Source organism: Mixophyes fleayi, chromosome 5, assembly GCF_038048845.1.
Source record: "Mixophyes fleayi isolate aMixFle1 chromosome 5, aMixFle1.hap1, whole genome shotgun sequence".
Classification (NCBI taxonomy): domain Eukaryota; kingdom Metazoa; phylum Chordata; class Amphibia; order Anura; family Limnodynastidae; genus Mixophyes; species Mixophyes fleayi.
The window spans coordinates 204,182,177-204,241,683 of record NC_134406.1 but is presented as its reverse complement, the minus strand read 5'-3'; the positions used below and the strand labels follow the sequence as shown (position 1 = coordinate 204,241,683).

Genomic DNA, 59,507 nt, shown 5'->3' with positions numbered 1-59,507 from the left:
AATTAATACAAACAGTATTTACTCAATACTTCCATCACTTAATTTGTCATAAATCAAAGATGGTTATATAAGCTCATACAATACTACTTTATTGAAAAACCTAGAATTTGCATTGTTTTCATATATGTACATAGTGTTAAATATTCACAATTAATACCTGCTATATGAATACTATATCAACGACTCTCATAGTATTTCTATGCAAATGTTGTATGATATAAAATATACATAAACCCCTTTTTGAGGGGCATTTATCATTATGATTAAGGTCCTGTTTTACCATTTATGTGTTTGTACAGACAGATTTTAATCTAAATGAGTAACTCACAACATTGCAGGAAAATCAGGACCAATTGGTATACACCCCAGTCTAAGCAAGCCATGCCCATTTTCAGTGAAGACACTTGGCTAGTAATCGCCAAATGCCGAGAGCCAGGAACAACCACAGCGCATGTAATCCCCAAATGCCCAGAGCTAGGAACCAAGATGTACATGTAATTACCAAAGATCTGTAGCCATGAGTTGGCAATTTCCTGCATTCATTGGCCACGAGCCTCATATCATTTTTTTTTATTTTTTTTTCCATTATCCTTCACATAATTGGCTGAGTAGACACTTGCATTAATGAGCAGGTGTACCTGCTAAAGTGGCAAATCCACAGTCGCATACGAACACATCTCCTGATATCAATTTTAGTAAGTTTGGAAATTTCTCAAAGAGGAATGAAAAACATAAACCAAGGTGTTACATAAGGATGCACTATGATGTCCAATAAGGTTTAACCATTTTGTGTTCATATTGACATTTGCTCACCATAAATGTTTTGTGGTCACTGACTAACATGTATTAAACAGGGATATTAACTGCAATAGAAATTGTTACAATTCTGTGGATTGAGGGGTATTTTCAAAATAAGTTTAGTTCTATCCCTGTATTAGATGATGAAAATGTGGTTTTCGTAAAATATTTATTGAACCTTTTCAGGAGGCAGTGAAAATAAGTGGCCACAGATTAACATTATGAAAAATCAGTCTATAAATCTTTTTTTCTTTTTTTTTCTCTTCTAAATTCATTTCTTGTTAGAGAGAAAAGAAGGAAAAAACATAATTAGTACAGAATATTAAACATTATATATTCATATTAAACATAACATTATTAATACAAAACCTGTGTAACTTGAGCACTAGGTTAACACAAACCTTCATTAACAAACTGATTTCCTTGGACATTCAAATTCATGTTAACGTGAACTTTGTCATGCATCATCCCCTTCAAGGTACCGCCCTATGCCATCAAGTGTCCTTTACCATGTGGAGTGGCAAAGAAATGCCAATCAACAGGGATCTCTAGAGAAGTAATTAGTATTTAAAGGTACTGATAGTTTTTAAAAAGTAATAGTATGTAAAGTATTTTTTAAATACTGTCACTATATTGGTATTTAGAGAGTTTGAAATGTTGCCTAGCACTATCTGAGAGAGCCTAATAATTTCACCTCATCTTGGTGAATGATTTGAAAAGTTCACGGACATTGTTTAAAGCAGCACAGACCCTTCCTCCTGTTTTTAATAGTACAAGAAAATAATCTGCCTGCTGCTTCTTCACAAAACTTGTGGGAGTTGCTCTTTTATCATCTTGACTGCATGAGCAAATAGTTCCTTCTAACTGAACACACACACTGACTGTCCTTACTGTTGCTTCACCACTGTAGATAGGTTATTTCACGTGAAAGGACTTCCTCTTCAGCATTAATTAAAAATTTGGACACTTTGCCTTTGTATGCATCATTTCTGTAACGCACAGTTCTAAACTTTACTCTTCTGGCACATCAGGTACCCCCTTAACTTTAATTGTGGAATGTTTAGGAAGAATGATTAGCGTGCAGCAGAAGTTCTAGAATGACATGATAACTGTACAAACAGAGGATTGATGGGGGTTCTGACACTTTCTGTGTCTCAATAATTGGTATAATTGCATCACTGTATTTAAAAAAAAAATAATAATAATAATAATAATAAATAAATAGCTTCATATCCCATTATACATCTCTAACTTACCCAAACCATGTTTGAGGTTAAGTTTAGCTTACATGTGCAATAAATTAAATAGGGATCTACATGAATTGGAAACCAATATTGGCTATGAACATGAAATGGCCAAGTTAGCCCGATACCATCAATTTTAATAACTTTGTATTCTTTGTTTTGCCTATCTCTACATATTTATGTAGGCCTAAACAGCAATAAAAACTCTGTTTATCATAACTGTTTTTAATTGATCACAGACTAACTTAAAATGTCAAATTGAAGTATAAAGCAACATTTTTACATACTCCCTTGTACTCATGCATTAAAACAACATGGAATGCTTCTTCAAGGTTGTAGCAAGTTGAAAAATGCAATGCATTATGGGAAACGAGCGTTGCCAGTCAGTTATAGTTAATTAGATAGAAGATGTATTTTATCACATTTACACATCTCAAAATCAGGGAGGAATTAAAATAGTTGTAATCTTTTACATTTATTGGATAGGCCAGATATAAACTAATTTTAAGAAACTAAAAAAAAAAATCCTTTCCAAAAATGTATACTACTACTGTTTTACCTGCATATTGGATGATTGAAATTTTGTGCCTTATATTCATACTTGCCTACTTTATAAATCTGTACTCTGGGAGATCGGAGTACAGATCATGTGACAGAGGGTAGGAGGGGGCGTGATGATGTCATTATGTCCCTATAGCCCTGCCCCTTCCATAAAATACAGAAATTCAAGGTATTGAACAGCGGGGGGCGGGGCTTAATGACGTGATTAAGCCCTGTCCCCGCTCTTCAATGCCATGAATTTCGGCACTTTACAGGGTTGGGGAGGTTTGCCGGGGAGCCTCACGGAAATCCCGGGAGAGTAGGCAGGTATGCTAATATTGTGTAATTGTCCCACTGAGTGTATGTTATAGGTACATAATCAGTTGCTTATTGTCACACTAATAGTAGGGATAATGTGGCTGTATATCGAGCTAATTACCAATTTGTATTCTATTTTCTGTTTACATATGCTGTATAATAACAGTGAGCATTTGTAATGTGTCATTGGGGCTTTGGTCTGCCACTGATTTGTACTATTATATAAATCCAAGGTACATATTTGTTCTACATCCTGCCAAATATATGAGCACCAAGACCAATATAAAATATTACTGAGACATCTTTATCATACTTACCAACTTTGAAATGTTGGTATCTGGGAGCCTGCGGTGGAGGTGGGCGTGATGGGGGGCGGGCCTCCAAAATGTGCTTCATTTTGGACCCCGCCCCCCGTGACGTCATGGCGCATTTGACAGCGGAGGGCGGGGCCAACTGCCGCGATTCACCAGGAATCGCAGCGTTTGGGACCTAATTCTGCCCACTTCACTAGGAAGAGATTGCCACACTCTCCCGGGAGTCCGTGAGACTCTCGCAAAATGCGGGAGTCTCCCGGACATGGCAAGTATGATCTTTATATCATTCTCAGTTCTGGTCTCTTTCTCTGACCTGTGAGCGGGAGAGATGGATACTAACATAAAGATGATTGATCTCTAGGGAAAGACATAGTTGCAGTGTACGCAAATGCTTTGCAGAAGCAGATACTGGAGCAGGGGGCACTGTAAAGTAGAACAGGGGCAGACTGATCTAAAGATGCTTGTGTGGACAAGCTGTCAGGCAAACTCGCAGGTAAACATAATAACTTTATATTTACACACATGTTATAACAATGTTCTGCAAAATCATTTTGATAGTAATTGGGATATTAATTTCAAATCAAATTTCCCCTTACAGCAATCTTAGTAGCACTGTTTAAGGGGGGGCATCATAAAAATGCCTTTATATTTTTTCATTTCTGTTAGATATTTTCTGCAGTGCAGACCTGGGAAAGGTCTAAACACCGCCCTGAGTCACAGTTTTCCTGGTCTAGCTCTTGGGCCCAGGGATACCCATCCTAAAGCAAACACTTGAGTTCTTGGTCTGAATTAGAGACACTGTAGGGGGTGCAGGGACTATGGGGCCCCCACATGAGGATCTGTACATGTTCAGTGAGAACGCAGCAAGGGTCTCCCGAGAAAATGGACATATTCCTGTCTCACCCTTAACCTGCAATGGGGCTTGGTGATTGCTTGTTACAATCCTGCTTGTGCTACTATGATTATATTTATGCCCTTGATTAAAAAAAAAATTAAAAAAATGTAATGGTGGTTGTTATTTTATCCCCTGAATATTTACTGCATAGTTAAGAGGACCGATAGTTCACCAAATATTTTGTCTCCTACCTTGCTACACTGTTTTGTAGAAAATGATTTTCAATTGCTCACATTCCAATCATTCTATACATGTAGCAATCAGTCTACATGACTGACTACATTTATCTGACAAGTCTGTTTTCAAAAGGATATATTTGTAGGAAGGAATATATGCCTTCCCTACCAACAATCTAGATGTACTAATAATTGACTCTTCATATGACGTTTTTATTTATTTCCGAGGGCTAATAATTCCTAAAGTAAATAACTCGTCTATATATTGGGCCTGATTTATCAAGACTTAAACTGCGATTTTGTGCATACACTCTGCAAAATCTCACTGCGCATGCCCAAAGCCGTCTCTTATGCCACAGAATGCAGCCACGTTCACTTAATCTTCATGCACAAAGGACACTTACTACAGCCCACAATTTCAGCAAGGGCGTGACCACATTGTTTTGTAGGTGTGGCCAACATGGGGCATTGATACATACATTATCATAAAACATTACATTTATCATGCCCTCCCAGCCACATCACGCCATCCCCCCAGGCACATTATGACACTCCAAGCCAACTGTACTTATCTATGTTTCTGGTGCTGCTGACATCCATAAGGGTGGGAACTTCCTGTAGAGTGAGCAGGGAAGCTCTTAGTCTCACGAGATAATCAAATCTTGTAAGACTTAGAGCTCCTCGACTTGCTCTGCAGGCTGTGTCCTGCACGGGAACTGGGAGCAGTTATCAATTCCCTTCCCCTAACCAGAGGTGGATTAACGCTCAGGGGCCCCTATTATGTAACATGGTTATCATTTTAGACAAATGTTAGACAAATACACAGACAATACTGTTCGTTGCATGCAGTTCTGCCTTCACAAGCAGTACAGTGTGAAGTGGGACATACCTCCCAACTGTCCTTGTAGTCAGACCAAATCTCACTAAATGAGACAGTCAACAAAATTCGGTACTTCCCCACCAGATTCAGGACACTTGGCATACAATCTTGCTCTGTTTTACCTGTTCTTGTCACTTTCCCCACCTGTGACTGCTGGTGTCTTTAGTTGCTGCTTGTCTGGATCCTGGAATGTTGGAGGCACTATTTGGAAAAAAAATGGGTACATGTAATGTAAAAAACTCCAACCAGCCCTTGTGTTTAATCAATACAACCCATTTTTTATAATTAGGCCTCCAGACCCAACATTAAAATAATAGTATTCCTATTTAATAAATCAACCTATTCCCCTGCCTCCAAACAACCCCAGCAATAAATTAAATAGAATTTACCATCACTGCCATTAAATAATTCATATTCACATTTAATAAATAGATGTTATTTTTTCCCCAAACAGCCCCACTTTCAATTAATAGCCCCCAAACCACCCCAGCATTAAATTGAAGGCCCAATCACCCCTTCTTAAATTGCTAGGCTGCAATATTAAATTAAAGTGACCCACATTACCCCACAAATAAAATGGCACCAATTAAATAATTAGCCCCCACCTAAATATATGTATATATTAACACTCTCCCCCTTCCCTCATGCCTGAGTATGTGCCCCCAATTGATATTAAGCCACCATAGAGCCCACAAATCATATTATGCCATACAGTAATGCCCCATATCATATTATGCCATACAGTAGTGCCCCCAAATCATATTATGCCACAAAGTGAACATATTAACACCACTAAATTATATTTGTATGGACTATACAGCTTTCCCTCCTGTTTTTCTGTGTGGCATCCTTTCTCTCCCCCCCCCCCCCTTTTTCTGTGTGGCATCCTTTCTCTCCCTCCCCCCCCAAACACACACACACTTTTTTCTGGTTCCCGCGGAGGAGCCAGCCACCAGGAAGCCTGTCACTAACAGTCTGTCAGTGTCAGATGGCCTGGTCTGTTGTCACCCATGGACACATCCTCAGCAATTCCACAGAATACCCTTCCATTGCTTATGGTGAAATTGCCACTCTTCCATTCACAATTGATGTCCCATTTTCATCTACATTGTAATAAATTATCCTATGACCCTGTGGTGGTGGTAGTAAGGAGCCAATAGTGTACTATATATTCAAGATGTGGTCTAACTTATCCAATAATAAAGCTATTTTTCACCTACATTTATTCCCATTTTTAATGTATTTGCTTTGCAGTTGCTGTCTGCTCTATTTTCTGTAAATTATTATTCCTCAATTTTTTTTCATCTCAGATGTCCAAATTGTATTCCAGTTAAAGTTTAAGTTGCAGAGATGTTATCACAGGTTAGGTACAAAACACCTGCATTTTTCTACATTAAACTTAATTTGCTATTTCATGGCTATTTTCTATGAATCATTCTGCAACAAGTTACTGTATTCTGTGTTCCTAAACCTACATAGCTTGGGGTCATCAGCAAATATTTAGCCAGCAGTGATGCAGCAGTTCTTAGCACATGTTAAGGAGCTGGAAGTACATGCAGTGCAGCAGCAACAGACCCAAATCGAGCAGATGGAAAAACAAACAGAAATAATTTCACAACATAACCCTATTCATATTAGTTGTATCCATGGAGACTTTTGGATTTCCATGGATACAACCAATATGATTGCTTTGGTTTCTTTACCCATTAAAGAAAATTGCTAATTTGAGGTTGGGGGTTTGTCCTTGTTTACCAGCTCTTGTTCCTCTAGGCCGGTATGGGCTGGGCTTTCTGGCCCTTTGTGAAACTGTGAAGAAAAAGATTGTTTCTTGAGCCATTAGGAGAGACATTTCCATTTGCACCTAATTTATTTCTAAGCTGAGTAAAAAACCCAAAAATTAAGGACCATAAGGACTGGGTCTCACGAGAAGTTCTAGTGGGAGTGTCACGGTTTGGTATTCTGGACTCTGGATCCGTTCAATGATGTTGTGAGAACGGATCCTCAGGGAGAGTCTAACTATACACTGGTAAGTGGTAATGGTACCCCAAGGTTCAAACAGATGACAGATGCAGGATAAAAGTACAATCAGCGGTTTAATGATGACTGAATGAATATACAGAAAAGTCTTGGTAGATGAATATACACTGGAAATGTGGTAAAAGGTGGGCGGAGCCACCGGCAATGTCATAGGCAATATGAATAATCAATAAGTAAATGGATATGGCTTTAAATGAACAGTCCAGCAATAGGGTGGAAAGAATTAGGCACAAGAGTATGGTATCACAATAGCACAGCACACATGAAAGGAGAGTTTAACAGTCCAGGTAGCCGTAGATACACAGTAGATGCGGCAGAGGCCCGATACCAAATAGTGCCTTAATGCTTTCAATGATACTTGAACAGTTCAGCCAGGAAAGAGGACAACAAGCAGCTTGGTGATACGACCTGTAGTGCCACTGAGCCGGTGTGACCAATGCGGAACAGATGAAGCTGGATAGAAGGGCTCCGAGAGATGACTTGAAGGAGCAAGCTGACAGAGTCAGGTGTGGTTTAAACAGTCCCGTTCCAGGGTCAACGATACAGCGAGGGGAGATGCGGCTGGAGCAGTATAGCCCGAGGCGTGACACACAGTAGAGATGGTTTGCAGCTTGAGCGGTATAGCCCGTGATATAGCACACAGCGACGGTGGTTGCAGCTTGAGCGGTATAACTCACAGAGTAGCACACAGCGGAGGTAGTTGCAGCTTGAGCGGTATAGCCCGTAGAGTAGCAACACATTAGAAACAGGTGCAGCTGGAGCAGTATAGCAACACAGCAGAGGTAGATGTGGCTTGAGTGGTACAACCTGTAGAGTAGTAACCCAGCAGACACGGGTGCAGCTGAAGCGAGTTAGTCCATGGTGTAGCACACAGCAAAGTTGGTTGCAGCTTGAGTGGTATAGCCCGTGGAATGACAACACAGTAGGACAGGTGCAGCTGAGTGGTATAACCCGTGGAGTAGCAACACAATGGAAACAGGTGCAGCTTGAGCGGTACAGACCGCAGAGTAACGATACAGCAGAGGCACTGACGATCCAGATGAGAGCTCATAGAATAGGTAGAGACCTAACCAGACAGGTAACTTGATCAACAGGCCCAGAGTAAAGGGAGGAAGTGCCTTTTCAAGTCTGGAGCCAACACACGAACCAAAAAGAATCCGATTAGAAATAGACAGGTAATCAGTCTGCACTTGCGCAGATCAGCACTAGAGGTTTGAAGTCTGTTAATGAGACACCTGTGAGTGTCTCAGTCTTGGTCTATGGAAGCCGAATGAGCAGCGTGTGACAGGGAGAGAGAGTTGCACCATCTAGTGTTGCAACTAATAAAAATTATGTTGGTTTGCATAATATTAAATGACAATTGGCTGTTCCCATCCCCTTTAGAAAACAGGTGCTGACTGTGGCCCTCTCAGTTCTTTGGGGTGACACCTATTGTGTATGTGATGTATATATGTTACCGTGAAAGACCGAAATTGGAGAATGTCGACTTTCACCAGTGAATGTCAACAAACACCAAATACGTCGGTGAAAGATCGAATATTTCATTACATTCTTGTACATTCGGACCCTCACTGGTGTATGTCGACAATCACAGACATGCTCTGGTGAAGGACGAAAAGGGAGGAGCCGACATATAGGCGACAGGTTGTTTCCTGTCAAATCCCAATGTTCTGGTGGAATGAGTGATTCCGATACCCTAATTTATACAGAATGGATACTGGAGTGGATTGTGATCTTTTTCTTGAAAAGTTAAATGCATTAATTGCGAGTAAACGAGAAGACAATTGTTTTTATTTTTCTCAAGAAAAGTACTCGAAAATACTTTCTGAAGTGGTTTCTGCTAAAACTAATTTATCGCGACTGAACTACGGAGAAAGAAATATGAATCTCGAACATGTTCAACATTCACCATTAGTGCATGGTGAATGTCGACATTCACCGGTGTAAGTCAGAAATAAGGATATTTAACAAATATTTCGGACATACACCAAGCGACTATGTGAATGTTGACATTCACTGGTGAAAGTCGACATTCTCCAATTTCGGTGTTTCACCGTAACATATATATTAAATATAATTTAGACTGTAAGCTCCAACATGGCAGGGACTGGTGTGAATGATTGAATATTTTCTGTACAGCGCTGCATAATAAGATGGAACTATATAAATAATTTTTAATAAATCAAGAATATTTGAAGGCTAAATGCAATTATACTGCCTGGATAACTTCCTATCAGGAGAAATAAAATAATGTCCAAAGTTGTCTCTTATTTCGATTGTATGTCCTTGATTCCTAACAACTGTTCATGCTTACATTTTTCAAGAATTGTCTATCAAGTGTATAATGCGGTTTTGTGCCCTCTGTCCTCCCAGTTTCCTAGCAACCATTCTTCCTGCCCTATTGCCTGAGACATAATATTTTTACCATAGTCTGCTCATTACTAATTGGGTGCGAGCAAGGAGTAGTTATTGCAGCTCAGTCTTAATTTGAACAATACGCATCTTAAGATCGACCAAAGGGTGCCTCTTATTAGTGGATTCCAGGGAAGAGAGCTCCACCTCCAACTTCTTCTGATAATATAAGATGCGCCTTTGAGTCTCGCTCCCGTTTGGATAGCTGCGCCTCGTAGGACCGCTTTAAGTGTACACTAGAAGTTGAAGACAGAGGTATCCCCCGGGGAATTAGTGGCAAAGTATGTATTTAATGTTAAGTGTGTATTAGGTAATGAGAGTTATAACTCAAACAGTAGTACAAGCGTAGAGTGAAGGTGTACTTGCCTAATATGGAGGTAGGGGATTGGGGAGAGGTGAGTATGGGGAGAGGGGTGTACAGTAGAAAAGCAAACAGAAATAACCCCAATCTTGGGGTTAAAGTAGTTGCTGGTAGGGAAAGTAATGAATCAGTAATTGTGGTGTGGGAACATGGCCCTAACCAGGGGGTTCCCACCCATACCAATAACTGAACAGTGTAGCCAACATCCGTGAATTCAACATTATAACAGTTACATATATTAGCATCAGTTCCGAAAATAACATGAATCCTGTTGAGGGAAGCAAGAGAGAGATACAGTTCCGCTTACCAACTGGAGAAACCCCTCACTCTAGGGAAAGTCATTCCTGCTCCAGAATCTCAAGTAATATGGATTCCAACTCTCCAGAGAAAAAAAACAATGTCATAAAGGAGTGAGTATGAGCCACGAGGTGTTTTTAAAATTAGATCATAAGAACAATCGGGGGGGGGGGGGGGGAGCAACATAATAAAGATGCAAGAAATAGTCCATTCTTCAATCTCCATCGAGTCATCGACTCGTGACCACTCTCTCGGGACTCTTGTTCAGGGTCTGAGTCAGAAGCTGGCATCTGGATATCCCAGGATGTCAGAAGCTGTGCTCCATATTCCACTAAAGCGATTATGTGGGTAGAATAGTTACGCTGTATAATAAGCTTAACTGGAAAGCCCCAACGATATTGAATCTGAGTATCCCGCATTGCTCTGGTGATGGACTGGAAGGTACATCTTTTGGCAACAGTAGCCGGAGTAAAATCAGGGAAAAGTTGAAGGCCTTGGAGAATCCTTTCAGACTGGTATGTTCTAGCTGCCCGTAAGATCTGTTCCTTAATATGGTGTATAGTGTACACACATAATTGTGTCTCTAGACGTGGACTCCAAACTAGATCTCGGCCTCGGGAGTCTGTGTATATGGTCCAAAAGAAGATCCTGAACAGAGACTTCAGGGAGCAGTTTTTGAAACAAGTCTTTGGTGAAGCCCGACAATTCAAAGTTAGAGACAGATTCTCTAGTTAGAGACAGAGCGCTCCACCTCCGGTCCCGAGCTCCAGATCCAGGCGACTGCTCAAAATGGTGGTTAGGCCACCACCCGATTTCATTTATATTTAAGGGAAAGGATGAGAATTAAATGTAGGGTGGGGAAAAAGGCACACATCATGTAAAAAGTTTTAGTTGAATGTATGGTGGAGGGGGAGGTACATAGATTTTCCATTTTTTGTTTTAGCAATAATTATTCAGTGGCCAACATGTAACAATATAGAATCACTAGTTGTGGAAGGTGTGTGTGAGTGTGTGTGTGTGTGTGTGGGGGGGGGGAAGGTGATCCAGGAGGTCCTATGTTAAAAGTACATATACCTTGTTAGGGGAGGGTGAACTTTGGTGCAGATGGAGGTCAAGAAAAAGGGAGATTTTGAAGCAAACCATCTGAGTTTCCATTTTATAACACGATTGAGCTCATAAGATAATTATATTGTTTGTGGGAGCGTTAAGGCATTTCTAAGTTTGTGCTATTACTGCTTTAGTAACAAGAAATATTTGTCTGACTACATATTCCATTCCTACAGTCAGAGGACAGTGTGTGGAGACGTTCTATAGAGGGTTCTAAGCGAATGTTTGTGTTCAGAAAATCAGAAATGAATTAGAAAGTGGTAGCCGAAGTGGGATTACCTTTGTATAGGACTAGTTTATGTGAGATAGCCCAGCTTAGTTCCCACAGTTTCTCCAGAAAATGGGGAAGGAAGATGAAGACATCTGGTAGAGTTTAATATGATCAGGTAGATTGAAAAAATCTTCTCCTCAGCAGATATATACCATCAACACAATAATATCCATAAAAACATTTTATTAAAACCATTGAAGTAACCATATATTACATACATGTACCATGTATGTATATAACCATAAAACAAATTATAAGGTAATTCTATAAAATATGGAGAAACAAACAGTTGTTCACTTGAAGGCTCAAATAAAAAAAAAATTCACAACAGTCTCAAAATGTAGAGCTTGATGATGCACATTAGATAGAATTATTGAAAATATCTATTACCGCGGTAATTAGTTGGATACATGTATAATTTTTTTACGTTACCAGTGATCTGGTAGATATTATTTATTTTTCTGTGCCATATAAATCTTATATCCCACAGGCGTAAAATAATTACGGGACTACAAGTCCCTCTTAAAATGTTTATGTAAACAAGCCTCCTATAATAGCAAGATTTTCAATGCTTGTCTAAACATAGATGGAAATAGCCTCCACACACCACTGTCCAATTATGGATTGTACTCACTGAAATAGTCGTCCTATTACCCAGCTTTGTGGGTGACGTTTCATCTGATCTTAATAGCAGAAAAAAATAGCGGTTTGCTACACTCCCCTCTGGGGGGGGCGGAGGATGTATAGTGGAACCCCTATTCCGATGCCGGTGATGTGGGTAATATCTCTTCTTAAGGCACAGCAATCTGGTCAGGTGTTAGAATACAAATCTATCTTGCTTTCTTTGTTAATCAAACAATGAGCTCAGAAATGCTTGTAATTCCAAAATTATAATAACCATAAATTAGTAAACCCCCTGACGCGTTTCTCCACAGTCAGTTGTGGTTTCCTCAGAGATACAAGTCCAGGTAAGAAGGCTCTTTTTAAATCTGCTTGAACCAATCATCATACAAGAAAATTATAATAAAACTGAAAACACCTGTGTAGTGGTGAGATCGTTTCTCACAGGTGCTTATTTGTTAGGTATTATTTGGTGGCTACAATAAAATCAGTTTTAAAAAACAATATCTCATTATGTATTAATTTCTCATTATAAATAGTCATCCATTACATCTGTCAAATTTTTATGTACCATACTAAAAAACCATTTGTATAAGGCAAAAAATACATATGCATAAAAAGGGGATATAAACAAAAAAAGGAAACATTATTCCAAACTAGGATTCAAACTTCCAATCTTTGATATCCCACTAAACCTCTTTGCTATCACAGTATTGAAAAAAGAATCTCTCTCTTTTTCCTTCTATCCTACATATTCATTTAATTTGTCCCATAAATTCTTTTATCATATTAAGGCTTTAAAAAAGGACCACTTATCAAATGGCAACCATTAATTTGCCTTAGAGATAGCAAAAAGGAAATAAACCCTAATATAAAAAATAACGTTATAAATATTCCCTATTGCTATTATTACTGCTATTAGAGAAATGGCAGAAATTCTCTCAAAAACTCCCTTTAGTCGTTAACAGCAATATAATAATAATAAAATAGTAAACACAATGACACAACTTATCTACTGTTATGTATTCAACCTATTTTCATTTCAGCGGCATATATTAAAATAAAATAAAAATCCTGTTTACACTTAGAGCATGTTTAATTCTACACAGTCATTTAATCCTTTAGGATACATTGAACCCATAGCGAAAATCCAGAACGCCTCAGAGACCCCCCCTTTCTGTAATTTTAACCTAATTTTATTTGAAATATTTCTTCTGTGCTCCAAGAACCTTGTATTGAGTGTTCTAGTTGTTCTTCCTATATATTGGGCCCCACAATCACAATCTATTAAGTAAATCACATATTTCAATTGACAATTTATAAATGTTTTGAACTCATAAACCTCTTTGGTCACAGAAGATTGAAAATTGCACTTCTTGTTTTGTACAAATTTACAAGTGATACAAAATCCTTTATTACATTTATAAAAGCCATTCATTATTTTTTAAAAACTCATCTTAAGTGGAATCTATTTTTTCTCTTCTAAAATGGCTAGGTACCAATTTATTTTTTATAGTCATACCACTTCTAAATATAACCCTCGGAATATTATCCACAGAAGACATTAGCACCTCATTGTGTCTTAAGATAGAGACATTTTTATTTATAATCCCCTTAATTTGTCTTGAGAAAGAGTTATATTGGCTCACAAAAAAAACACATTCATTGGTATCTAAATGACTCATATTATCTGTTATATCTGTAGTTTTCTTTTTCAATAAAGCAGTTCCATCTACTTTCTTTGTTTCACATAGTGCTTTATCCAAAAGATGTTGAGGATAACCTTGATCTTTAAATGAACTTATAAGTACCCCTGCTTGTTGAAAGAAAGCTTTATCCGAGCTACAGTTTCTATGTAATCTTAAAAGCTTCCCTTTGGGAATATTTCTCTGCCAAGCATCTAAATGACATCTATGAAAATTCAAAAATTGATTGCTATCTGCAACTTTGTTTTTCAATACTGTGATAGCAAAGAGGTTCATTGAACAGTCTGGGATATCAAAGGTTGGAAGTTCGATTCCCAGTTTGGAATAAAGTTTCCTTTTTTCTTTATATCCCCTTTTCTATGCATATGTCATACTTGCCTACTCCCGAATTTAAGCGCGTCATTAAGCCTCGCCCCCGCTATTCAATGACGATAATTTTATGTATATTATAGCAGGGTGGGGCTATAGTGACGTAACAACGTCGTCATGCCCCCTCCTACCCTCTGTCACATGATCTGTACTCCAATCTCCCGGAGTACAGATTTAAAAAGTAGGCAAGTATGGCATATATTTTTTTTTTGCCTTATACAAATGGTTTTTAGTATGGTACATAACAATTTGATAGATGTAATGAATGACTATTTATAATGAGAAATTAATACATAATGATATATTGTTTTTTAAAACTGATTTTATTGTAGCCACCAAATACCACCTAACAAATAAGCACCTGTGAGAAACGATCTCACCATTACACAGGTGTTTTCGTGCCCCTGGTTTTCACCAAGAACCCCCGCAAGGAAGTATGGGCTCCGCTGCAGGAGACACGCAGGTCGCGGTCCTTCGCTGAGTCATATAGCGAGGCACAGAATGAGAATAGTCAAGTGTGCCGATCTGGTAACGTGCTGGCAACGAGGTACAATAGGGAATCCAGAAGAGAGGTCAAACACTGCTGAGTCGGTAACTTTCGGGAGCGAACAATACACAGAGGATATCCAAAGGGGTAGTCAAACAATCCGGGTACTAAGGTCACTGGAGATCAGAGGGTAGTCAGACAAGCCAAAAACACACTAGGATGCTGGAGCAGGAAAAGACCTGATACTCTAGCACAGGCATGGGGACAGGGGCTGCCTTAAATAGTGCTGACAGCCAATGGAGAGAGAGGCGACAGCGCTGTCATCGGCCACCGCTGGAATAGCGTCCCATTGCTAGGCAACGGGACGTGCATGCGCAGATGAACTGGCGGTCCGGCCTGAAGTATTGCGTCTGGTTGCCTGGCAACCAGACGCAACGGGAGCAGTGACAGGCAGTCGTTCCGAAGGAGCAGCGGGGCGGCGCCTGACAATAGATTTGTATTCTAACACCTGACCAGATTGCTGTGCCTTAAGAAGAGACATCACCGTCATCGAAATAAGGGTTCCACTATTTATCCTCCACCCCCAGGAGGGGAGTGTAGCACACCGCTATTTTTTTCTGATATTAAGATTCGATGAAACATCACCCACAAAGCTGGGTAATAGGACGACTATTTCAGTGAGTACAATCCATAATTGGACAGCGGTGTGTGGAGGCTATTTCCGTCTATGTTAAGACAAGCATTGAAAATCTTGCTATTATAGGGGGATTGTTTACATAAATATTTTAAAAGGGACTTGAAGTTCTGTAATTATCTTACGTCAGTGGGATATAATATCACATGCTTTACATCCCATAAATTCCTGATCACATACAGGACACGCCAGGGGTCTCTCCCTTCTGATATTTGCTCTTGGCTTCAAACCACTGGCAGCAACAACAGCATCCAATTCCCTAATCTATAGGCCAATTGTAGCTGAACAACCACAATTTGTCAAATCACAGATTATATTGTAATTGCAGTTACTAATAAAAAATGTTCCCAAACACCCTCAATAAAGCACTAAACTCCTACAATAGAGTGTCTTAAGCTGGGTACACACTACACTGTTTTCGTCCAATAATCGGCTGAAACAGCCGACATACGACCGCTCATTCAAAAGTAGGGTCAGTGTGAGCAGTGACACGATGGTGGAAAGTCTGCCCAAATGGACGATTGTCGCCTCATTTGGTTGGTCGTACTGTTTAATATTTTCGTTCCAATCTCGTTTCCGTTGTGTAGTGTGTATAAACTTCCGACCGATCCACAACAGTGAGTACAAAATTACAGTCATTGCTCACGACAACATGGCTGTAAAAAGTCGCTAAAGGGACGTCCGCTCTTCCCTTTATCGTCCTAAACAAGGCTAGTGTGTATGCAGTCCATGGACCGAGCGATCGGAACATCGATCGCATGTAAAATCGCTCGACATAAAAAGTTGGTTGAAATTTCTGTAGTGTGTACCCAGCTTAACACCAAATTGAATACTACTAAAACAATACTCTACATTTCAACCTCTTATGCACACTCTAACATACCTTAAATCTAAATACTTAGGTATTCAAATACCTTATACCCAGTTAGTTATATTTGACCTTAACTTCACCCTCTATTACAAGAATTTAAAACCATATTGCAACAATTGTGATATTTTGATATATTCAAGTTGGGTACAGTAATCCATGTTAAATTGATGGTCTTACCTAAAAAATATATTAGATCCATTATACTAAATAAAGAGTAAGCAAATACATTCTTTAAACTAGCCAATAAAGTTATTTTGAATTTCCTTTGAAAAGGTGGTAGATCCCCACCCTCATCTTTCTCTCTGCCACCCCCATTGCTCCCTCTCATTGACCCAACATTCAATCCCTCTCCAAATCCTGCTGCTTCCACCGTTGAAACGTTTCCAGGATTAGACCCTTTTCACCTTTCATAGTAGAGCAACTAAGACCTTCATCGACTCGCTTGTCATCTCTCATCTGGACTATTGCAACCTCCTTCTCACTGGTCTCTCTTCCTCCCACCTCTCCCCACTCCAATCCATCCTCAACACTGCTGTTCATCTGACTTTTATTTCCTACATTTGCATTTCCTCTCTGTCAATCTCTTCACTGTCTCCCTCTCCACTACAGAGTCCAGTTGAAACTTCTTATCCTCACCTATAAAGCCCATCTTACACAATCCCCCTCCTACATCTCCAATCTTATCTCACTCCCAACCTCTTCACTCTGCCAATGACCACGCCTCACTCTCTTACTCATTACCTCCTTGCACTCCTGCCTCTAAAACTTCTCCTGTGCTGCACCCCTCCTTTGGAGCTCACTCCCTCTCTGAATCAAGCTCCAGGTTTCCAAGCAGGCTCTAAAAACCATTTCTTACTCAAAGCCTATCAGCTTTCTTCCTAACTTACCCATACTCACTCTTTTTATATCACTCCTGTTCGTCTGCCCTTTAGGTTATAAGCTCTAATGAGCAGAGCCCTCTTCTCTTGTATCCTTCACTTGTATTTCTCCACTACCTTACCAACAGAAGGGTAGTGCCTTTCCTCAGTCAGGGACTCTGATCCTGTTTGCTGTGTCCACTCTACTAGGTACAGGTACAGTACTCCCTTTTATTTTCCCCTTTCCTCATGCTTTAGTGTGAGGTCATTCCCCTCCTAGCTCCTCAGTGTTAATCTATTCCTTGCCAGTATACTGTTCTGCCTATATTGTAGTACACTGCCTATATTGTTACTCTACTATTTTGTTGACTTTATTGTTTTTTCCTGTTTAGCAATGCAATGTTTTACTGTTTACTCTATATATAGCGCTACAGACCCTTTCTGGCGCCTTCTAAATAAAAGATAATAATAATAATAATTGCCCCTCTCCTAACTGTCATTGCTATCTTCACTGGATCCTCTCGTAGCTATCCTCTGTGCCCCCTAAATATGAACCTACTCCCTCTCTGCACATGTCTGATTGACGCATTAGGATTCTGACGCATATACTTGGCATTCTGGAATATAAGTACTGATCCCACTGAAATATAACTCAACTTCTTAAGCACTCAGACAAAACTCTGACAAGGCTGTGTGGCTGTCAAAATAGCCCCATGCATGTAGGAATACATCAGGCTAATCTGTAGTAAAAAAAAAAAGGTGGCGTCTGTGTGTGTGTTGGGGGGGGGGGGGGGGGGGGTAGTGGTTCTGAGCAACAGAAAAGTATGGCTCAGTACCTAAATTATTTTGACCACTCTCTCAAACTCCTCCTTTCATCCATCATTACCTTCAGAGTGATCAAATGTAGCATAAGTCATGGTATAAAATTGATTTTGGAATGGGCAACAACAGCAAAAAGGAGTCACACAGCAATTTCTCCACACCTGGTCAACAAATTACTTCCTGATACATACAATTCCACATCCTGTGTTTTGGAGGATATATGTCTTTAACAGGATGTATGTGCTCTTTTTCTAAGCTCATTGTACACAATGCTGTAGCAAAGACTCAGGAAAGTTTTGAAACATGTAAAGGAATGTTATTAACGTGCACTAAATGCTGTTAAAGTGAATACATATTGAAATGCTTTAACTAAGGTATATGTAGCTTTATATTGTTAGGTACTCAATTTGCAGTTCCATTCAACAGAAGCATCTCAGTACAGACCTTAGGGGCTGATTTCTTGTTAGATTATGTGTTTAACTATTCTATTTTCAGATCACATCCTTTTTGTATAGTATACTTGCCACCAGAATATCCATTGTAAACTAGTCATTATATGGACTGACAAATAGCAGGATTCTCTTGCCTATTTATCATGCCATATCAACACAACATCACAGCACTTGGGCTTTTTTTATTTTTGCTTTGCTTTATTTCTTTACCCAGTTATCATTGAGGCTCCATGCTTCAGCATGGGAAACCCTATTATTTATCAAGAAGTGCTGCAGTAGTTTTGCTGCTGTGCCGCTCAGTTATCGCAGTGGTTCCCATAACATTTACAGTAAAATAAGAATAATCTTCCTTTAAGTCCTCCTTCACTAAATAAAGTGTGCCACCCATACCCAAAACCCATCTGGCGACATGCGGTGCATAGTTCCACCTTATTGTACTGGGCACTAAATACACACACAAGTGGAGCCAAACACACTCCTTGGGTGGAGCAGAGCATTCCTCTTTCGGCTACATGTAGCGCCTATGTGTTTCTTTCACAATCTCCCCAAAATGATTTTTCAAATGTAGGCATGTATAACAGTGACGTGGGTAGCACTGAACTGCTGTTTCAATACAGTGTTGTGCAACTGTAAACTTTTTTAGTTACAGGACACATGGGTTACAGGGAGTAATGATTAGTAAACTACATGAACAAAATCTAATCTAAATAAGTAATTGTCATACATTTTTATTATTATAAATTCACCATTACTTGCAGATTCCCTGCATTAGCATTCCTCTCCTTTCAGATTAAAGGGAATCAAGGCACAATAACAGCAAACTGTCAAAATATTATATAACTGTCAAACATGTATCTTGCATACTGAAACACATGAATATACTATACTTTGACGTATGCTAGTCATATTATGGAAGCTCCTTCTGATATATCAATGTATCACACACTATCACATACTATACGCTATTATGAAAAATCCAGTATGTCTACTAGAGACCCAACTGCGATTGGGTGCTCTGTCTCCAATCTATGAATCACTTAACAGAAATCTACTACATATAACTCAGCCTATTGTTGTCTTCGGAAACATGGACACTCTCCTAGATTGCAGCGCCAAGCAATTGGGGACATTTTTTTTTTAGCATAGTTGTAATTGATACGCTCAATGTCCTGTAGAAAGAACTATGAGATCGTGTGATCTACGCCGCTTCCTGCCTCGTACTGAGCATAGGAGGAAGAGGAAGAGTCTCTCATACTGACAGAACGAGGCGGAGGGGGAGGACACAGGTAAGAGAGGAACTATGTGTACTCTGCAGCATTTCTACCTGTCAGGATCATTTGCTTGTGATTATTTATAAAAACATTACCTACACGTGATCAGATTTGTCAATGTCATATGTATTATTCAGAATATATGTTTTTAGGTTTATTGTTGTACTTTTATGCTTAAGCAAATCCAATATCATATTGGTTATTGTATGCACGTATATATACAAAACTCATACTGTAGTGTGTTTGTATATCTGTGGTGCACACATATGCTCTATGTACTGTTTATTACAGGCACCATCCTTCTGGAAACTTGCTGGTGTGAAATTTTGCAACATTTATGTTATGTTGATTTATGATGTCTGTGATTTTATTACTAATAATTTTAATAGCCTATTTTGTTCAACGTGTGCACTTTGGATTGTCCTGCATAAGAGGCTGTTCTCTTAAGTCAATTATTTTCTCCAGTCAATAAAATTATGACATTCCCCACATTTTTTTATATTGGCACAAAAGACGTCCTGCCAATAGGTTTGGGACTGTGTTAAACCCTTAACTTTCAAATCTTAAGTGTGATTCTCCCTTAGATGCTACTACTGCTTTATACTTATAAAAAGTGACAATAAGTTGGTTGTGCATATTTCTCCAAAGTGTTAAAATAATTACAATAGTTGCCAATTCAGAAAGTAAATATTGCAACAAGATATTGAAACATCTGTCAGAATCACACTTGGATCACATAGAGCAAGCCTTTTCATGAAAACAAATGCTAATTGGCTTGTTGAATTTCAACTATACTTAATGGCATAGCAACCTACATAAGAATCAATCATGCTGGGACTTTTGTGCAGGTCATCTAAAGGCTAAAATAAAATATTGCTATTACGTTTTTCTTACATAAATGTGTGAACTGAAAAAAGACATTGAACTTCACCTGTTTGTTATGTTCTGTAAAACACCTGGCAGAATTCCATTGCTCTTCTCCTGCAGATTAAAAACATTTAATATATGAAGGGCTTTGGCAGATAAAAGTCTCTCAGTTAGCACTAACTTTATGTGTGAACTTTGATTTCTTTGTTCTCTAACTGTACATAGTTATGTGCATATGGGTTTACAAAATAAATATATATATTTCTGTGAAAGTATATTGAGAAGAACATATCTTTTGGTGTAAGGTAAATATTACTAATATCTTGTGTATGTACAAGTGTGCCCTATTTATGTTTATAACACAGTTTTGGGTTTTTGAGTTGAAAGCAAAATGTTAAATCAGCAGACATTGGGCAATGAATTATAAAATTTGACATCTGAGTTGGTAGGATCTACGGTATATTACACTAGATCAGGGTTTTCCAAACCCAGTCCTCAGGGCTCCCTAACAGTGCAGGTTTTCCATATCTCCTTGCTGGAGCACATGTGTATTCATTACTGACTGACACATTGTAACAGATCCACAGGTGGTCCTAATTATGTCACATGGGATCCGGAAAACCTGCACTGTTGGGGAGCCCTGAGGACTGGGTTTGGGAAACCCTGCACTAGATAAAGTAATGGGCAACAGGCGGCCGGCCGAGCCTTCACTTGCAGCCTCCAGCTCTCCACCTTTCAGTTTTAAGCCCCATTGGTCCCTTTCTCTGCTTTATGCCCAGCTCTTATTTTTTACTTTATACCCTGCCGAGTTTCACCCATGGGTCAAGTCTTGCTGAATAAGAGCAGGGGCCAAGCTTGATGGGTCCTAAAGTAGAGAATAAGATTGACGTTTATTTGATTTATTTGCCTGGAGAAATCCATCTCCATATCATGTGACCTCCACATAACATGACCTCTGCACAAGCTGCGCTCAACAGCGCCTCTGAGATCAGGTGAGGAAGGGCGTGCACTCTACACCACGTGGTCTCCATCCTTCCATTGTTGGAAAGAGCAAGGTTATTGCCTATTACTTAATTAAAGTAAGGTAAGGAATTGTTAGGTAGGGTTTTATTAGATATCAGATTAGTAGTCTGTCACAGGTATTCCCATTGATGGGGGGGGGGGGGGATTAAGAAGTGTTTTGTGTGGAGTCAGTGGGACATGAGGAATTTGAGGGGTGGGTGGGTGGGTGGACTGAGGGTTGTTAAGGGCAAGTGATAGGTATGAGAGACGTCTATGGATACATTTTTTAAAAGGGCATATGAGGAGGGTTTTTGGTGAGTGGGCATTGTGTTGGTCTAAGGGGTGGTTTGGGATATGAAGGAAGATCTGAAAAGTCTTTTGAAGTGCATGTGGAATCTATTCTAAGCATCTTTATGTATTGTATTGTTTTAATTTATTACTGAGATTAAAGGTAATGTGCGTCCCTTTTGAAGGATAGATCGCGATGCATACAACCTCCAAATGTATCAAGGTACCCATCACTGCACTTTTTTCATTAAACATAGCCAAGATGCCTGGTGCATGCACAATATGGATTTTGGGAAACATTTTTCTACTTCTGTCTTATCAACGCCATGGTAGCCAGAATGAATGGGTTAACTCCCTAGTCAGTAGAGTATACACTGGAAAAAGAGCCCCCTCTGCAAGGTATATAGTGTGAATCCTTCCTTTTGAAGGCACTTTCTGGGATAAAATTGATTCTAAAGATTACCATGGGTAAATATTATAATTTACCTCAATATCAGAGAGCAAGAGTTTTGTCTTTGTCTTCTTCTCAACAGCACTTCAAGGAAGTATGGAGCTATTGGCTTATAGAACAGTATTTCAGGCACTAATGGTGTCAGTGCTTCTACCCTTTCCAGGGTAAGGAACAAAGGCCTGGGCTGAAACCCTCTAAATGAAACTTTCCTGGCATAACCTCCAATCAGTTTTATAGGTGGCAGAATTTCAAATTATACATTGTTTTAGACACTTACAATTTATTCATCAATCCTCATATGGAACCAGTGAAGTTCATTTTCCACCCAATGAAGAAACAAGACTTTCTTACTTTCATAAACCTAAAGGACACTTATATTTAATTCAATGCATGGCTGCTCTCAAGAAAAAAGGAGTTGCTCTCGTGGTCCCATGGGCACAGTGACATATGATGAACCTTCTGCTGGGTCTGCTCGCATGAATAATAAGCAAAATGCAGCTGCATGCAAACATTCTGGAGATGAGTGCAGGAGACGGCGTGGTAGGCAAAGACAACAGTGAAGCAGATTATCTAAGCAGATCCCAGATCCATCCAGGGGTTGGTCATTGGACTATAAAATTGTTCAAATTCCCATCCGGAAGTTTAGTGTGCCCAACGAGTGGTGAAATTACATGTCTTGTGGTGTTAGGAGCCATTTCTGAATATCTATACACACAAGTTGAAGTTAGTGGTTTCCACTTTTCATGTATGTTGGGAGATTGTACTTCTTTCATCTCTCTGCCCACAACCAATTAAGGACACGGTGGAAAGGTTCATATATTGGATATTGAAAGGGCAATTTCGGTTTATCTTTCCAGAACAAAGGAATTCAGGAAAATATAAATTTTGTCCTTCCTGTAGGACCTTGACAAGAGCACGTCCTCCAAACATATTCTTGCAAGGTGGACAAGAGAGGTCATTCTACAGGTCTATAAGAGTAATGGACGTGAGGTGCTGTAAATTATAAGAGCGCATTGTACACAGGTTTTGGCAACCTCCTGGGCATGCAGGGCTCCGACCTCGGCAGATGATCTCAAGTCACACCTTTACCAGATATTATTATCTTCTGTAGGTAACATCATTTGCTGATGCTCAATTTGGAAAGAAAATCCTTCAAGAAGTTATTAATTAAAAAAAATAATTCACTGGGCACTGTTGATTTTGCTTGCGCCCACTTTTTCTTTCATGTATTGCTTTTGTATGGCCCTTTTGTTATGACTGCCATGGCGTTGATAAGGAATTGTGAGCATTATTATCTTTCATTTCTTTGACATACTGCATGGCAGCTCAATATTCCCACCTGTACTGTCTGTTTATATTTTTCAGGACACCTGGGAAGGAATAGTCACACACTACATACCCGGGGCATTTTAGTTTGGTGTCAATGAATAGAACAGCTAGGGATTTCCAATAAAATCTCTGCCACAAACATACGTGGAAGAGCTATATATCTGTACAATGTTGATAATACTTTCGGGTGTTGTACAAATTATCGGCTCTGACAAAGCCGACACACTTAAGCACTACAAATTAACCCTGAAAGCAATAACATCTATAGTATGAGAATGTAGAGTTACCATATAGCAGGCAGTCATTCTGTCCGGCAGCTGTAACGATCTACACATCTAAAAAGCGACTGTGACAAAGATCTAAATAAAGAAATGACGTAATTTTTAATAGACTGAGTGCAAATGGCGCTTTTAAAGCGGCAATGGCTGGCCCCACTGCCTGTATTGCATTATACAGGAGGTGGGGCCGGCCATTGCCGCTTTAAAAGCTCATACTCTGGGGCATATTCAATTGACGGCGGGATCGCCAAAAATCCTGCGCTCAAAAAATATTACCGTTAATACGGTAATATCTCGCTGGATTTCAGCTCGCAGCTCTCTGAGCTGCGAGCTGAAATCCAGAGAGTAAATTACCGTATTAACGGTTTTCCCGTGCAGGATTACCGTAATAACGGTAATATTTTTTGAGCGCGGGATTTTCGGCGCTCCCGCCGTCAATTGAATATGCCCCTATGGATGTTATTGCTTTTGGGGTTCATTTTTGTAGTGCTGAAGTGTGTCGGCTTTGTCAGAGCCGATGACACCCCTACCACCGATACTTTCTTTATAATGACGTATGCTTGAGCATTTATTTACTACAGTTAACGGTAAATATTTTTATAAACATTCCATAAAAGGACACCACCAAGTTCAAATGAACTAAACATTTAAGGAAAAGAAAACTACTGGCATTTAACTGGTTAATAGTGCTGCTTGCTAACTGAGCTGTATGGGGCTGCATTTAAAACTAAAGCTGTTATAACATTGTAAAGAGAAATCTGGTTTCTCTAGTGAAAACAAGCAAGGCAGAACTTGCCTTAGCCTGTACGCCTTTCATTAAACTGGTTAATTACACAACCATTTGTCATTGATTGATGTACTCTGATCTACAAATTTGGGTGTGGTGTGCTTGCCTTTTGTCACATTAATATTTTTGTGACTTATTGTATTTTTACTTTAATTTGTAACGATTTTGTTTCTAATTAAGGATTAAAAAATTTCACATCCTGATGTCTTTATATACATAATATTGCTTCACATAGTGGAGGCAGCTATTTTGTGGACTGAACCAAAATTTGTGATAATGCAGCCTATTGGTTACCCAGAAACCAGTGACATCCCCTAGGCATGAGGATTGAAAAGCTACATTGGGTCACCCCACAAATGGCTGCCTATACTGTGTGTATGCAGCATGAATGTTGGATAAGTACTTCATTATTCCAGACTTGAAATGAGAAAATGGTAACTGAAAGTCTTTTGTTTGCTGTTTGTTTATTTTTGTTCCTGACCTGCAAATGTCAAGTTACACACTAAGTTGCTTTCACTGCAGCTCTCTCCTATGGCTTAATCTCATTCACCCGCATTCCCGAGCCGGAAGGTAGACAAGGTGGCGTCCTGTGTATCTTACTCTCTTTCCACAGCTCGTTCCGATTATTTCTCCGGAGTACTTCTTTTCATCATGTTTGAGGTCCACACTGTTCATCTGTTCAATTAAATGGTGTTGCAGTCCTCTATCACTGACCCCTGACCACCCCACAGCCTTGTCTCCCAATTCCTTCATAACTTTCCACCTGGCTTCCTCCCTTTGTGATTTCAAGAGTCCACCAACTCTGCCAAAATCCCCTTGCTTCTTTGGCCTCTCCCACCCACTGGAATGGTCTCTCCCTTGACCTTATCATCTCCCACTTTACTCCCTTGAACCTGGTCTTCCTTTCCTTCAGCCTCTCCTTGCCACTAGATTCCAGTCATTTTATTATTTGTGGTAAATATAGTCACAAATGTCTCTTGGTAAAACTTCAATGAGCTTTCTCGTTTACTTATAATATTATGGTAGCTATGTAGCAGCAATTTTATTTTTAACATTTTTGTGTTGCTTGTAAAAATCCCTGAATTAACTGTTGCCTTTCAGAAGTAGATAATATGCTGAGTAACAGCGTCCTAACCATCGTGTGCATAAGAAAGCAACAATTTGTAATTTAACTGCTTGGAGTTTCAAAGCAACGTCATAGCCTGAAATAGTGTTGAACAAAGCTCCTGTTTTAATCCATAGAAGTGTTTGTCTCTCCCCATTCCCAAGAAAATGTTTCCAGTTTATCGAATATATTATGACCTTTCTTAGTATTTCTTTCCATTAAGAGGTCTTCAAATAGTTATAATGTTGAAACTTTTTGTCAATGGCATGATATTGACCCATAAATCGCCAAATAAATGCAATTTCCATTTTTAATTTCTAAAATGAAATGCATAAATCTAGAGAAAAGTACACCAAAAAGGAGACATGTCAAATTATACAAATAAAGTCAAGTTAAAGGGCCACGTAGAATAAATATATATATATAGATGCAATTGAAAATCTATGTATATGGAAAATTTCCTATCCACATTCACAAATATTTATGCACATTTGAAGTAACTTTTCATAAGTTATTTGAGATAAATCTGTGATTGGTGGAGGAAGCATTTCTAGGGATACTAGTGCTTTCAAGCTGTAAAGCAGCTGGGTGCAAAGTTCTTATTTATCATCCTAAATTATGAAAACTATTGATGCTTATTAGTCCACATACCCACGGGCATTTAATTTGTGTTAAAAAAAAAAAAAGTTCAAATGCCACTTAACTCACATTTTACTCATATTTGGAAGATCAAACGCATTGAATGGAGCAGGCAGCATTCAGGTAACCTCTACCCTCCGGTTTGAAAGTAACATCTCGTAACCAATTTTTTTTATTTATTTTTTTATTATAATACATTATTTTAAACAGTCAACCAAACAAAAGCATACAAGAAACGAAATATTGAAGTTGTGATGTAATCATCGAAAGACAAAAAATATTGCGATGAAATCAGCATAAAGCATCCAAATGGAACGTAGATTGGCCGGGGTTTTTTTCCCCCCAAAAATCTTACAAACGATAATAAATCTCGTAACCAATTTTGAGACCCATTTTAGTGCCTTGTACTAGCGTTAAAAATGTTTGTATTATTGTAGATTTGTAAAGCGCCATACATACATAAAATAGGGACATACAAGGTTGACAAAATAAACGCAGACATGAAAACAAAGCGTATGAAGGACCCTGCTCATTAGAGAGCTTATATTCTAAGTGGAAGAGGGCAGAGGTGAATCAAGAGGAGCAAATGTGGTTCAGAGTGAAGATTGGGACAGTTGAGAGGGAGCATTAGTGTGAGTAGTGTTATCAGGGTTAAGGTTACCTCTAAAGAAAAAAAAAAAAAAAAGTGATGGCTTTTCAAAGAGTGTCTAAAGATTTGAAGGCTGTGGGAAAGTCTGATTGAGCATTGTAGGGGATTCCATAAGTGGGGAGGAATTTTGTAGGCAGGAGTGAGTGGTGGGTACCAGAGACGAGACAATGCGCAGGTCAGAGGTAGATCTAAGAGGGCGCGAGGCAGAGTATTTTGATAATAGATTTGCGATGTATGCAGGGGTATTGTTGTTGAGGTCTTTGTAGGTAAGGGTGAGTAACTTGAATTGGATTCTGGAGGACACAAGGAGCCAGTGTAGGGATTTGCAAAGTGGTGCAGCAGATGTGGAGTGGTGAGAGAGGAAGATCAGTCATGCAGCATCATTTAGGATGTATTGTGTGGCTATATGGGTGTCGGGAATGCCAGATAGCAGGAGGTTGCAATAGTCAAGACGGGAGATGAGAGAATGGATAAGAGTTTTGGTAGTATGTTGAGTAAGAAAAGGGCGTATTATGGCAAGGTTTTCAAGGTGGAGTCAACCAGACTGTGAGAGAGTCTGGATGTGAGGAATAGAGCAGAGGGTGGAGGCAAGTGTGACACCAAGGCAGCGGGCTTGGGAGACTGAGGAAATTGTGATGTTATTGACAGTGATGAAGATTTAAGGGCAGGTGGTGACTCTGGCAGGAAGGAAGATAATAATATCTGTTTTGAACATGTTGAGTTTTAGGTAGCGGTGGGACATCCATGTGGAGATAGCAGAAAGATGGTTACACGAGATACAACAGAAGAAGAGAGCTTAAGGGAAGAGATTTAGATTTGGATGTCATCAGCATAGAGGTGGTATTGGAGGGCGAATGAGCAAATTAGTGCCCTAAGAGAAGAGGCATAGAATGAAAAAATTAAAGCGCCAAAAACGGAGCCTTGTGGGGGACCCCAACAGTTAGTGGAAGTGGAGGGGAGGATGTGCCAGACGTAGAATCACTAAAAAGCTGTTCAATATGTAGGATGGGAACCAGGAACTGTGTTGCAAAGGCCAATGGAGTGAAAGTTGTGTGAAGTTGGTGATCAACAGTGTCAAAAGCAGCAGAGTGGTCCAGGAGAATGAGTCCTATCCATACAAAATGCTGGGTGGACATTTAGGCTAATCTTTTAAACATGTTTTCTCTGTACACGCTTCTGTGGATCTCCATTAAACCTAGACCACTTCCCCTGCTTTAATTCCCCACTATGTGACTATTTTTTTTTGTTGACATTTGGAACTTTTGTACGTGTACTTACCAACTTATCTGCAACCTTCCCATGATGACCCCCTTATGGAATAACCCCACCATTTCCCCCAGCAGGGATAACAGCTTTTTTGCGGTTTGTTCCAGCACAATATAACACCTGATATTACCCCTCTACTGGTCTTCCTGAATTTGTGAACATTCTGCGTCCGTTCCATATCCCACACAACCATTTTTTCCCAATTCCTGCAAATTAGACTTCTGTACCACTCAATCTCAGAGCTTAAAACACTCTGTCAACTCATTCCTTTTCCTGACTCCTTATAGCTCACTGCCAACCAGATGGTGATAGATAAGAACTGATATGTGCGGAGGACATGGGGAAGACTCTCATGCTAGAGGAATGCCCAAATTTAAGGAATACATTTTCAAGAGTTCTATTTGTGATTGTACTAAAGAAAACGCTTATAAACTACACTATAGGAGGTACTTGGTCCCTTCCTGTCTACACGCGATCTATCAAAATTCTTCCAAATCTTGTTGGAGAAACTGCGGGAGAGATGGCTTTTATTCATATTTGGTGTACCTACCCTAAGATCATGAGTTTCTGGTGCTGTATTCATGACCTTGGGCCTGATTCATTAAGGATCTTAAATGAAGAGGTATCTTATTTCAGTCTCCTGGAAAAAAACATGTTACAATGCAAGGGCTGCAAATTAGTATTCTGTTTTGCAAATAAGTTAGATACTGACTGTTTTTTCATGTAGCTGTTATAGATGACATTTTTATATTTAGCACAATTTGATTTGTTAAAACTGTTTTCCTTATTAGTGTGTTTGGAGTGGCCCTAACAACATGCAATCATACAACATGCTAACATGCAACATACTACCAGTGTCCTATATCTACAGTGCTGTTACATTCTGTGTTTGAGATTCATATAAGTCCTTCCACTTTCATGTGTGTGTTAACAAGTAGGCTACATTGCAGTTTCCTGTTTCTTAATGGAATATGTTTCAATGTTTTGAGTGCTTTATTTGTGAAATAAAATCCAGTTCTTTTTTTGAAACTAATTTTTGTAGACTGCCACTCCCCCTTGGTTAGCAATGGGAACAGCGGATATCTGTAAGGTGCTTTAACCCATAGCAACCAAACCGATTTTAAATGTCATTTTGTAAGACAGTTTGGTTGCTATGGGTTACAAAACTATTTTCATGCAGCAATCTGATATATCTGAAAACCTATATAAATATATCAAATAGTTACAGCAAGAATTAGTATTCAGACCACTAATTTTGGTTTTAGGATTAAAATAAGGAAAACATTTTTTTTCTCATTTATTGCAATGATGTTTGTTTTTTTACCCTAGGTGCCATGGACAGGTAACAGAGACCTGGGCTCCGTTCGTACAGTAGGTTGTCATCAGCAGAATGACGGAGTGCTTCCTGCCTCCCACCAGCAGCCCCAGCGAGCACCGCAGGGCTGAGCATGGTGGAGGATTGACTCGTACACCTAGCTCAGAAGAAATCAGCCCTACTAAGTTCCCTGGACTGTACCGCACTGGAGAGCCCTCGCCTCCCCATGACATCCTCCATGAGCCCCCTGATATAGTGTCTGATGATGAGAAAGACCATGGCAAGAAGAAAGGAAAGTTTAAGAAAAAAGAGAAAAGAAGTGAGTCTTAACTTTTACATAGACTTTCTGGTCACCAGTAGTACAAAACAAGTATATAGGCGATGAGTATATTTAATATTTTACTTATTAGATTTACATTAGAAAACCAGATAAATCCTTGGATGTTTTTCATCCTATGGTCTTCAATTATCAAAGTGTCTCAGGATGGTAGAGCCCGATTTGTGGAATATGATTTAATATTTTTCAATTCAGGGTGAAATATATAAAACATATTACTGGATTAGTACTTGAATGTCCTGTTGCACATGTATCAAGATTTACTCAGTGAGATGCCATTTCTTAAAATTGTTTTCTAAAAATGTAATTGTTTTTGTCTGAAATTAGGTGTTTCTAGAGACCACCAAAACTTGTGCATCTTGTAATCTAATATCCCTGAAAATATTTTGCTCCTTTAAGTTTTAATAACTGCAGACTGACATTACATTAGTTATCATTGTAAAGTCAGCATCAGCCCCCACAATGCATAGAGTTGGCCGCAAATGTACCCAAAATTGCAGGCAAAAATATAGTTATCTAAAAAAGATGTAATTGTGGGCATATGCTGCAACTATCCCAAGACACATGCAAGTCTCCACCAGTAGCATATGTGCTGGTTTATGCCAGGCATACGTCTCATACACTTCCCCACTGTTCGTGATTATTTATTTTGTTTGCAAAATATGTATTTGCTGCTGGGCATCAATAAAACTTAAAATATAGGAGAAATAATTCCCCGTCTTGTGTATGTGAAAATGATTGCTTAAACAGGCACACAAAAGCATAGCGTGTGGAATGAAAAAAAGCACCAAACGGTTTGCTGTTGCTGGTGACCATCTTCATCATCCATTATGTAAACCTACCCTTGACCACCCACAATTAATACGGTTCGGACGGGCTTACATGTGTCTTTGTTCCGGTCTGTATCTATTGTGTGAGCAAGTGCTTACTGTAGTCAGCCTACGTTAGAACGCCTGTTCCCTCCCTTCTCCCGCTTTGCCAGGTGCACGAGGGTATAAGTGCGAGAATCAAACAAATCTGTATACACATGCATCCGCTTTTCTGGGCATGCATATAGCAATTTCACGCAAGATACAATACGCAAACTGGCATAGTACTCACTCTGAATGAGCCCTAGAGTTGCATTTAAGTCCATTTACGCAATCTAAAAATGCGGTTTGCAGCACTGTTCATGCGCTAAACTTGCATTTGTATTTAAGGTATCTTGCACTTGCAGCCCCTTGCATCTAGACAGGTGGATGGGGGCATTCACACCCTAGTAGAGTACAGTAAAGTCATGCACACACTAGTTAAGCACACCCATCAGAGATGCATCCCATTTTAATTTCAAGTATCTATAAGCCTAGTTTACACATTGATAATGATGTCTTGCATTTCTTTCATTCTTATAAAAAAAATAACCAAAACCTTTTTAACTCTACACCACTAAAATCCATAACCAGCACCAGTGCTAGAAAGCCTAGACTGGCTCCCACTAAAACAGTGGGACAAAGAATGTGCGTTCCACCCGCATAAGTGGGCACCAGCCTGCTCAGCAGGTAGATTCTCTAAAGGGGGGGAAGGTGAAATGTGGGAAAAATACAAACTTCAGGACATCTACCTGCTAGAAGCCCTGTAAGAAAAGCACTGTGGCCTTTCTCGAAAATCCCTTAGCTGCGGGTACCAGGGTAATTAAACAATAAGAAGCTACTAGCATAGGAGAGCACATATGATTGACTGAGCGGCTATTGACCTTCCCGCTCAATTGTGAATACAGTCATACAGCATCCGAGCTCCGAGTGAAGCTGTCATGTTGTACTTTATTTTTATGAAACTATTTTATTTCCGATTGGACTGTGGCAAGACAGAAGAAAGGTGTTTTTGTGTTAGTGTACTATATTATTTATTTATACTATATTACTATGAGAGAGGGTATTTAGGGATCCAGCACCTGCAGCCCAGGTATCCAATACAGACTCCAGTCCTGCACTGAACATGCTGATAGTAGTTCCTTGTGACCATCTGGTCTAGCCTAGTGCTGGTTTTTTCACTTTTAAAAGGACTACTCCATGTTCATTATCCCCCTATTAGTGAGTTTTCATGCATGTTCTCGACATATCTTAACGCCCAACTCTAAATGAGATTCATTATATTTGTTATGTATTTACTTACTGTGATTATAGAATGTTTTCCACTCTTAATACTCCAAATAGACTGCCTTCTCTATCACCTCGACATGTTTTGTTCTAAAATATAATAAATGGAGAGGAGAGAAAAAGACAGGTTGGAATGTAAACCCCCTATGCACTGATGGAACGTTTCATTTCAAAGCAGCAATCCCTTTAAATAGCAAATTTAGTACATTTTTTTAAGCATACATCTAATCTGTCATTTTTCTTAGATTCATTCTACAAATCATTATCTCCTTTTCATAATCTCTCTGGAGTTTTAAAAAATATTTCTGCCAATCATACAGACTCTCAGCTCTCAGCATGTCATGCGAAGACAGATGGGGGGGGGGGGGGGTAGGGGAAAAGGAGGGGGAGGATTTTACATTATATAGAGCTCAGGAGTGTTCTAACATACCTCTGCTCGCTACATCATGTGCCATGTAACAGGTTGCCATGGTAGTCTATGATACTGGGCATAATCATAAATCATTAATAGCAGCCTGAAGAAACAAAAAAGGAAATATGGTAACTATCTACATTCTTCTTTATATCCTACACAGTGATTTATATAAAAAAAATAAAAAAAATATATCATTTTTTTTTATTATTTTTTTTTTATCATGGGATTGCTGTCTTAATTTGCCTTTTGTGAAATGCTGCTTTGTGTTTCCCAAAATCTTCACAGGCAATCCCAATTCTTCACAGGCAATCACACCCTGGTCAGGGTGAAGTGAATTCCGCTAAAACATCTCTATTTTGTGACTATTTCTTCTTATACGATCTAATACTCTGATGGGTTTTCCCACTGGTTTTAATGCAGGTGAGGCTACAAGTTATGGGAAATGCTGTTGCTTTTTTTGAATTGTGCAACAGCTGAACTGTGTTGTAAACAGGAATTACATCTGATACTATAATTGCAGAGGTGCAGTTGGGTGTAGTCTGTGCTTAAAGGCTACTTGCTCTTATTTTTAAAGACCAATTCATTACTGTGGACAGTGTTTCGCACACACTTATTAACATTTATTTGTCACCAACATACACTGCAGTGCTTTACAATTGAGAACAATCACAGTAATAAAAGAAGAGTATTAAGACAGAATTAAGAGGGCCCTGCTCACAAGCTTACAATCTATAGGAAACCTAATTATTTCAACTTACTAATTACATACAAGAAGGTATGAGGGCCCTGCTTACAATCTATAGGAAACCTAATTATGGCAACCTACTAATTAAATACAAGGAGGTAAGATGGCCCTATTCAGATTTTATGTAATTTGAGTAATGAAGTCTCCAGGCTGGACACATAAAGAAGCACGTTGTCCGCAAACGGACAAAGACTGGTCACTCCCTCGGAGGTTGAAACCCTTGCAAGCATTGGAGAGGCGTATGCGTTCTGCCAATTACTTAATGGCTAATATATATATATATTAGAGGAGACAAGGGGCAACCTTGTCTGGTGCCATTAGAGATGGCAATTTGTCAGAGAGAAAGCCATTGCTAAAAATTTTGGCGGACGGACCACCATAAAGTGCTAGGATCGCCTTCAAAATATTGCCAGCAAAACCAAATTTCAACAAGACTTGCTGCATATATCCCCAGTGGAGTCTGCCTTCTCCGCATCCAGAGAAATTCACCAGTCGGTGGCCGCGTTATATAGTTCAACCAATATGGGGAGAATATCATTCTTGAAGGTAGTATAGAAGTCATTAATGTACCCATCAGGACCTGGTGCCTTACATTTCGGGAGGCCTTTTTTCACCTCTAAAATTTACTGAGGGGTCCAGGGAGTATTTAATGATTGTAAGGTATTGGCATCGAGGGAGGGAAGATTAAGTTGGTGTAGGAAGTCATGAATGTGGATAGTTGGGGGTTGCGGGACAGCTGGGTCATTTCTAAGGTTGTAAAGGCCCTCATTATACTTGGCAAAGAGATTGGCTATTTCTTGGGGGTTCGAAATCTTTGTTATATATATATATATATGGGGGAGTGCTCCCTTTCAAAATAACATTCTCAATCTACCTCAACTATCAAATAAACTGGAATGTAATAAGATAATTGTTTTCTATCAATACTTTCTTCTGTTGATTCACAAAACCTTAGTGAATCATTCATTTTAAATGTGGTCATAACTTGTGCAATAGTTGATCACATAAATGATTTTGTAAATACTTCTGTAGTAAATATGTCAGAATATACCTTCTCCTTAGCACCGATTTACATTTATAAAGTCCCACTTTGCATATTTAAACCATTAATCCCTTAGGAAATTTGTCCAAAGTAAGAGGATTTCATTTTCTAATATTACGAACAAAGATTAATGGAAAGATGTAATCCTGCAAAATCTGTCTCCCTCTTGCATGCTTCGGGAAGATGTTTCTGAGGCTTCAGGGATTCCTCTACTTTTGGACAGTTTGTCAGCATTTGCCCAGTTTTATCCTATTTACATTACATGAAAAACACTTTTACAACCCATGTGAAATGCATTCATTTTATTGTAGGCCAGTAAACAGAATATACAATCTTCTGTCTTGTACTCTAGAAATGTGAAATGACTGAATTATTTATATTAAGCTGTGGCCCATTTTTAAAACCATATAAAAAGGAACCCAAAATAAATCTGTGCACAGATTTTTCCAGGCTTTTCTAGTGAGAACAATACACTTTTATTAACCTTGTTCTGTCTTAATATAACATTTATTTATTATTAAAAATGTAAACACACTTTATGCTTATAAATGTAAGTATACAGGTCTGAATAATATGCTCAATAGATAGTGTGTGCACCTAATCACTTTTCATTACCTGTGAGAACTGCTGCAGACTGCTGTTGGGTAAGATTCACTAATGGTCAAGTTGTATTTTTTTCATTGGCTATAATAGGAATATTACGTGATGGCACGTTAGCTGGCTAAATATTACCACACTTTTCTTTTTTCTTTCTTTATTACTTTTGAATATGAAATCCCCTATAAAAGGAGGAGAGGTGTGTGATTGTTTACCGTAAATCATTCTGGTTACCTTTTAAGAAGGCACAATGTCTTGCTGATTATTTTTTTGTTTTGCTTTTTAATGTTTTTTTTACCTTTTTGAGTTGTGACTCAAACAGCTATATAAAATGTACTGTTTGCTTGCTGTTATGCACTACCATAGTAACAACAGCCACATAGCATATGATGTAGTGAGCTGATAGTCTTTGGAAAGCCCCTTCTAGCACACATGCCTTTTTTCTCTGCCTTTCTCATAACCATCAAGGAGGTTCACCACTGACTGGCTCTCATACAGAGATGGGGTTACACTCTCCAAGGTAGAAGCAAAACTAAAGCTCCCATGTATGAAACGGTTATTTTGGTGATGGCAGCCATCTAGGTGTGCCACAAAGGTCGAATAGCCAACTCATTTACAGGATAACATCCTGGAGAAATGTCACAAAGGCGCAAAACGTAAAAGAATAAATATATTGATTTTACCTTTTATATTGTTCACTGTTCATTGAAGGACTCTTGTACTCGTATGTTCCTTCAGATTCCCTCATGTTTGACCATTGAAGTACTAGGCATAACTTTTACTTAAATGCTTAAATCATGACTCTGAAAAAAGCAGTTTCTATCTTATGTCCACATTTGTAACATTGAACTTGCTGTCTTTGCCAGCGGAAGGTTATGCTGCCTTCCAGGAGGACAGTTCCGGTGATGAAGCAGAGAGCCCGTCCAAAATGAAGAGGTCCAAGGGTATCCATGTGTTTAAGAAGCCTAGTTTTTCTAAGAAAAAGGAGAAAGATTTTAAAATAAAGGAGAAGCCCAAGGAAGAGAAGCACAAGGAAGATAAGCACAAAGAAAAGAAGTCTAAGGATCTGACTGCTGCAGATGTAGTCAAGCAATGGAAAGAGAAGAAGAAAAAAAAGAAACCCACCCCAGAGCCAGAGCTGCCTCCTGTAGATATACCCAGGCTGAGGCCAGTTTTTGGCATCCCACTGGCGGATGCTGTAGAAAGAACCATGATGTGTGATGGCATCCGGCTGCCAACAGTTTTCCGGGAATGCATTGATTTCATTGAGCAACATGGCATGAAATGTGAAGGCATCTACAGAGTGTCAGGTAAAATTATTTGGTCTACTACCCTCAGACAGGCTCTTAGTCTTTTACTTGCCAGTGGAGGTATTGCAGACTGCTATTCTCTTGTGTTTAATTGTGGAATCTGTGCAGGAGCTTTCATGTTTACAGTTAAAGTGGTTATCCACCCCCACCAGCACTGTGTTACAGACATGGAACTCTACCTTCCTGCCCCCACCCATTGCTAGGAGCTGGATTGTGCTGCAGCGCACATCGCTGATGGACTCCATGTGCCCTTTCCTTTTCTACAGAGCTCTGTGGAAGGGGAATGGGCCGATTGTAATTCTCGGCAGTGAGGGGCAGCTAGGCCACAGGAAGTATTCGTACGTTTGCAGCCTCTGTAAATGAGTTGTTTCCCATGTTGGCGGATTACTATTTGCTACATCTGAGGGGGAGGAAGAGTTCTATAAGTGGACAACCCTTTTAACTTTGCAGTAATTGCTTTTACAGTATTTGCATCCAATAAGTGTTTTACGTAGTTTTGAGATTCACTAAGGTAACCATGCACAAGGCCTCCATCAGAAATTGTGGGGCCCAGTGTAAATGAAACGGGCAAGCATTCCCCCTCTGAAAATGGTTGCCATGCTCACATTTCTTATCCCAAACTCTTCCACATGGCAACCCCATCCTTAACATACATGGGCACTGTTGCATGCTCCTAAAAGATCCCCCTTCACGGGCAGAGCAGTTTGAAGCAGGACATACAGTATGTGTGTATATATATATATATATATATATATATATATATATATATATATATATATATATATATAATCTCTATCTATCTCCCCAAAAGAAAATCCTTATGTCATGGAAAAAAGCAAGTTATACTAGCACGGTGGTAAGGGTTAACTTACCACTTCGCCTGTCCAGTCTTTGGATCTGCTTGCCAGATTTGGGCTATCATTTCCACTACAGTGGTATTTAAATAAACCTATTGTTAACGGAAGTACCAGAACCGCCATAACACCAATGTAATGCTCTTGGTAAAGCCCCCATGGTCTAGTAGAAATAAAAATGCTGGTTTCCAATTTGCCTGTGTCGGCGTCCAACCCTGGCGGCTAGCACCTAGAGCATCTGTTCCACCCCTGCTCTGCCCGCGCTAGGGAGCACTATGGTGCTTTACAAATCAATGAAAATAATAATAATGAACTGTGTGGCTCTGTGTCCCTTTCTTGGTGCTTGTAGCATGAAGCTAACTAGGGTCATAGTGTGCAAAAAAAAAACAACTTATTTTGGGTGTTTGTGAAATCATATAATTGACATAAATGTGATGTCTGACAGTGTATACCAGCATTCAGTGCTCTCTTGTTTTTTTTTGGGGGGGGGGGGGGGGAATTCTCTCTAACTTACCTGATACAAACAATGGGTGATTTATTATTTTTTCCCCACTTATTTTTCAGTTTCAGTAAACGGGGCCAAATGAAATACAATATTAAATGGTTTCGGTTTTTTTTGTTTTGTTTTTTTAATATAAATCCCTACACCCAATACATATGTGTATAGGCCACATGGAACTCACTAAAGAACCATGTTTATCTAATCTAACAGAAAGACCATGCTAGCCCATTGCACTCAGCCATCATTCACAGGGAACCTAAAATTGTGTTTCATGCAGGACAATGTATTCTGTATCTAGACTTTCCTTTACCTAACATTTTCTGCTCATTTTTATTCTTTTATTTTTATGTTTTGATTGATATTCTGTTCTCAGGTATCAAGTCAAAGGTAGATGAATTAAAAGCAGCCTATGACCGTCAGGAGTCCCCAAATCTTGATGACTATGAGCCTTACACAGTTGCCAGCCTACTGAAGCAATACCTGCGTGAGCTACCTGAGAACGTCCTCACCAAAGATTTGATGCCTAAATTTGAAGAGGCCTGTGGCAAGAGCACGGAGGCCGAGAGGCTGCAGGACTGCCTGCGCCTGTTGAAGGAACTGCCAGAATGCAACTTATACTTGATTTCGTGGCTGATTGTGCACATGGACCATGTCATAGAGAAAGAACTTGAAACTAAAATGAATATACAGAATATTTCTATTGTGCTCAGCCCAACTGTTCAGGTACAGATCTCCTTGATTTCTCAGGTTATCATGCTTAAACAATGAAACTATTCAGTACAATTCCCTTTGTATTGTATGAGCAACATATGCTTTCCATAGAGCACTTGATCTATGCCAGTATTGTGTGTTCAAAACTTTTATTATTGTTAAACATCTCTTTCATATCACTAGGCTAGAAGCTAGAAATACAGTGGCTGAAGACAAGTGCAGGAGGGGGAGACTAATACAGATGGGTTGAGATGTGATATACAGACGGCTAAAAAAAAAATCTCATTCCATTTAACTATATATTTGTGAGATTAATTATGTGCATATTTACAGGCAATGTTTTTTTTGTAAATAAATATTTTATAGACAGTTACATTTTAATTGCGGTGTTTGACACCTTGAATGGTAGGCATGAAAATGATTGTTATTCCGTAATCCGATGAGCATTGACAGCCAACACACAATACAGAACAAATTGATGTTGGCACATGGGGGCAGACAAAGTGTGAATGGGTAATCCAGCTGAAGTGAGATAAAAGCATTGTAGTATTGTTGTGGATGCGTTTCACAAGCTGATATGGGAAATAGCATGGTATGCGTTTCCAAACTCAGCATATGTTTCCAGCCCCCCCCCCCCCCCCCCTTCCTAAAGTCTTATAAGTTACGAAGAGTGTAAAAGTTACCTTTTAGCTAATGTTACCCTTCTTTAAGATGACTGTGCATCTCAGTAGTAATGATGACACTCTATATACTATACATACTGGTATCAATACAGCTAATTTGCATATCCATAAACCATCTAAAAAGCTCCAAAATATCCTGATTTCCTCCAAAATCATGATGCTCCAATTCTACAATAGACTAATGGAATTCTAAACTCAACTGGCTAGATTATTGGGCTACCATAGTGAGTAGGCGTTGGTGGTGCAGATCTATAACTACCAATTATGTCTTTGCTGGACTCCGCCGTGTCTAACTTCCAGCAGTCTATTTGAAACCATCCTCTGTGTGTTAGTTGAGATGCATAATAAGTTGTCAGTAATTTCTATGGGTGAACTCTTCGATGATTGATTACATGAGACTTTTTAACGATGGGTATTTTTCTGAAGTAGACTATTAAAAATAAAGGATTGGGGAGGGAGGGGTTGCCATAAATCTGTGCACAGTAGATCATTTCCAAAAGGTAATTCTGATAACAACCCATTTGTTGCAGTCCAATATGTAAAAATGAACACTAGTCCTTCTCCTTTCTTCCAGATCAGTAACCGTGTCCTCTATGTGTTTTTTACACACGTTCAAGAGCTCTTTGGCGGGATTGTTATAAAGAAAGTGATAAAACCTCTGCGCTGGTCTAATATGGCCACCATGCCTGCGCTGCCAGAAACACAAGAAACTATTAAAGAGGAAATTAGACGACAGGTTTGTAACTCTTACAGTATTTATTATTGTTACTACTGAAGATTGAATACACCACTGTCAACAATTAGTTAATTTTTCTTTTCTTTCTTTTTTTTTTTTTTTTACTCCTTTTTATTTTTAGTTTTTCAATGGTGTTCAGTCGAAAGGGACATAACATTTTATGTGTTTGATGTACAGACATAAACATTGCTCAAATTGTTCGATTTGCTTTTAATTGTAAATATGAATTCATGATCTGAGTCTATCTGCTGTCAGTCTTTATTGTATCAGTGCAGCAAATGAATTCTAGTAGTATTTCTAGGTGATTAACTTAATGTATACATCCATTTGGTTGACTAGATTAAAAATAGATTCATGTTATTGGTGTCCTCTGACTGTGATATTTGGGATCCCCCTCTTTAGCCACGTTCCCAAGAATTCAAAGGCACTTTTTTTTAAACCATTTTAATACAGTTATTTCATTGTATGTGTTTTATCATTTCCTTTGAGGTAATATTTCACATAAGAAAACAAATCTCCTTTATAGGGCATGCTTCTCTTTTAAATAATGAGACTGTGGAAACATTTCACAGAACTTTTCCACATACAAATGTACTTGTGCAGGTGGACTATAGATTCACAGATCTTATCAATAAATAACGATGCAACTGTAAAATGCATTTTATTCCTGTTGTTCCATAGGAATTCCTATTGAACTGCTTGCATCGAGATCTTCAGGCCGGCATAAAAGATCTGTCTAAGGAAGAAAGGCTGTGGGAGGTGCAGAGGATTTTGACTGCGCTTAAAAGGAAGTTGCGGGAAGCTAAAAGGCAGGTGTGTGGTATTCCTAGACTCTGCCTGTCCGATTAGCTAAACATCTCCTCAGCAGGCATGCATAATGGCATGGAAGGGACAAGGCGTACCCTTGTATGGTTCTTGGCTAGCGCCCAAGGTGCTGAATAAATGTGTCATGTGATTTGTTGAACTGTCACTTGTCCAGCACAGCTGCACCCAATTCTCATGGTATCCATCTCCTAAAATACACTTCTCTTTCTTCCTATATGTTTATTTGATTTCTTTGTGCTCTACATAATTAATACATTCATTACACTATAACATGCCTTTATTAACAGTTGCCTATGCTATTACTAACAGAGTATCAATGCTGTGCCTCTACAAGTCTTTGCATATAGTTTTTGCCAAGGGAATGCTTGTAGAACTCTCAACACACTTGCTTAAACCGTTGTACCATAATACAAATGTATTATCAGATACTGTTGTGATTATAATCTCACACTTTATGTAAGTAGTTATTCATGTTCAGTGTTACTAGAAGCACAAGTGGGTATTTTGTTAGTTTAGGTGAGCATAATCTCTGCAGGCTGGTTGAGATATGTGCGCTGTGTGCATTGTATTTGTCTGTGGTCTGACTGCATTGCTAGTGCACTGAAAATTGAGCAGGTCTATAACCAGTGCACCTCTTCCATTCACATCCTACTTTACTTATGAGTGTGTGATACCCTGTATATGATGGATGAGACATCCTCTCTATGCTGCTATAGGACTTTAGTTTGAAAAACAGAAGTCCATCATACAATTTTAAGTATAGCTAAATATCTTTTGATGCTGATAGTAGAAAAAATAGTGTAAGTGAATAGACCTGTACACATGCGCGCACACACTTTCTGGCAAAATTTGACTTTGTTTTGTGTCAATTTCACCATCTCCTGCAGAATTCATGTGCATTACTGCTTGGTATTCATTGTACTATGCTGCGGAGCTTTCAGAACAATCTTTGAATGCTCTGTTAAAAGTAAGGACAATCTACAATGTTTTGTATTCACTTTTAACAGTCATTGTATTTCAGCACCCGAGCATAAAATGCTGCTGAGCAGCATTACTGGGAACAGTATTTTGATTTAATAGTTGTTGAGACTATAATTGCTAAACCACTTTTTGTTTTTACTGCAGTTATGACATATGAGAGCTCCAGATGTGGTCCTTAGTTCAAGTGTATTTAAATATGCTTATAAAGTTTTATGATTATGCTCTTCTAAACATCAGTGTCCATTACATTGGACATTTCCTGTGTTAGCAACCGGTTTAAAGCCTCTGTTTTGCCTAATTTGTTACGTCACCTATATAGACAAACCCTCTCTTAAAGTTTGAGATATTGCTGCTTGATAAATGTTACAATGTGTAATACATTTTGCTATATTTCACACAATCATGAAGTTTCACCGTGCTGTTTGGTTACTTGGAAATGTTGCATACTAAATAACTAAAGGTCTTTATCTACTGGCGTTCAAACGGCATGTGAAAAAGCATTTAAGCCCCACGTGTGTGTGTGCATGTCTTTGATGTGGATTTCACATGCAGTTGATATGAACTGGATGAAAGCAAGCGGTACAGAGCTTTTCCCATTCATTTTACTAACCCAGTCATTTCAATGGTGTTTTTCAGTGTGTGGACTACATGTAGAAACCCCATTGTATTGAATGGGAAAAACACTGTAGAAAATCAGAATTTTAACTCCCATGTCCCCAAATACCTTAACCTTTCCCAGTGCTAGACAGCTTGGCACCCAGTGAAAATAGTGATGCATTTGAGGTATAGGTCTCCCTGTGCAGAGTTGACTGGTTTTCCCATGAACAGTTGTCCTGCTACCTTAATCTTAGATTGTCAGCTCATTTAGGCTGGGCCGTCTTTTATCTCCTGTTTCATGTTATTGTATGTAATATGTTTGTATCATGTTTCCCTCAATGTTGTGTAATGGGTTTGTGCTTTACAAATGATTGATAATACAAACAGTGGGAACCAGTCCCAGGCCGGTCAGAGCAGGGCTGGTACCTGGAGGAAAGGGGAGGGGCCCAAATAAAAACAGTGTTGCTTCCCCCCAAAGACTTCCAGAAAAACATGGAACCAGTGTAATGAAGAATGTTGGGAACACTGGAGTGCCAGCTTTGACACCTCAGTGGTTTCTGTATAATGGTAAGGGATCCATAAGGCCTTGTTTCATTATATTAAAATAGTAAAGAAATGTAAATAAATCATTTGATAATAAAATTATAGTAAAACTCCCCTAAACCTCATTCACAAATTTGTTATTAAAAAAAGAGAAAAAATTCTTTAATCAGCTGGGCTCCCTGTTTTTGTATTTGAAGGGAACACCCAAATAACATGATTATGGACTGCTGTGAACTGGATCACAGTGAACCGAATTGACCAGGATTCTGCTCCGCTTCTCAGCCAATCACAAACAGTTTATCGCGGTTACTGTGATGTGGCTGGCTGGTGCTGAGGATAGTGAACAAAAAAATCAGAGGATTGGAACAAAAAATCGTTGAAAAATGCCATGCATAGACCTGGTTAGAGGCAGAGGTAGTACAAATATTGGGGTTGCTCAAGCACCCACAGAGCTGTCTGAAGGTTATAAACACACTAGAAACTGTACAAAGAAGGGCAGCTAAAATGGTGCATGGCCTACATTGCAGAACTTACTCAGATATATGTATAGTTTGGAGCAGTGAAGAGAATGGAGGGACAGGATAGAAAGTTTCAAGTATAGAAAGGGTTTTAACAAGGTACAGGAGGGAAACATTCTTCAAAGGAAGAGAAGTTTTGAAACAAGATGACATGTACTGAAACTGGAGGGAAGAAGGAACAGAGGAAATATGAGTAAAATGGGTAGTGGATTGGTGGAATAGGCTCCCATCATAGGTGGTAGCAGCTAATTCAGTAACGAAATTTAAACATGCTTTGAATAGACAGAAGGATATTATTACAAAGAAATAAAGATTAAATGGGTTGGATGTTGCCATAGGTTAAAAAATGTGCAGACCCCTTTTTATCCCTCCCTGCCTGAGCAACCGCTTTTGCTTTTTATGTACATAAGCACCTATGTATCCGTCTGATAAATTGTAAATCGCCACTTTGCCTTGGTAAAAAAAAGTGGCCAGACTAGATGGGCCAAGTGTTTCTTATCTGCTGTTAAATTCTATGTTTCCCACATCTGATTGGCATTTTGCTTTATCTTCTCAGGACTGTGAAACAAAGTTTGCTCAAGAAATTGCCAGTCTTTCAAAGGAAGAGGTTTCAAAAGAAGAAATGAATGAAAATGAACAGGAGGTCCTTAATATATTGCTTGCACAGGTTTGTGATAGTGCAAAATGCTTATAATGTGGACATCATTCTAACTAGCAATAGTATGTCTATGTAGCCAGTTGTTGGAATTGTTTCCTGTGCATGACATGTATCCCCTTATACTGGGGCTTAACAAAGTTGTTATTGTTTTTGTTTTTTTTCCTTTATTTTGGCCTTTATCTTCTCTGATCAGCTTCATAGATCCTTTTGTATGACTTTAACCATTTAGTTCTAAGTTATGTACAACTCTTTTGAAGTACTTGCTTTAGATTATAGTATTCATAAGTATGAACTTTGACTGTTGTGAGTTTCAAAGAAAAGTGGCAATTATTTTTACAACATTGAATGTTTTATAGAATTAATAGACACTAGAGAAACCCTGTGGTAGCCGCCTTAAATTAAACTGAAATGTAAGGACAAAATTACTTAACAGAATTCAATAACTTTTTATTTTTTATGCACAACATTACATGTTGAAATTTTAGCAAAGGAGTATAATAAATAAATAACTATTATCCATCACTATATTAAAGGAGCTAAAGAATTTATATATACACTACAACAGGCCTGTCCAACCTGCGGCCCTCCAGGTGTTGTGAAACTACAAGCTGGGACTTGTAGTTTCACAACATCTGGAGGGCCGCAGGTTGGACAGGCCTGCACTACAATATATGTATAACTTCTTTCAAAGTTACATTACTGGGCATGGTCCCCGCAAGATGTGCTGATATATGTGGCTACAAATAACTGTCACAGTTTCCAGACCACCCAGCAGGTGCACAGGTGTATTGCCAACTGTCACATTTTCCAAAGGACAATGGTAATGCATAGTTGTAAATGGCAGACAGATGTTTTGTGAAATAACCCCAAAATGATGCAACAGATTGCAGTGCCAATATGCCAATATTTTTCTACAAATCTACAGACCAAGACCTTTAATTTGCTATATGATGTGTCCTGCTCAGTCAATGGCATCATAGAAAGTAGTCACACATAAAAGTCGTACTTTATTTACTATTAATATGTAGATAAGAGTGTATGTTTTGATAGAAAGTCAGTGACTTGAGGTTTTCAGGGCGAGCCATTTACTTTTCCTCTTTAGCACCTTCTCTGTAGTCTCTTGCTCAGGAAGAGGAGCAAAGGTATAAAGAATTAGAAATTTCTCTATCCTCCTTTGGGGGACACTGGGGACATTGGACTATAGAGTAGGGACAGGGCGAATTGGCACTTTAAACTTCTGTTTACTAAGCCCTAGCTCCTTCCCCTCTATACCCCACTTCCTGTAAGCCTCAGTTTAGTTTAAGCGCCCGGCGAACGGGCTGCGTCTGTGATGATTAGCAGCCCACTTCTGTTATTTCTATACGGATGCTGATATGGAGTCTATATTCCTCGGACCAATCTTCTAGAGGCCAGTCATCCGCCTCCAGGGGGGGTGGTTTGCAGCGTGGGTGACATGCCTGCTCTGCTCGATGTCCAGTAGCGAAGCCTGCAGACAAGCAGTCCGCATGACGGGCATTTTGCTACTCCACTGTTGCCAGTGGTGGGAGCCCGTCTTCTCTTGTTCAGGGATCGGTGGTTTCAGTCTACCACCGATGTCTGGGTTTGGGGTGGGGTGGACCGGGGATACAAGATCGATCGGTCTTCCTCCCATACGGTTCTTTTCCACAGGGCTTCCCACTTGTCCGCGAAAACTGTTGACTTTATGAGAAGCGATTCAACCCCTCCTTTCTTCCGGAGTGATTATTTCGGTGCCAGATTCTCAGAGGTTTGGGTTTTTATTTCAACCTTTTTCTTGTGCCAAAACCAAACGGCTCATTCAGACCAATTCTGAATCTGAAATCTTTGAACACCCAGGTCAGAGTGCCCAGGTTCAAGATGGAGTATTTGCACTTGGGCATTCACGGCATGGAACAAGGAGTTGTGGTGGCTCTAGACATCAAGGATGCCTATCTGGAAGGGTCATCAGTCAATTTTTGAGGTTTGCAGTTCGATCAGAGCACTTCCAATTTCAGGCTCTTTCCTTTGGTCTGGCCATGGCTCCACGTATCTTCACCAAGATCATGGCGGTCATGGCTGCTCTGCTAAGGTCCAAGTGGATTACAATCATCCCTTACCTGGACAATCTTTTAAAGGCAGAGTCTCCAGATGTGCTTCAGTCGCATATCCAAGTAGTAATCCAGACTCTAGAATCTCACGGTTGGATTCTCAACTTCAAGAAGTCCAAGTTGATCCCATCCCAGCAGATGATCTTTTTGGGTCTTTTATTCGACACCCGACAACGACGGGTGTTCTTACCCCAGGACAAGATTCTAGCCTTGCAGAAGATGGTGAAATCTCTGTTGGCGGCAAGTTTGCTCAGTGTCATGCACGGCAGTTCCAGTTGGAACTTCTGTCGCAGTGGAACAAATCCCATCTGAATCTGGCAGGCCAGATATTCCACCTGTCTCCACAGACTCGTCAGTTGCTTCTTTGGTGGTTACACAAACAGAATCTCGCCAGGGGATGCAAATTATCAATTTGGAATTGGACTTTGATCACAACAGATGCCAGCCTTCGATGGTGAGGGGCTGTCTGTTACGCTCGGTTTCAGGGTCTTTGGACTCAAAAGGAATCCAAGCTTCCAATCAATGTTTTGGAACTGCGAGCAGTGTTTCATGCTCTTATGAGTGCACAACACTTGCTGCAGGGAAGGCCAGTGAAGATTCAGTCAGACAACAGTGGCATACCTCAATCATCAGGGTGGCACCAAGAGTCCCTTGGCCATGCAGGGGACACACAAGATATTTTAGTGGGCCAAGGCTCACGTTCCGGCGCTCATGGCCATCTTTATTCCCGGAATAGAAAATTGGCAAGCAGATTTCCTAAGCAGGCAGACTCTGCATCCGGGTGAAAGGTCCTTCCATCCGGAGGTGTTTCGTCAGTTGGTGGAACGGTGGTGTCAGCCAGGTGTCGACATTATGGCATCCCCCTCTTCTGCTCCCGCGCAAGAGATCCTATGGCAGTCGCGGTAAACGCCATGTCTGTCCCTTGGAGGTACCACTTAGTGTACCTTTTCCCACCGGTAGCCATGCTTCCAAGGGTGTTAAAAAAAAGAAAAAGAGAGAGGGTGTTCCAGTTCTTCTAGTAGCGCCGGATTGGCCACGGAGGGTCTGATACACCGACGTGCTCTCCATGGCGGGAGCTCGGTGGTGGCGGTTGCCGCTACGCACAGACCTATTAACTCAAGGTCCCTTTTGTCATCTAGGTTTACAACGTCTTGCTTTAACAGCGTGACTGTTGAAGCCATGATCCTGAGAGCTAAGAGTTTTTCCGAACGTGTGGTGCAAACCATGCTTCGGGCTTGTAAACCGGGTTCTGCAAAGATCTATCATGGAGTCTGGAAGACATATATATGGGCTGGTGTGAAAAGAAGGGATATCCTACTTCTTCCTTTCGCTTGGCCAGGTTACTTGGGTTCTTGCAGGACGGGTTGGATGCAGGTTTGCGTCTTGGTTCTCTTAAGGGTCAGGTGTCAGCTCTTTCGGTCTTCTTTCATCGAAGACTTGCTGTCATACATGATGTGCAAACTTTCATTCAGGGCATACTTCATGTACAACCTCCAAATGTTCTTCTGGTAGCACCATGGAATTTGAATTTGGTGTTGAATGCTTTACAGCATCCGCCTTTTGAAGCTTTGAATACAGTGGAATCCAAATTTCTAACCTGGAAAACTGTTTTCCTTTTGGCCATATCTATGGCACGCAGAGTTTCAGAGCTTCTTTATCTTGCAAGTATCCTCTTGTTTTTCATGAAGACAGGACAGTTCTTCGAATCAAGTCCTCTTTCCTTCCGAAGTTCGTGTCTAGATTTTATCTAAATCAGAACATTGTCATTCCTGCCCTGACTAAATCTACGTCTTCCGATAACAATAATTCTATTTGTTATCTCGATGTTGTCCGAGCCTTGCACATTTATGTGAAAAGATTTCAGAAGGTGCGCAAGACTGAGAATTTTTTGATTCTCTATGATGCTCACAAGAGAGGCTGGCCAGCTTCTAAGGTAACTATTGCTAGGTGGATTACGGCTGTTATCCGTCAGGCTTATAATGAGGCTGGGGAGTCTGTCCCAGATAATCTCCGGGCGCGCTCTACAAGGTCTGTAAGTACTTCCTGGGCCGCCCGCCATGGTGCCTCCAGTGAACAGCTGTGTAAAGCGGCCACGTGGTCGTCTGTACACGCATTTATTAAGTTTTACAAGTTTAATGTGTTTGCATCCAAGGATGCAAGTTTTGGGAGAAAGGTGCTTCGTGACATTTCTTCTGAGCGTTCCTTCCCGTGAGGCAGCTTTGGGATGTCCCCAATGTCTGCAGTGTCCCCCAAAGGAAGATAGAGAAAATTGAATTTTTATACTTGTGAAAAATTTGTGTCTTAGTCCATTGGTGGACACCAGGCTCCCACTCTTAACGCTCTGGTTTCTCCTACTGTTTTACATGTCTTGTTGTTAAGAGAATGTTGTTTGTTAATTTTATTCTCTTTTCCTGTTTCTCTCTATCTCCGCTTTCTGTTGGCTTTGTTGAACATAAACTGAGGCTTACAGGAAGTGGGGTATAGAGGGGGAGGAGCTAGGGCTTAGTAAACAGAAGTTTAAAGTGCCAGTTCGCCCTGTCACTACTCTATACCCCAATGTCCCCGGTGTCCCCCAATGAACGAAGAGAAACGGATTTTACGTAAGTATAAAAATCCAATTTACTATTAAATTCCACAGCGGTCCAGTAACATCAGTAGAGTAGAGCAGTGGAGTTCTGCTTTGCATTGTTTATATTCTCCACTGCGCCACCTTAGTATAGCTACTCTACGTAAAATCTCTGGTGTCATGTGCATACGCTATGCGACTGTTGACATTTCAATGTTCCGTTTTACTTAAAGTTGTTTTAGCCACAAACTGTTAGAAAATCCCTACATCTCCTGTTTGTACCTAGTAATGAATTGGCTAGATGCTCTGACCCTAGTCAAATGCACCCATATATAGTTTTAGAGAATTAACATTTTACTAAATGTATCGATCCTAAATAAGCTTATACTATTTTATAGATGATTATTATTGTTAAAATCTAACTTTCCTATACAGTTTTTACTATTCTAGCTTGTGATTTTTAAGGAATTTAATTGATGTTCACTGAGCATGAGCAAACTTTAATGTGGTCAACTTGTATAATCTCACACTGTTTTACCAGTTGAAAAAAATGCTTCTGGCTCTTTGGGTACGTGTGGGGGCCCATCTTGTCACTAACTTGTACCGTATATATTTTCTTAGGAAAATGAGATACTCACTGAGCAAGAAGAACTGGTGGCGATGGAGCAATTTCTACGGCGGCAAATTGCTACAGAAAAGGAAGAGATAGATCGTCTCCGTGCAGAAATCTCTGAAATTCAAAGGTAGAAAAATTGCCATGGTTCACTATGTCTCTTTTGTTACAAACTATTTTTGTTGACGATGGTGAATAGGGCATTAATGTACATGACCATTCTATTGAATGAAAATAACTTGTATTCTCAGAATATTTTGCTTTACATACATAGGGGCATATTCAATTAGGGTTCCGGTTCGCGGTAAAAGTGCGTGTACTTGCCGGTATTATGGTACCGCAATAACGCAGATTTTCGTACGCAACCCTATGGGCTGCGAACGAAAATCCACGTTAGTGCGGTAACGTGGATTAAGTTCATGGCGCGATCCCGCGAACCGGAACACTAATTGAATATGCCCCATAGTGTCTATATTTAGGCAGAATGAAACAACATTTTGAATAATGCTTTTCGTTTGGCGTTTTACAAGTAATTATAAATGTGTCGCACTGATTGTAGCCGCCAGCAACACGGCCGGAGTGAGACAGAAGAGTATTCGTCGGAAAGTGAGAGTGAAAGTGAGGATGAGGAGGAGCTGCAGATCATTCTGGAGGATCTTCAGCGGCAGAATGAAGAGCTGGAGGTGAGTCATTATGCACAGTGAAGAGGGACAACCAATGTCATCTGACATCTGTTTTGTTTTGGGGGTTTTTAATACATTGTTTATGAAAAGATGTCTAACATATTGTACAGCCAACTTGGTTGGTTCCCCTGCTGCTTTTTTATTTTCCAGTTTATGTGGATCACAAGCACATATCCCTCTGCAAATCTCACTCCTGTTTTGATTTATTTTTGTATTGGCTTTTATTGTCTTATATTATTCTTTTTAGTGTGTTTGGCTTTTCTCTTGCTTCTTTCTGTTCACTTACATCCTTCAATTAATCTTACATGTCTTTTTGTCAGATCAAGAACAACCATTTGAACCAGGCAATTCACGAGGAGAGAGAAGCCATCATTGAGCTGCGAGTACAGCTCCGGCTTTTTCAGCGCATTAAATCTGAACAGCTGCAGGAGGAAGAGGAGCCAGGAAAGCTGGGCAGCAGATCGCAGCTGCAGAGAGACACTGCCTCTGAAATAAAAGCACCGAAAGACAAGACAAAGGAGCAAGTGAGACCCTCGCCAATTAAAGACTGGAAGGAAACCTTAATTTGAGAATAAATCCCCTATAAAGACAGTATTCCCTATTAACCCTGTCAGGCCATTGCTGTGCTCTTTGATGAAACAGGCATCTCCTTCCTGATGGAAACATTTTCATCTCCAGTCTGCTCTCTTTTGGGTTCTGGCTTTCCTGGACTCAGGTTACGTACAATACAGATTAAATAGCTATTATTTTGTACACAGATTAATAGTGAGAAAAAAAGAGAATGTAATTTTTTGAATGATTGGAGGTCTTGTAGCAAGTAAGTGTTTCTATACTCCTCTATACAGAATGTGGCTATGAAAATAAAGTTTGCTTTTTTTTTCCTTCTAATATAATACTTTTTTTTTTTTTTATTACCAGACACACCAAAATTATATTATTTATTCATGAGTATCTTTGCATCAGAGCAGCTTTAAAATGTTGCATTCTTATTTTTTAATGAAGCCAGGGATATTGCAGCTGTGAATGCACCAGTTTGAGACTACTACAGATAAAATGTTATTGTATTAGGTAGGGTACATGGTTTTCTATGATCAGATTAGCTTTTTAGTCTTGCTGATGTGCAGGTTGCATTTTTGTTGGTTTGGTGAAGTTGCTACACTGTTTTACTACAGCAGTTTAGTAGATACATAGTAGTTTACAGGTCAAGACACAGTGCTGTGGAGAAGTGATACAACAGTACTGTGTCACAGATCCCGTGGTTGCATTGATCAATTCAGAGGTGTGCTGACCTGCAGCAAAACATCTCTAGGAAATGTGTTCAAATGAGATATGTAGCTGCACATGGGGATAGTATTTAGCGAACTGAAAGGGTATCTGGTGGAGGTGTCGTTTGTACACAAAGACGCAAATTTGGCTGCTCTTGTCAGCTTCACTGGAGAGCAACGCTTTCTAAATGTAAAATATTAAGCAAGTAACCTATTGCTTTCATACTCATATTATCATTCATTCACATTCTCTTTGAGGTCCTAGTAAGTGCTAGTATTAAAGAGAATCCTGAATTATAATTAATGCCAGCTATTTAGTGGCAGAATGGTTGCACATACACATTAACCCAAATCTATTCACTTGGCAAGCATTTCTTTGTGGTAACTTTATACCCAGATAGGGAGCAATGGCAGTGAAAGGCTTATGACAACTATTATAAAGTGATTAGCTTCTATCATTCAGCCCCAGACTTTCCCTTCTTGTGCCGTCTATGCCTTATTTTCAAGCTAAGTGTTGGATTTGCCTGCCCCAATCATCTCCCTGTGTTAGACAGCTGAACTGACAGAAAGGAGCATTAAGCCGCACAGGTGTATGACAATTCCTCCTTCAAATTGAAGACAGATGACTGAAGTCTAATTAGTCATCCTTGTAATGTGCTGCTTAGGACATTTCTTAGTGGTCAAGTGTATGAGCTTAGTGGACAGCAATCAGTCTTTGCAAGTGTATTGACATGAATAATGTCTCAACTCTGTATGTGAGAATCATGTTTAATTGTGAGTGATGTACTAGTGTCAGATACTTGAGATTAAGGCATCTGATATTTGCTGTAGTCTGGAATTACTGTAGGGATGGGTTTCTTGTGTCATTGCTATATAGGCTCAAACTTTTTGAAGTCTGTGAATGGGTCTTCCCTTTTGTGATACATTTTTAAGCCAAATGCCAGTTCACTGGTTATATATCATACTCTTCAGATCTCTCCAAAAGTACATGGTCACGCCATCATCTTGCATGAGAACATGTCTACTGAACAGTGATTTGACTGTCCTTCTGCAAAGTGACCGTGAAAGCCAACACTGTGGGTGAGATATGAGTAGTGGGTATGAAATCCATTGTTGCTCTTGGTGCCATGGTTGGAAACTTATTCCATAGGCTCTGAAGAAAACAAAACTCATTGCAGCTAAAGGACATAGATTAAATAATGTCCCTAAATCAATGTATGCATTTGTGCTTCATTTGGCTTTTTTGTGCTAATTTTCTTTCACATAATTGTTAAAGCCTTGTGGCTTGCACCAGAGCTGTGAAAACTGTATTATATATTCACTGTAAATTAAAATTTATACTGCAGTCCCAGCAATACTTCTGGACTGCACAACACATTGCTGGAGCCAATTAAAGCACATTCCAGTCCCATTTTGGAGATACAGGGTTCCTTGGTGCTGGGGTTTATACAATGAACTTGTACTGTCGTTACAAGTAGTCTATAGTACTTAACAAGTACTATCAACTAATGAACGGGGGTTGCAATGTAAGGTTGGCTCTGAAATTAAAAATTGCCTTGTACCACCCAGTGCTGGTGAATGGCCATTTCCTCTTCCAGGTGTAAATAACAAAGGAAGTCCTACTGCAAGTGATCATGTAACTGGAATTAACAGCTCTACAAATTCTAAATTTATCTGTCGGTGTGTACACATGTAGATTGCTGATTTGCTTTGTTTTGTCATATTCCTTTTGTTTTCCTTGTTTAAAAATAGTCAAAGTGTTAATATTTGCCCTCCGTCTGTTACACAAACATTTTGTATTTACTGAAGTTGGATTATTTCTTCAATTGATAATATCACATGTCCGTGTTTTTATTTCTCCCATGCTTATGTAGGTCTCTTAGTTCATGTTTCTTATCCAAACATCATGCAACAGAGCAAATAAAGAATACATTGTAAACCTGCATATTGTCTTTCTCACAGTATAATATATTATGTATACATGTATTGCATGAGTGAATTTTTCTTTTGGACGCTGTGACCTATGGTGTGTCTTACTCGTCAACAACCAGAGATCTACAAGTCCTAAATGTAATTGTCATTAATGCTTGCTATGTTAAGTGGGAAAAATAGGCAAACCTGGTATGAGAAGGGTAGTATGTGCACCTGAATTTTAGTAGATGGCATTCTTAGATGGTTGTGTACTCAAATTACTTAAAGGGGTGATAAACCTTAAACATAGTTGGATTTTGGCATGACTGGTAGTGTTAACATAGGGCCTACTCTGGAAGGGAGTTGTAAATTAAGTACATTGCTTGTCTATATCCAATGCTCAGAGCCATAACTCTGGTCCTATTAAGACTGACCCTGCCTCTACTTCCTCGCTTGCACAGCCCATGTTTAGCTTCAATGGGGCCTCAATTAGAGCCAGGCACTGTTTATAGCAAATGGAAATCAATGACTGAACAGGCTGCTTGCTGTAAGCAATGACTGGTAGCCAGTGACCTTTGTGCAGATCATAGTCATTTATAGCAAGCAACCTCCTCAATGTTTGACTTCCAGAGCAAGCTGTTTTTTTGTACTGTACTATAAATTGTGTAAATTCGATAGGAGCTGGGCAGCAAGTATCCTGCAATAGCAAACCATAATTGACCTGGCTGCTTGCTTGACTGGCACTCAAAGCTGATTATGTATGCAGAGGTAGAAGTACTTTATAACAAGCAGCCTCCTCTGAAAAACCGCCTAGCAGATTGCTTGATATAAATTAGCATAATCTGCAAACATGCAGCTTGTATTGTATCTCACCAACAGATTCATTCAGTGGCAAATTTAAATTAATTTCACTGTATCCCAAGAGATGAAATGATGGTGGTAATCCTCTCAAAATATTGGGTTTTGCCTATCGGAACAAAATTAAATTGACAAACTGTTTATACCTTTATAAATTGCAGCATGACATTATTATTAATGGATTGTTCATATAAATACTTAAAATAAAACATCTTAAATTAATACTTCTCCCATGTAAGTGCAAGTTTTGTTATCATAAAACGTCTGTCAATTGCAACAAGTTGTGTCCGTCTTTTACTTGCATAGTTTATCGTTGCCAAAATAACTTTTATGGCACTTATACAAAACACACTGAGGCAAACATTGGTACATGTGTTACGACCAAACTACTCTACTTTTGTTCCACAGTACTTATTTTAGATTTTGGAGGTAAGCCTCCAAGTCTCCTGGCTACCCTTCCACTAAATCCATACTTCATCAGTCTTTTTCTGATGGTAGCGTAATGAACTTTAACATTTACCATTTTGAGAGAGGCTTCTAAATCCCAGGACGTAGCTTTGGGGTTCTTTACAATTATTCAGAGCATTATATATTATATTTGCATGGCTTTGCTGGGATACCCACTACTGTGATAATAGGAAACTGTCTTCAATATTTCTATTTATGAAACAGATCTCTCACTGTAGAATGATTGACTTCAAATGGTTTGGAGATGGCCTTATAACCCTTTCCAGACTGATGAGCAACACCACTTGCTTTTCTGAGATTATTGTAGATGTCTATTCTCTTTGGCACATCATTAACACAACCCTGAATGTTCCAGATGCCACTGCCAAAGGTTATGCATTGATATAGAGTTGATGGCAATTTTTGATTGTAATAAAGTACTGTTGTGGGCTCATTTTTTTGGGCATGTTTGGGTACAGTCATTCCATGGGATTGGGGTCTTCGAGTATGACAATGCCAATACCTAGAGTGGTCAAACTATTGTTGGCCATGTGTCATGTTCTTCTGAGTTTTTTCACTGCCTTCAATATTGCCATTCAACAACTGCCCTTTCAAGGTTGCTTTCACAAATTCTCGTGCTCTTGTTACAGATTTTGTAGCAATACCTGGTTTCAATTCTGCCTTGTGGTACTGTGTATTTTCTTGAGGCAGCTGTACTTTGTTCGTATTTTGGCTCCCTGGAAGCTCTAAACAACGCGTTAATTTCCTACCGACTGAGCCTAGACAGAAACGAAAATACCTTAGGCCAGGGGTAGGTAACCTGCGGCTCTCCAGGTGTTGTAAAACTACAAGTCCCAGCATGCTTTGCCAGTAGAGAACCAGCAGATAGATGGCAAGGCATGCTGGGATTTGTAGTTTTATAACACCTGGAGAGCCGTAGGTTGTCTACCCCTGCCTTAGGCTATATAATGTGACTCTTCCTCAGTGTATGTTTTCCTACCTTGCCCAGCTGAGTAGACAGAGGTGCTATGTGAGTGTCGTCTTATTTTTGCAAGTGGGACTCACCTGGAGGGATCAGTAGGGCCTTGGTCACATCATGCTTGGTTGCTACTCAGTGCAGCATTTTCTCAGTTGATCACAGAAAAGTGTCTGCATGTTTCTTTTGGCTTTTTGAAGCCAAAGAGTCTGCATTTGAAATGTGTCATAAGGAAGCAACATACAAAGACTTATGATTTTCTCACTAGGGTAAAAAGGCGTCAAATTTAAACTAAAGCTGCAGTGCATCACAAGAAAAATGGACTTGGGGCCTTCCCCAAAAAGGCTAAAGCCCAAGGAGCCAAGGTACGCCACATTGGTAATTTTTTGCAATAAGATTTATTAGTAAAAAGTGTTTACTCAACATAGGATTTGTGGAGCATGTGATAAAGATTTACCTAATGCATGTTTAGAGCCTTTGTGTGAGGCTCAAATTATAAATGAGGCAGGTCAGCCACCGGAAACATTTGGAGACTTTATGGACTGGATGAAAAAATCTTTTATAACCGAGTAAGATGTATATATGCAAAGTGTTAAAAAGTCACATAGAGGGCTAGATATGAATTATTTACCACAGCCCTGTATGGATAGTCATGGCCAAAAGTTTTAAGAATGAAAAGTATTGGTTTTTACAAAGTTTGCTACTTCAGTGTTTTTAGACCTTTTTGCCACATGTTGCTATGTTATACTGAAGTAAAATTACAAGCATTTCATAAGTGTCAAATATTTTTATTGACAATTACATTTAGTTTATGCAAAGAGTCAATATTTGCAGTGTTGAGCCTTCTCTTCGAAGACCCCTGCAATTCACCCTGGCGTGCTGTCCGTATACTTCTGAGCCACATACTGAGTGATGGGCGCGCATTCATGCCTAATCAATGTTTTGAGTTTGTCAGAATTTGTGTGTTTTTGTTTGTCCACCAGCCTCTTGAAGATTGACCACAAGTTCTCAATGGGATTAAGGTCTGGGGATTTTACTGGCCATGGACCCAAAATTTTGATCTTTTGAAACCCAAGCCACTTAGTTATCACTTTTGCCTTATGGCAAGGTGCTCCATCATACTGGGAAAGGCATTGTTCATCACCAAACTGCTCTTGGATGGTTGGGAGAAGGAGGATGTTTTGGTACCATTCTTTATTCATGGCTGTGTTCTTAGGCAAAATTGTGAGTGAGCCTACTCCTTTGGCTAAGAAGCAACCCCACACAAGAATGGTCTCAGGATGCTTTACTGTTGGCATGACACAAGACTGATAGCGCTTACCTTTCCTTCTCTGGACAAGCGTTTTTCCAGATGCCCAAAATAATCAAAGGCGATTCATCAGAGAAAATGACTACCCCAGTCCTCAGCTGTCCAATTCCTGTCCCTTTTGCAGAATATCAGTCTGTCCCTGATGTTTTTCCTGGAGAGAAGTGGCATCTTTGCTGGCCGCCTTGACACCAGGCCATCCTCCAAAAGTCTTCACCTCACTGTTCGTGCAGATGCACTCACACCAGCCTGCTGCCATTCCTGCGTAAGCTCTGCACTGGTCGTGCCCCGATCCCGCAGATGAATCAAGTTGAGGAGACGGTCCTGGCGCTTGCTGGACGTTCTTGGGCTCCCTGAAGCCTTCTTCACAACTATTGAACCTCTCTCCTTGGAAGTTCTTGATGATCCGATATATGGTTGATTTAGGTGCAATCTTACTATGAGCAATATCCTTGCCGTGAAGCCCTTTTTGTGCAAAGCAATAATTACTGCATGTGTTTCCTTGCAGATAACCATGGTTAACAGAGGAAGAACAATGATTTCAAGCACCACCCTCCTTTTAAAGCTTCCAGTCTGCTGTTCTAACTCAATCAGCATGACAGAGTGAGAATCACTGACCTGAAGTCAGCTAGTCCTGTTGTGTCAGGGTTGAAATGCAGTGGAAATGTTGTTTTTGGGATAAAGTTCATTGTCATGGCAAAGAGAAACTTTGAAATTAATTGCAATTCATCTGATCTCTCTTCATTACATTCTGAAGTATATGCAAATTGCCATCAAAAAAACTAAGGTACAATGCACCTTTCTCACAAAACTGGCATCCTCTGATGCAAACACATGAAACCTGTAAAACCGAGTTAACATGTGAACAAAGGACCTGGTGGCCGCCCTACACAGCTGCTAATTTGAGTCACCAGCCTGTACCTAGCCCCACCATATACCTGATGGATTACAGCCATAATCAAGCAAGCAATAGTCACCTTAAAGGCTGGCCAGCTTCTATTGTGTGCAACCAAAATATTGCAAAACTTGGACCACATCCAGAGAACGAACAGAAACCTCATCCTCCAAAGATCAACATTTGGCTAGGGCTGGGATTACAATGTCCTGACTTGTGTCTAGATTCCACATCACGTTAGGGAGAAATGAGGGCTTGCTTCAAAGAACCACCCTATCACATGAAAAACATGAAGAGGAGACTTGCAGGATGATAATGCTGCAAGCTCTAAAACTCTTCTAGCCGAAGAAATGGCTAAAAGGAAGACAACTTCCACGTTAGAAATTTCAATTCCACCGTATCCAAGGGTTCAAGAGGGAAATGCTGCAAAGCATTCAACTTAAAGTTAAAATTCCAAGGTGCTACAGGGGGAACATATAGAGGCTGCACATGAAGTACCCCCTGTATGAATGTTTGCACATCTGGCATCAGAGGGATTCTTCATTGAAAGAATACAGAAAGATCTGACACATGACCTATAAGTGACCTAAAGCACAAACCAGGGTCCAACCCGTTGTGCAAGAACATAAGTAACCTGGTCAGTCGAAAAGAAAAACGTAGGGTACCCCCTTCTTTTTCACACCAGGCCATATATACTTCAGACACAATATAGTTTTGCTGAACCCAGTTTCTGATCCCGAAGCATGGTTTGCACCACACTCAGACAAACCCTTAGTTCGAAGGATCATGTCTTAACACAGTTAAAGTCTGACCTAAACCAAGATAAGTCTTTGACTTAATAGGTCTGGCTAGAGTTGTAGATGCCAGGATTGCCCGTTCCCCCCTAAGTGCACTCTATTTGATGGTGTGGAAATTGAGCACACATTGCTAAGGGGGCAAGCTAAATAATTTAAGTTTTGTTACAAACTAGGAAACAAAATTCAACAATTTATTATAGACTTTGGAAAAAGTATATCTGCTGGTGCAAATAAAGCTCAATTGGTCCAATGTCACCAAGTATTCCACAAGGTTTTGGAAGGCTTAATACATTTCTTCCAAGCAGTTAAGACTTATTCGGCCACATATTAGCCATTGCGCGTCTCCCACTAAATTTAGAGAGCCGGTGAGGAGTCTCCTAGGCCCTAAGCAGATTGACTTTGATTTGTCAAAAGTTTGTCTCAATTTCGCAGATGCAGTGACCTTATATGCGCTCTTAAGTATCTTACCCCAGTCTTTGTAACTAACCGGACCCAAAGCAAATTCCCAGGCCCTCCTTATCGCAACTGACTGCAGGATGAAGGGCTTTCTTAAAACCATCTTCCTGGCGGCAGATGCCTCACTAAGACCTAGGCTGTCTTCAGCGTGTATTGTCCAGTCAATAGAGACCTGAGCTGACCAGCTGGCAGCAGGGTTACAAGACTCAGATCTTCTTCCCCTGGCTCTATTATTTAAAGGAGGCCTCAGGTTACCTGTATGAGGCTGCTCAAAACACAGTCTCAGCTTATCTTTTTCGGCATCTGTGGTAGTGGCCCGTAGGACTCTTGGGATGCCGACGCAGAGGCAAAGAAATCTCGGGAGGTTCTTCCCTACTTGGGTTCAGTCCTCTTTGGCTCAGAATTAGAGATTATCTGTTAGGTCAAGGGCGGAAAGAATACCTTCCTTCTAGTGAGTATTCCTAAACCAAATAGGGATCCCAGGTTTGGGTCCTTTCACCAACCCTTTGGGGGGGGCCTTTGGCGAGAGGTCATTCCCAGAGGGTTAGAGACCCATACCCTACAAGACATCCAGTCCCCAGGCGCCTGGATTTTCCGTCAGCCTGACTGGACCTTCCCCTCTTCATGAACACAGGGGGTAGGGGGAAGCCTGCTGTGGGCCAGA

The 59,507-nt window shown here is 39.8% G+C and overlaps 1 protein-coding gene across 1 annotated transcript; it reads left to right on the top strand.

Moving 5' to 3' along the window:
- The first annotated feature begins 19,744 nt into the window (after positions 1 to 19,744).
- On the top strand, positions 19,745 to 53,140 carry RALBP1 (ralA binding protein 1). The gene is made up of 10 exons (XM_075213294.1): positions 19,745 to 19,815; positions 29,791 to 30,095; positions 35,914 to 36,357; positions 38,087 to 38,436; positions 39,682 to 39,843; positions 40,525 to 40,656; positions 43,864 to 43,974; positions 49,258 to 49,379; positions 49,809 to 49,932; positions 50,253 to 53,140. The coding sequence occupies exons 2-10, from the start codon at positions 29,852 to 29,854 to the stop codon at positions 50,499 to 50,501; spliced, it is 1,938 nt and encodes a 645-aa protein (XP_075069395.1). The 5' UTR covers positions 19,745 to 19,815; positions 29,791 to 29,851; the 3' UTR covers positions 50,502 to 53,140.
- Positions 53,141 to 59,507: the final 6,367 nt, after the last annotated feature.

Bases quoted from the DNA above. Each gene is read 5' to 3' on its own strand.
- RALBP1 (XM_075213294.1), top strand. From the start codon at position 29,852: ATGACGGAGTGCTTCCTGCCTCCCACCAGCAGCCCCAGCGAGCACCGC. The intron at 40,657-43,863 runs GTGTGTGGTATT...TTATCTTCTCAG, and splicing joins TGCGGGAAGCTAAAAGGCAG to GACTGTGAAACAAAGTTTGC. The intron at 49,380-49,808 runs GTAGAAAAATTG...CACTGATTGTAG, and splicing joins GAAATCTCTGAAATTCAAAG to CCGCCAGCAACACGGCCGGA.